Raw genomic sequence first — 70965 nt, 5'->3', positions numbered from 1 at the left:
ACAAAACATGTCGAGGTGGATCGACATTTCATCAAGGACAATATAGAGGCCAAGACGGTAGAACTTCCTTTTGTGAGATCTGAAGATCAGTTGGCGGATATACTCACGAAAGCTGTCGATGCAAGAAGCTTCCATGAGGTATTGGGCAAGTTAAGTATCGGTAATCACATTACTTAACTTGAGGGGGAGTGTTAGAAAGGAAAATATGTAAGTAAGGAAAATAGGTAAGCAAGGAAAAAAAATTAATTAGGGAATGAGTATTATGGCAAATCTTGCCAATTTTATGTAACTCTTGGCCTATTTAAAGGAGGTGTACCTATTGTAATTCTCTGAACAAGTTGAATGAATAATACTCCTATCTTTCAACACATATGTTGGTGCATTATAACAAAATTGAGCTCTCTCTACCCGACTGAATACAATGCTCTCTTCTTGCCAGACCAAGGAGTCCCTAATGCTTTCAAGAGTGTACTTCTGTGACTCGTCCACCCTTTTTTTCGGCATACACCTGACACGTATTGACATGACCTTAGTACCGGTTCCTAACATGAACATCTTTACTGCGAATAAATCCAAAGGCAATCTCTTTTCTTAAAAATAGTAAGAATGACCTAAGTACCGGTTCCTAACATGACGTATCGGAGATCTTTGCTGCGAATAAATCCAAAGGCATCCAAGTGTTTACAAATACTATCCCTTTTCTTATAAATAGTAATAATGACTTAAGCACCGGTTCCTAACATGACGTATCAGAGATCTTTGCCACTAATAAATCCAAAGGCATCCGGTAATAGGAATGGTAATTAAGAAGACCAATCGGGACCAATAATCTAGAATAACCATGAAAATCTTGTTTATCAGAAACACGAGATGATCAATATCTTATATTGGAACTAAATTAATTGAAGTTTAAAGAGAAGAGACAATAAAAAGGCAACATGTAAACCCTATTTGGTGATGCACACTGCTGAAAATCAAACAAGATCATCTACAGCTAACAAAAACACAAAAACAATTTGAAATTTATGAGCTGCATTTAGAATATTGGAGCAGTCCTAAATACTAAATTAAGGGATCTCTAACAAGCCTGATTTATATCCTTATACGTTGCGATAAAAGCAATGTATATGTATATGTCTGCTTTATGATTAAGTCCAGTTTTACTAAACAGTTAATGCATATGTAAGACTGAAAACATTCCAAAATTGAACAGGGAAATTGAAGGCGGGAAGATGTTTGCTTTGGAATATTGGAACTAAGGTGGCAGAGGGCGAAAGGCGGTACCAAGTAGCTTACTCTCCATTTAGTAGGACAGAAATGGGGATGAGTTGGGATGTGATCAGTGTTATATAGTGAGTAGTATAAAATTGCAGTTACACTGGCCATGCTGCTCACTGAATGCTGACAATTGCGGTATTATCTCATACCTGTCTTTTACCCTCTCAACTCTCAAAGATATTTCTGGGGATATAACGTGTAGATTGTTTACTTTTCAAAATTTTGATTCATGCAATTATATGAGTATTATTTATGTCATTGATTCAAAATAAAATCAGCAAAAGATTATAAATTGTGGTTATATTTGCAAGTTTCATTTTGTAGTATTTGCCAATTCTTCATGCACATCGACCGGTACGACAACATCGCTTTAGTGCGCACGTCGCTCGCGCTCTCGCCGCTCACCTGTGACCTCGTGAACTTCTCGAACTCCTCCGCGTACAAGTTCACTTGCTTCTTGACTTGATCCCAGTGCTTGCGGAGTTGCTCACGCTTGCGCTTGTACGCGGTCGGCGGCTTGACCGAATTGTAGAGGTCCGTGATGCGTTCCCAGTACGCGATCTGTCGCTGGTTGTTCGCGAATATCGGATCTTCCGATATATCTACCCAACACCGGGCCAAAGTGAGAGTTTCGTCGTCGTTGTAGTTCGTACGGCCGGGGGCGTACTCATCGCAATCACCGGGAGGCGGCAACTTCTGCTCCCGCTGCCGGTTCCGCTTCTTTCTGGCTGGGGCGGAAGCGGTCGCGGCGGGGTCGGGATCGGCCGCTGCGGTTGGGCGGTGCGGAGACGGCCCCATGTCAGACAACCCATACGATTCCGTACTGAAATCAGGATCGTAATGGGTGTTGGTGTCGAATGAACGATAATCGGGATCGTAATGGGTGTAGGACTATTGGGGTTTGAATCCATTTCGTAGTAATTATGTAAATGTAAGTTTCGAAAATGAAATCACGTGAAATGAAATGTTACAAATGAACGGTATTTATAAAAAAAACGAAACCGCGTGCCATCGTCCGCGACCTCCACAATGGGACGGACGATGGCGCGGACGATGGCCATCGTCCGCGCTATCCTCCGCGACCGAAGTATAGGGCGCGACTATCGTCCGCGCCCTATGGCGCGCACCCGCAATGGGTGCGGACGATGGATGGCGCGGACGATGCGCGCCATCGGGCGTGCCATCGTTCGCCCATTGCGGGTGCTCTTAAAGAAACTTTCAACTCGTTTAACTCATTTCAGTTCACTTCATGTGTATCATGTAGTATTGTTGATTAAAAAAATACTCCATCTGTCTCATTAAATATGAAACGTTTGCTTTTTATCACGGGATTTTATGCTGTTTTATTTTGGTGAAGAGAGAAAGAAGGGGGAAGTAGAGATGACGGTATTTCCATATTAGGAAACGTTTCATTTTTAATGGGGCAATCCGAAAAGGAAAACGTTTCATTTTTAATGGGATACGGTGAATATGAATTAAAAATATGATAGTAATTTTTTTGTAAAATTAAAATACTATGAAAATAGATAGGTATGAATGAACTTGTGTGAGATATTAAAAGAAGCCATTGTGAAAGAAAGTTTTTGCATGTGTTTCCGTAATCACGTTCTATCAGGTTATTTGTATGTTTCACACTCGCCAAAATACTAAGTAATACTCTCTTCGTCCCTGAAAAGTATGCAGTACCAATAATGCATTGAAACTCATGCCGAATCCAAAGTTCATACTCTTTGGGGACGGAGGGAGTGTAATAATATAACTTAGGTGGCGTTCGGTTGCCATGACTAATATCATTAGACTATCCATCTAGAATTATGTTGTGGGATTATTTTAGTTGGAGGGGGAGACTATGACTAATTATCATGAAACTATCCATCTAGGATTAAGTTGAAGGGTTCAATCTTATGAACCAAACATGATACATATTTAATCATGAGATTTAATCTTACCAACCGAACACCCCCTTATAGTATAACATAAGTACAGGATGTTTAATCCACGAGATCTGATGAAGAAGGATATGCAGGGTTTTTTCTTCTTTAGTTCTAGACTATGTTAATCATTCCTCGTTTGTACTGCATTTTTTTTGTTCCGGATTTGGGAGAGACGCATGACCCTCATGCGTCTCTTTTTAATGAGACGCATGACAGTCATGCGTCTTTCATAGAGACGCATGAGGGTCATGCGTCTTTCTTTTTTTTCGGTTTTTTTTAACGACGCATGAGGGTCATGCGTCTTAGAAATAGACGCATAACCCTCATGCGTCTTTTGTTTTTTTAAAATTTGACGGACGACGCATGAGCGTCATGCGTCTTAGGGAGAGACGCATGACCCTCATGCGTCTCTAACTTCGAATTAAATCGCAGCAAAGGCAGTAGCCTCCTCATTCACGCACGCAGACAGCAAAAGAGGCACGGAAACGGCGATTTTTCCTTGATTCGGCGAAGAAGACGATTTCCACTTGTTTTCCGGTAAGTTTCGTTCAATCCTTCAACATTGCTCCCTTATTTGTTGTTTATTTGCATATTAGTAGGGTTTTTGAAAAATTTATTGTAAACTTACTATATTAGGGTTTATTGAAAAAATTTATCTTTAATTGTTGTTGGTTTGTATATATATTTTTGCAGAAATCATGCAAGTATTCGTGAGTTTATATTGGGGTGGTAGAATATATCAACTTCCTCATGTGAGCATTTGTTATGATCCTCCTCGTGCGAGAGCTTCCATCGTATTGGGTTCATGTGTTTCATTATCTGAATTAGTTGCAATGATATGTACTAAGATAAGAATAGATTCCAACCAACACTTCATCGAAATATCTTGGAGGCATTGTTTCTTGGGTACCGATACGAGTTATGTATGTACTGCGGTTGACAGTGATCAAAGTGTGTTTTATATGTTCAATGCGGCTCTAAATTCTACTCGGCATATTGAATTATTTGTTGAGTATTCGTCTGTTGGAAATGCCGTCATCCCACCAATTGTTGATCATGGTGTTGGATCATCTACGAGGTTTGAACCTATGAGCATCGATTGCGGTATGAATGAGCAAACAGACGTTGCAGATGTTGGATTGAATACTCAAGAGAATGTACAAGAGCATGTTGATGTTGATGTTGTACGAGGAGACCTTGAAGATCCAGAATTGTCGTCATCATCGTCTGATGATATTTTAAGTGATGATTCCGGTGCTGACTCTAGTGGTGAGGAGGTAGTGTATAAACCCGTCGTACAAGGTGAACAACCACTTCCAGAATATGTTCACACTGGGTTGAAATATTTTCGCAAACTGCCAAGTGGTCCTACTGAGGTACCTGAAGTTGGTAATGAACGCAGTACCATGTACTGGGATGAAGAACACCCATATCGGATTAATGGTGGAATAAAATTTGATAGCAAGCTGCATGTGAAGACTGCTATTACTATGTGGAGTCTGAGGCAACACCGGCAATTTAGGGTGGTTGAGAGTAAATTAAGAAGGTGGCATGCCGTGTGCAAATATCCAAATGGGAGGACAGAAGATGGGACAGCTATTATCAGCGAGACCGACGCTGACAAAGCGAATGAATGTCGGTGGGAAGTTTCTGTTACACACATGGCCAATGATGATATGTGGGAGATTAAGAAGTGGCGGGGACGCCATAGTTGTGAAGGTCATCGTAATGATAGAGGACATGCTAACTTTTCATCACCAATGATTGCTTTGTGTATTCGCCATCAGTTGCTAAAAAGTGCCGAGTTTAGTGCCGCCGCCGTAAGAAATTTTGTTCATGACAAATTTCATGTGGTAGTCAGTTATAAGAAGGCATGGTATGCACGGAGAAGGGCTTTAGAGATTGTATTTGGTGGATGGGAGGAGTCATTTAGGGATTTGCCAAGCTACATGCTTGAACTGCAGTATAGGAATCCAGGCACCATTGTTGAGTGGAGGCATAACGAGTTGTTGAGCCAGGGCCGTACTAAAGTCTTCTATTACGTGTTCTGGGCACTTGGGCCTGCTATACATGCTTTCCAGGAGTGCCAACCAGTTTTGACAATAGACGGAACTCACCTCCGAGGAAGATTTAAAGGTAAGCTGCCTGTTGCTTGTGGTGTTGATGCTAACAAGAAATGTCTGCCTATTGCATATGCTGTTGTTGATGAAGAAACTGGCGACAGCTGGGAGTGGTTTTTGGATCATGTCAGAATTCATGTGGTGAAGTACGAAAGGGAGGTATGCATCATTTCGGATAGGCACAAAGGAATCCTCAAGGCTATGCGTTCAGATGAATGGAAAAAGCCACCGATATGTCACCACAAATTTTGTTTGATCCATGTGAGGAAAAATATCTTGACAAAACTAAAGGGTAAGGGAGGTAAAGCGAAAGGCATGATATGGGCATTGGGTGTCACAACTCAAGTACGCAAGTACGTGAGAAGGCGACGTGCACTACGGGAGGAAAGTCTTATTGCGATACACGAGCTCAACAAAGCCAAAAAAGAGAACTGGTCTCTTTGCTACGATGATGAACTGAGATGGGCGGTGCCCTCAACAAACATGTCAGAGAGCTACAACAACGTACTGAGAGGTGTAAGAGAGTTTCCAATAAGAGCTTTGGTTGATCTGACATTTTGGCGAACAGTTGAATGGTGGGCAGATAGAAAGACAGAAATACAACAAACCGAAGGTCGGTTGACCCCCTGGGCGAGGGACAAACTTGTTGCGAATGATGCGAAGGGGCAAATGCATTACTGTTCAGTAGTCGCCCGAGAATTAGGTCATTACCAAATTCAAAGTCGTCCACGTGTTGAAAATGGAAAGGCAAAGGGCGATAACAGACAAGATGTCGAGTTTATGGATTCAAAGTGCAGTTGTGGGAAGTGGCAGATGTGGGGAGTCCCTTGTTCACATGCGTGCACCGTTGCCAGAGATCGAGGTAACTCTATTTTTGAACTCATTGATAAACACAACCACAAAGCTACATGGGAAGCACAGTACTATGGTGTCTCATTTCAAGCACCAAGACACCAAGACTATTGGGCAAATCCTGGATGGAAATTGCGTATCACCCCTGAGCAGTTGCTTCCTCGAAAGCGCGGACGAGGCAGAACAAGGAGGATTCCTAATCAAATGGATATCCGCGGGGAAGATGAACCGAGACCGCCCCGCAAGTACAGGAATTGCGGCGTAGAGGGACATGACCGAAGAAACTGCACAGTCTGTCGTGTTATGTAGGGGTTATTAACATTTGCAGCGCAGGTATTTTTGTAGCTTTTTTTTTTATGTTCATATATTTTAGATTTTCGTTCTATGAGAAATCATACTCTTTCTGTTGTAACAGGGCTTGTGTACGTGAAGACAGTGTTGGACAAAAAGCGTGTTACAAATTGAAGACTTTAGAATGGATTGAAGACTTTGGAATGAATTGAAGGTACAAATTGAAGACTTTGTATTAACTGAACTTTGGACATGTTTTGTACTAATTCACTCGATTGTTTCAATTGGAGGTATAACAATTGTCGTTTTGATGAATTCTCCGTGTAATAGTTCAGAATTTTAGATACTAAAATTTGGTTTATGTATTTGTTGATCTCCTGACTGCTTCATACCTCTTCTTACCGGGCTCACTAAAGGTATATTTATATTTATGTATACATGGTTAGGGATCACTAGTTTGTCGTATGCTGCTTGATCTGCCTGTTTAAAAAAACCCGAAAATAATGAAAGACGCATGACAGTCATGCGTCTTTCATAGAGACGCATGACAATCATGCGTCTTTCATTATTTTCGGATTTTTTTTAAACGACGACGCATGAGGGTCATGCGTCTTAGGTAGAGACGCATCTCCCTCATGCGTCTCTAAATTGCAAAACAGGCAGAACAAGCACTACTTGAAACAATACTCCTATCACAACAATCAATTAAATTGAGTTTGCAGTCAAAATAACTTAAAAAAACACAACAATCTAGTGATTGAGTTTGCAATCAAAATAAATTATTCCGGATAAAACAATCTAATCAATACCATAGCTTAACCATACACTAAATTATTCCGAATGACAATTGCTACTTATACGACGACGGAGTGTATTTAGACGGTTCAATCCCCTTATTCTTCCTCGTTGACAGTCTATTGTACACTTTACTTATGAGCTTCCCAACCCCGCCGCGTGATGAACCCTCCATACCATGTCGAGGTTCGACATGGATGCTCTGAACCAATAGAAAAATAAACAAGATTAAACAGACCGATCCGAGTAAAATAAGAGAGATCAAGCAATAAGTTAAAAATAATACCTGTTCCTCCTCGTTTTCCGTCTCTATGTTGCCAGTTTCTTCTTCTCCTTCATCATCATCCTCTTTTTCAGCTTGGACAGAAGGCACGATCTGATAATTCTGGAAGAATGAATCGACCGACGCTCGAGCTCCACTCCATTGCGGCACGTCTTGGCTTTGTGAATATGGGCGACGAGTCCAATCGGGCTCAGGCTGGCTAGGAGAATACTGGGGACGCTCCCACTGTGACTGGGACTCATGCGCCGGGTATGAATACCACTGGGGTGGGTCATGCTCTTGATACTGCGGCTCTGGTGCTACATAATCGGGCACCGGCTGGGACATCCTAAACTGCTTTGTGTAGCCGTGTCCTCCAGTCCGAACACCAGGCACTCCACGACGCCGTGGAACTACTTCTGGTTCATAAGGCATGACCACATCCTGATGTTGAGAAGCGGGGTACTCCATGACATCAGCGTTGTTCGTAGATTCGAGGACATTCTTAACAATTTCCCGAATCTGGCGCACTCGTGGGTCCATTTCGTCTTCCGTAGTTAAATGGAAAACCTGCTGAAAACCCTCAACCTAGAAAAAAAAATGATACACTTATCAATACTAAACAATCTATATCACATGAAAGCATTTAGTTTAATATAACAAACTTACAAATAGTCTCATCGAAGCAGCCGACTCGTTCATCCCAGCAGTGGCCCGTGTCCCAGGTTGAGTCATGTACGTCACAGTAATCCTGTTATACCACGCCATATACCCCGTGTTCATGGGGATATTCATGGACATCGGTGCGGCGTACTCGGCAGCTTGGAACCTTTCGTACCTCATGTCCCACTCCCCAATGTAGAACTGATGCGTGTTTGCCCAGTTGTTGCCCTTCTTGCCACGCCGATCAGTTTTGCCCAAATGATCGGCATTCCTTAGCATTCTGTCTACGTACTGAGGTATATCCTGGTACCGATTGAACTGTCGGCGCACTCTTCCAGGCTCATGGGCCTCGACTTAGGCCCAACATACCAGGTAGGTTTCGCACAAAGAGCATCCATTCACATCATTGCAGTAGTCAGGCAGTGTGCAAGGTGCGTACGACGTCCAGATAAACTACAAAACAGCATTGCAAATGCCAAATTAATTTCATAATAAGTTCATAAACGAAGTCTAAACCGAAGGAATATTCACCTGGCCAGGTCTAATCAGAGATAATTGGTCACGGTAATGCTCAACCGAGTGTCTAGGAGCATTTCCTATCTGCGTTGTTCCTCTCCACATATACATAAAATTGATGTAAGAAAAAAATTAACCCAATATGCATTAATAAATAAATATTTCGATATATACCTGGCGCCACATGGTGTATATGGCTCGTGCACCTTTGGTCCTATGAACGCAGGCCTCAATGTGGGCATTCTTTCCCACGCCCATAGCTGCAGGAGGATCATAGGCCCGCCCAACTCTTTTCTCTTATCCATGGAAGCCTCGCACAGATAATGATAAAGGTAGGCCAATGTCGCGCTTCCCCAACTTATATTCTTCACCTCTTCCGGATCCCCAAGCCCATTCAACCACATAAATGGCACCTTACACCCCGTGGTGTCCGATAGAATGAGACCTCCTAATAAAATTAGGGCATGGATACGTGCTCTTTGGATGTATACGTAAGTAGGTAGGTCATCACCCAGAGGCATCCTTGTCTGGTTGATCAGCGCGGTCATCAGCAAACCGCCTTGCTTTGTCTCTGTGGAAGAATCTGGTATCCATCCCAACAGATCGCGGCACTTGCTGGTCCAATCTGGAAAGTTGTCATGATAGTCACGACCCGTGAAAACGAGACCATCCGCTCTCAAGCCCCAGATGGCTTGCACATCTTCCAAGGTGATCGTCGTCTCACCGATCGGTAGATGGAATGTGTGTGTCTCCGGCCTCCAACGCTCAATCAACGCCGTGATCAGCTCATTGTCGACCTTCATTGGCTTCCCACAATCGATCACGCCTTTGAAACCAAAGACGTCAAGCCAATATCTTACATTCTCGTGAATTTCGCCGTCCCAAGTCTTACTTTCAGTCCTTCGGACTTTAAATACTTGGGTTGTTCCCTCTTTCATCAGTTTATTTAAAATGTGATTTTTTTGCATATTTAAGACGGACGGGTCTTCGGGTCCATACAATAAATGTCCAGTAGAACTTGAAGTCGCCATCTAATCTAAGTACATATTCACAAAACAACAATTACAAACTCAACCTGGCATGTACAAATAACATAATATAACAAGAGAACAACAAGTGATAGGGTTGCAAGTGTAATGTGTTAGGTTATTTGTTATAAACCCTAATTTACAACCAAAATCACAACACCAATCATCAAAAACATACCAATATTATACAATAGAATGAATTTAGCCACTAAAATCGTAGACATTTCACTAAACAACAAAAAAAACAACCAAAATGGAGCTATTCGTTTTAAACCCTAATTTACAAACATTAGGGGAAATCTAAATAATCTATGCAAATTAACAACAAATAAGGAAGGAAAGTAGAAGGATTGAACGAAACTTACCGGAAAACAAATGGAAATCGTCTTCTTCGCCGAATCAAGGAAAAATCACCGTTTCCGTGCCTCTTTTGCTGTCTGCGTGCGTGAATGAGGAGGCTACTGCCTTTGCTGCGATTTAATTCGAAGTTAGAGACGCATGAGGGTCATGCGTCTCTCCCTAAGACGCATGACGCTCATGCGTCGTCCGGCAAATTTAAAAAAAACAAAAGACGCATGAGGGTTATGCGTCTATTTCTAAGACGCATGACCCTCATGCGTCGTTAAAAAAAACCGAAAAAAAAGAAAGACGCATGACCCTCATGCGTCTCTATGAAAGACGCATGACTGTCATGCGTCTCATTAAAAAGAGACGCATGAGGGTCATGCGTCTCTCCCAAATCCGGAACAAAAAAAATGCAGTACAAACGAGGAATGATTAACATAGTCTAGAACTAAAGAAGAAAAAACCCAGGATATGCATATTATAAACGAAGCGAAAATTGGTATGCGATACTAATGAAATTAAACTAACTCTGAAGAACAACAAACACCGAAATAAAGCATATAAATTAGGTAAGGTAAAACAGATTAGGCAGGGTATAGACACAGTCACAGAAACAATGAAGTATGAATGAAAATTTTAAAAAATAAAATAAACTAAAAATTAACTTCCTAAATAAATATTTAAGAAAAATAGGGGACAAAGTATGAAATAAAATGTCTTAAGAGCGCAAGGTGTAAATTCAAATAACTTGTTGGTAGAAGAATTAAATTTTAGTACTAGTTGACTTTATACATGAATGACATAATGTAGAAAAGATTGAACAAGAAGATCAGACGAAAGAAAAAAGAGTTAAATAGAGGAGTGGAAGTTAATATATGTAGCATGGGAAGCGTGAACTAATAAATTTTTATAAACAAGAGATAAACTACCTAAATTTAGAGGACGTTCGATTTGCAAGATTGTATCCCGTGATTAAATACGTAGTGTGTTTGGTTTATGAGATTCAATTCCATAATTCAATCCTATATGGTTAATCATGGAATAATTAGTTATAGCTTACCCCCTATGGCTAAAATAATCTCACAACTCAATTCTAGATTATATCTTGATATTATTTCATCTAAGAAACCGAACATCACCTTAGGCCATGTGAAAAAAATTTGATGGCAGTGTTACAAAGCCTATCCAGGTTCGTTGAGTCGCTACCTAAAAACATGCACGATATGGGCCCTATGCGGCGAAGGTTTTCAGCAATACAACTCCACAAACGAAGAGAGAGGCTAAGAAGCTAAACCAATAATAATAATCGAATAGCATGAAAAGATACTACCTCCGTCCACAAAATAGTCTTACTAGACAACATGAGTTTAAACACAAAATTAATATTCTTAGTAATAGACGGCATAAGTTTTAATATAAAATTGATAGATTATGAGAGAGGTGGAAATAAAGAGTGGTTTAAGTGTAATTAGTAGAAATGAATCTTGTCTTATCAAAGAGAAACTTACCGTTATAAAATAATTATGGTGAATGACCCGAAATAAAATGACATGATTATTTTTCATAGACGAAGGTAGTAAGTAGTATTCTCGCCTCTCTACACAATCTCAATCAAGGGATAGTCACCGTTCTACCATTAAAGACATGCAACCCTTTTTAATGCCTTCCATTGACGAGTTCAAGAAAATGGGCATTTTCCAATAACAACCTACATATTAAACTTTCCATAGAAACTCAATATTCTGACCGTATGTAGACTTTGGTTGCAAAAGCATTACACTAATTTGGTCACCAAATCCATCTACCACCTACAAAAGAACCGACTATTTACCAGTTGTTTAAGAAGATTGCACAGAATTTACCCAATCTCCAGCCTAGCTTCATGGAACAAATCAAACAATGAAATCCAGTTTTAGTCAGCTTAAGAGCTCTCATGGAAGCTCAACGACCTAGACATCGCTGCTGGATTTGCTTGTAACACCATCGAGGTTTCCGGAACCTGAGCCTTTTCATTGCCTTTCGATTGTCTTTGGAAGGCCTTAAAAAGACCACCACTACCCACAGAATCCACTCTCTCATTTTTTATACCTAAAGTAGTCCATATGGAACTCTTGGCCGCCTCTCCAGGGTCGTCGATTCTCAATGTTTTCGGAACCCAGAGGTTGCTGTCCTTTTCACTAGCTGCTTCCTCTTGGCTGACGGGCTTCAGAGAGCTGTCATCTCTCGAATGCTTCCCTAGAGTTGGGGAGTTGGGGCCGGAATTTGGAGGTGTGTGGTTCTGTGATGGTGTTGGGGGGACAATCCAAGGGCCAGGCACTGCACAACCCCAGTAAGGCGGTGGCGTGGAATAGAATGGCATAGCAATGCCACCGGGGGGAAAGTTCGGTGGAGACATGGGAGCAGTCCATTGAACGCAATGCCACGGATAGGACCATGGGGCTCCGGGAAAGGAAGGTACGTGGAGAGGAAGGGGAAGACTGTTTGCTGACAGTTCGATTTTACCAACTTCTTCTTCCTTTGAACTTGTTGCAGTAGTGGAAGATCCACTCGACTGATCATCTGCATTCTCTTTAAAAGCCTCAATTCCTAGCTCTTCCGGTCTGTGAAACCCATTCCTCATGCTGTTTCTAGCGGTTTTATCAGCAATATTCAAGACGGACACCATAGATTCGCATAGAGGCGTGTCTGAATTGAAAGTGATAACGGTGCCATTGGGGCTCAGCACAGGGTGGTGTATTCCATTTGGGAGGTCCACCTGAGCATTGGGAACGGTTATATGACGGAACTGGGGAACGGCATTCTTGTTCTTACGGCGGCCAGCCCCTACAGGCACATTCCTCATAGTCCCACCAGCTGTCCAGTACCTCTGGCAATTCTTGCAGAAATGCCTCGGCTGGTTCACATTGTAATTGTTAAAATAGCAAAATTTTGTATCCATGCTGTTGCAACGAGGGCACGGGAGTATCTTGTCCGGCTTCCTCAGGGTTTTATCCTCTGAGTTACTGGTCTCAGTCTGGTCCTCTTCCGTCTTCAAACTTTGCATCGGTCCAGCATCACTATCGGCAGACAATGCCTTGGGGTTCTCAACTATACAAGGAGTTGTATTATAATCTTTTAATCCATCGGATGCCAAAGGCTGGGTTTGATCTTCGCCTTTATCGTCTTGTTTTAAACCTGATTGGTTCTGTAATCATATGGAAACAAGAGCTATAAGTTCACATTTGCTAATCATTGCATAAGTAAAAATCATATAAGGTTTATTATACATCAATCTGCTACAGGGTAGTTGAAGTAGAATATTGTTCCAACAAATCAATTTTAAAGGACACGTACAGTAACAAATGAGAAATTTGATTAATACCAAAAAGAATCACAAAGTCACAATAAATGAGAAGGCCATGATATAATTTTCTCAATCTAATTTTCTATTTTACAATTTTCTCTATGAATTATAAGCTCAATCATCCAAACACTCTGACTATTTATAAGCACTTGAGTCATTACATCCTATAAGCTCATATCTAAAATAAGCTTCGCCAAACACTCTTTTAACCAATCTCAACATTTATATATACATTGGTCTCTGAAGATAAGTTTTAGAATCGGATATACCTTACAAGCTCATATAAAACATTCATTAAGATCAGAATCACAGTCACAAAGTGATTTGGCATCAATAAGCACACACATAAAAACCAATATACTCAACTAAAGAGCAACTTCTCCTACAAAACCTCTTTATTTACTTAAATCAAAACACTAAACCCAACTCAAGAAACTGAATTTTCGAAGCCACCCTAAAACCCAAAATCGAGAGCATATCACAAAAACTAGAAAACCAAGATCGACCCATCAATGATTCTTTATGAAAACTCCAAAAATCAATAGTTGGAAATGATACCGTGTTCGATTCTTGGTCCTCTGCATCGCCGCTAACGGAGTTAGATGAACGAGGAGGGTCTTGAATCGAACTATCCTCTCCCACACCGTCACAGGACTGAGCTGTTTCACCAACCGCCGCTTCGGAGGCACTCTCTGGAAGTTCAATGGTTTTGCCGAAAAGCTTTATCTTCGGGTCTTTCACCTCACACATTTTCTCTCTCATTATCCTCTCTCTCTCTCACCGTTTATAAGCGAGACAAATGAGCTCCAGTTGAGTTGGGATAAATTTGGGAGATCTGACACGCACGCACACTGAACGTGTAACTGCGTTTTTTGGGGTTCTTTTTTCTATTTCAGAGAGCACCTTTATGGTGTGTGTGTTTGGTCTCTCTGATTTTTGAGTACTGTCGTTTGGACAACGTGGGATGGGAGGGGAGATGCCGTTTTTAAGGTTTGATTCCACGTCAGCAGCCAAAATGAATTCTGTGCCACAAGTTTGTATGTGGCCATCAGATCTTGCCTTTTTTACTCTTTTTTCTTTTTCTTTTTTCTATTTCATCGTCTTTTATTCTTCGTCTACACTTCTAGTGGGCCCTTTTCTACAATCTGACTCACCACTTTCCTCCCAACTTTTAGCTTTTCATTAAAATTTTTAAACATACTTGTTTATTCATAATGTATATTTCTTCAATAAGCTAATTTTGGGGACTTGGGGAAAGGGCCCATTTTCCTCAAATAATTATCAGGTAGGATAATATATGTATAATTACTGGTATGGTTGGCACTCATTTAAGCTTATTAAACTAGTTCCTTTCTACCTTTTCATAAAGTTGCCAAACTTCTCAAACTTTTCGATTTACTTTTCTCTTTTTCAGACTTTTATGTGGATAACAACGAAAGTTTTATAAAGGATGAAATTGATTGAGCCCATTTTCTAACGTGAGAAAGAAAACAGACCCATACGTGTGGGACCAGCAACATTTTTCTAATTACTTAATGAAGATAATTAATAGTACTACTTTCTTAGACCCAATAGCATCCACTACGGTGTCTCCCCACCGTCCCTAAACTACTATTTGAGGACCTCTCTGTACTTTATTCCTTCATCTCTTAACTAAGAGACGAAACCTGCAACGCTCCGTTACTTAACCGTCCCTTAAATTACTATTCATTCAATTTCAATTTTTTATTTTTTTCCCAACAAATTCAATAAAAAAAACAAACTTCATTAAAATTAAAACAACATTAAAATTCAAAAAAATAGAAAAAAGACATCATTAAAATCCTAAAAAAATAAAAATGACATAATTTAATTTTCTCCGCCAAAGTTTTCTCAAATGTGATCAATTAGATCCTCTTGGAGTTGGGCGTGGGAGCTAGAGTCGCGTGTCCTTGCCCGAATAGACAACCGTTCTTGTATTGACGAATGCGCTCCACTTCGAGGCGGACTACTTGCGGTTGAGCTTCCTGGGGATTCGGGGTCGAACCAATTTCCCGCCTCGGGTCTTTCGCCTCGGGTTGAACCAATTACCATTTGAAACTTTTTTTATTAAAATTCAAATTTTTAAAAAAAAATGAATTATTGCGTCATCCGTGACGACGCCCACTCGCGGGCCAGCGAGTGGGCGTCACGCATGCGTCGGGCGCGTGGCGCGACGTCGCGCAGCGACAGGATACGGGACGGGCTCCGGGACGGACTGGGGACGGGCGATATGCTGCAACGCGTCCCGCGGCGGAACCGTCCCTCCGGGACGGAACACGAGCCGCGCGCGGGACGCGTAGTGGATGCTCTTAACCCATGCTACCTCCGTCCCCCAAATATTGTCTCATTTTGACCCGACACGGGTTTTAAAAAATTAATGAAAAGTTAGTTGAAAAAATTAGTAGAATGTGAGTCATACTTTTATATATTAGTTTTATAATAATATGTGAGTAGGAATGAGTTAGCGGAATATGAGATCCACTACTAAAAATGGTAAAAAGTGAAATGAGACAAAATTTCAGGGACGGACCGAAATAGTAAACTGGGACAAACTTTCAGGGACGGAGGTAGTATTATATATATGAATGCATATATTTATTCGACATTATACAATGGAATTCACCATGTTAAACGTATTTAAGAGCATCCGCAGCGGTGCTCGCGCCGACGGACGGCGTCCGTGCAGCTGGCGCGGCACCGCTGTCGCCGCTGGCACGGCGCTGCTCGATGCATCGAGCACGTCCGTGCCGCTGAGCAGCTGACGTGGCGGCGCCTGATTGCCGTTGGCAATTTAGTTTTTTCTTTTTAAAAAATCGAAAATCACCCAAAAAATTAATATATTTTTAGATTCCCAAAAATATGGCCGTTTTATTACCTTTTTTGATTTTTTTTAAAATATTTTACTCTCAAAATCATCTAAAAATACACACATTCATCATCCGTTTTTCACATCAAATCATCTCACATTCATCTCTCATTCTTATTTTTTCATACAACTCATCTACATCTTCATCTCTTACTCAAACTCTCTCTAAAAATGGATTTCACCGATATCATGGCTGAAGCGGAGCGTGAAGAACTAGAATATTATGAACAATATCGTGTCGCCTATGAAGCCTATGTCGCCGCCACTACCTCCGCCCCTCCTCCTCGACCAACTAGATCAATTCGCTGCTACATCCCTCGTGACCGGGAGGGAGCCAACAAAAGGCTTGTTGCCGACTATTTTTCTGACCAGACGAGGTTTCCGGAGGATTACTTCCGGCGCCGTTTTCGCATGTCAAAACGGTTGTTTATGCATATTGTCAACACATTGTCCGCCCGTGTTGAATACTTTCAATCAACTAGAGACGCAACCGTTCGGCAAAGTCTCTCGGCATTGCAGAAGTGTACTTGTGCCATCTGACAACTTGATACTGGGCAAACGGCTGACCTCTTCAACGAGTATTTGCATGTGGGTGAGTCAACTGGAATCCTATGTCTTAAAAATTTTTGCGACGACGTTCGTTCTGCTTTCGGTGAGGAATTCCTTCGGGCACCTACCACCGATGATTGTCAACGGTTACTTAATCTTCACGAAACAGTCCACGGTTTTCCCGGTATGCTTGGCAGCATTGACTGCATGCATTAGAAGTGGAAGAATTGCCCGACTGCTTGGAGGGGGCAATACTTAAGTGGCCACAAAGGCAGCGGCCCAACGCTTATCCTTGAAGCGGTCGCCGACTACCGCCTATGGATTTGGCATGCATATTTCGGTGTTGCCGGATCCAACAACGACTTGAACGTGCTATATTCTTCACCACTCTTCAATGATGTTTTGAATGGTGTAGCACCGGTGATCGACTTTACCGTCAACGGAAATGCATACCACATGAGTTACTATCTCGCCGATGGTATCTACCCAAGGTGGTCGACTTTCGTGAAGACGCTCAGCAACCCTCAAGACCCGAGACAGGTTCTTTTTGCGCAGCGTCAAGAGTCCGCTCGGAAAGACGTCGAAAGAGCTTTTGGGGTTCTTCAAGCCCGATTCAACATTGTGAAGGCCCCGTCTCGACTGTGGTACGTGAAAAATATCGCCGACATCATGTACACGTGTATTATCTTGCACAACATGATTATAGCTGAGGAAGGACCGATGGCGGCTAGCTTTTACGACGAGGATGAAGCCGGAAGCTCAACCGCGAGGTCTCCCCACGCCGAGGTGTGCATACGACGGTGGGAGAGAGGATCGAAACAAGGAACACAATGCGCGATACCCGAGCCCACATTGAGCCACAAGAAGACCTAATCAAATGCATTTGGGCGAAATTCGGCCACGAGTAGTGGGTTTTTTTAATTTTATGAATTTAATTATGGAATTTTAAATTTTTAGGATTTTAATTATGTAATTTTTAATTTTTAGGATTTGAATTATGTAATTTTTAATTTTTTAGTAATTTGTAATAGTATTCCAGGTATTTTTAATACATTCTAATATTGTGGAAATGTTTTTATTTAAATTGAATAATAGAATGATGGGACCCTTGAGCATGTCCTTGCGGAAGAGCATGGATGTGGGTGTTGTGCTCTTGCCTAAGAGCAAGGAGTAAAAAAAGTAGTAAAAGTGGGTCTGGGCCCACATCCGTGCTCTTTAGCAAGAGTACGAATAGGGATGCTCTAATGTCGGGTGTCTTGCTCCTTGTGTTTTACACATGAGGATTTGAATTCTAAATACAGTTTTTCCTCAACTTAGATCTGAAATATTAAATATGAAATGAATATCGTTTATAATAAGAAATTTTGTGTGAGAAACGATAAAAATAAATTTTTAATAGAGTTATTGGTCAATAATATCAAAAACTTTGATCTAAGTTGGTATTTCTTATCTTTAATTTTGGCAATAAAAATCGTGAGCTTATCCCATGTACTGAATTTCTCATTAATTTAGGAAATAACTTATTTATGGGAAATCACTATAAAGCCTAAGTTTATGATTTTTGCAATTAAATTTAAAATTAGTGGAAAGTACCAACTTTTGGTAGAAGTGTGTGATTTAGACACCAATAATAATTTCTTCGTCCACAAAAAATAATTACATTGGTGGGTGACACATGTGTTTTATGCGAAGTTGGTAAAATATGAGATAAAAATAGATAAAGTGAGTAAAATATTAGAAAAAAGAGAAAACATTAATAAAGTAGGAGGGAGAAAGAGAAAAATAAATATGATCCTCTATCTCATCTTAAGTGAGCAACTTCTCATTTTAGGTCTTGTGCTGAAAATAGGTTGATCACTTGCGACAGGACAACGTGATTAATAAATTGAGAGTGGATGGACAGAAACGAAAAATTGAAATTATATTTCATGGATGAATGAAATATGAGATATTTATTAGGCTTCATTACAAAACCAGACGTTTTCAAACTGTCATATAGTAGAACTTAATTTTATGCAAAGTAGGGAAGATAAATTGTGGCGGCTGGTTCGTTATCAGGTCAACCTATTAATAATTCAATCCATTAAAAACGTAACTTTAACTATACGGAGTACATGTTAAGGAAATGCTCAATTCGAACACGAACTAAATCTACTACCTTCAAATCCAAATGACTTGTCGCACATGACACGAACCTGCCAACGACTAATATTGATCAACATGATACGATAACTACTAAAACTTGATACCACACATTTAAAACCTAACTAGTGAATATGATTTACATGGCTTAAACCAAATTTACACAAACCTAGAGAATCAAACTAATCTATATATATATATATATATATATATATATATATATATATATATATATATATATAGGGGAGCCTTAATCTCCTATTCATCCCTTAGATCCTTTATTCTTCTAAATATGGGTCGTTAGATCTGATTCATCAACGGTCCGGATGGATGCTTGTTAATTAAACCCGCATTGCATTATAAGCCCGCTTTTGTGCATTATAAGGGTAATTTAGTAAAGAAATGAAAATTGAACCGCTAGAATATGGAAGGTCCGAAATTTAAGCAATCTGATGAATACAACCCTTCCATCGACTAATTCTCTCTCATTCAACACTCTCTAACTTCCTCTCCACTCTTCCACCTTTCCCTCTCCCCATCTTCAGTAATCAGCAAACCCTAGCCGCCCCTTTTTTCACACAGCAGTCGTTTCTCAGCCGGAAGTCGACGGAAAATTTGACATCACTCTCCTAGATCCCGTCACCCACCCTCCACCAGTGCAAGCATCGAACCCAAACAGCCAACACCGGTGTTGTGGTATTCACCAAGTCGACAAGGTATGTGTGAAATAGGCCGACTAGAAGCCGAATTCATGAATTTTTTTACATGAAAAGTAAAGATTTGAACATCGACTAGTTTGCGGCTTTCGAAATTCATAAATTAGTAGTTGTTTTGGTCAGGGTTTTCTCTGTCTCCGAAGCGCAGACATTGATTTTTGTTTAAAAGGAGGGATTCGGGTATCTAATTTCTATTTTGTTATGACAGATTCACAATGACTAAACGAGGTCGTCCGTCGCGCTCTCAACCTACACAAGCTGCAGGTATAACTGCGTGTATAATTGCGTCAGTTGATTGAGTGTATAAAATGAGTGTATAATTGCCTTCTCGCCATTTTTAATGATTTAATTTAACTTAATTTGTGATTATTTGGGACCGTTAGATCTTCAGAATGAATGACCGAGATTAAAAAGAACAATAGAACAAAAAATAAAAAAAGGAAATAAATACATCCCTATATATATAAATATATTTAAATGAATAAAAATAATTAAAGCGTAATTATAGGAGTACTCCAAAATTATCGAGTTCATAAAGGCTTAACTTGATAAGGACATAAATTCAATAAAAGTTAATTCCAATCTTATAAAATTTTGAATATTCGTGTGTGAGCCCTAATTCTAATGAAGAGTAGGTCCAAACCAACAATTGGATGAAAATATATTTAAGAAAATCAATCTGGTAGCATCAGAGCACCTAAAATGGGGCGCCCGATGATGCGTGCCATCGTCCTCGTTCGCGCCCGATGGCTCCATTGTGGGTGCCCGAACGATGGCACTCCCTACGCCCACGCCCTAAACTTCGGGCGCGGAAGAAGCGCGGACGATAGGCCATCGTCCGCGTCATCGGGCACCATTGTGGGCTCCGCGGACGATAGGTACGGACGATGGCACGTGTTTTTAATTTTTTTTTTCCGAATATTGTCTATTTAAACCTCGTTTCTTATTCACTTGTTCATACGAACATCTCGCCTCTCTCACATTTCTACCTCTCTTACATACCAATTTTTTCTCAACTTTTGTAGTTATTTAAATATTTAAATAAAAGAAAATGCATAGGATGCCCCATTGCAGGGGGAAGAGTAGGAGGATAAAAATAATGACGTGGCTATGCATAGCCTAAGGGCGCCTCCTTGCTAATTCTCGGTTGAAAGTCCAGTCCATCGTAGTCCACAATTCTACATGTTAGACCCAATCCACTCAATTGACTACCAAAGAAGGAGCTTCAAGAAAAGAGATTACTTAACTGACAGCACCCTCTCTCTATATATAATTTCCTCTGTCCCCAATTCCGCTCACATCTCTAATCTTCTCTAAATATCCGATCTTGATTCTCAAACCGAGTTGTTTGATGTTTTTGAGCTCTAGCCCCTTTTCCTGATTTCAGTTTTCACCCCCAATTCTCGATTGGGGGATGATCAATTCCATTCAATCTTGTTAATCCTCCGCTGCAATTCCAATCCAAATGTTCTGTTTCCAAAGCTCAATTCCAGTTGACCACCACTTAGAAATGGCCAAATCCGTTCCCAAGGCGAAGCAAAAGAATCCGAATCTCCCTCACCACTGCGATCAATCCCGCTCCGCCTTGATCGACGTTGTGATCCTGATCGCCGTGATTTGCGCCTTTGGATTCCTGCTGTATCCCTACGTGAAGATCCTAGGGCAGAAAACCGCGGACCTCTCCGAGGTGGTGATTGAGGAAGTCCTCCGCGCGCCGCTGGTGTTCGGATGCTTAGGGCTCAGCATAGTCTTCGCGGTGACGGCGCTGGTGGTGATCACCGTGTGCACGGACAACCGATGCAGCAAAGCCGGCTGCAGAGGGCTGCGGAAGGCTGCTGAATTCGACATTCAGTTGGAAACTGAGGATGCTCTGAGCAGGTCTAATCTTCAGCTATCATCATCATCATACAAGAAGGGGCTGTTTGAATTGCCTCGCGATCATCACCGGGAGCTTGAGGCAGAGCTGAAGAAGATGGCGCCGCCTAATGGCAGGGCGGTGCTTATGTTCCGAGCGAGGTGTGGATGCTCCCTAGGTCGAATGGAGGTGCCGGGGCCTAGGAAATCTCGGAAGGTTAGAAAGTAGGTATACTTGATAGCTGTGTTTTCTTTTTTATACTATATGTATACTGATATAGAGATTGAGATGAGCAGGTCTCTTTTACATAATTTATTTGCTTTCAGTATACAAGGATATCAAGAATACGGTCATTTGAATAAATTATTTGAACTTTATACATTGCTAGTTATTCCAAGAATGAGCAGTTCACTTCCTTATTACATTAGTTCATGCCGTTTGTTCACTTCAGGAAAAGAAGTTTTTGTTTGCTTTATACTAGTTTATATATGCTGTAATCTTATCACAAACTCCCACCTATTTACTTGCACATGAACTGAATTCTGCCTCCAAAATGCACCAACTTTGAATGGTTCTCATTTTTCACATGATTGTCACTTTCCACGGATTAATGCTGGGGGGGGGGGCGTCTATGCCACTTTCGATATTTTAATGACTTCAATTAGCCGGAAATTGGCTGTCACTGTAAAAGATAAAAATAATTGAAATTTTGTGTATTTGGAGACAATAGTTTTAGTTCTTGTGGAAAACCATAATTAGGTGAAATTTAAAGTGTATATATTGTAATTACTCTTGTGTAAAAGGAGGACTTATCTTGTTGTGCATTGTGTGTCATTCTTTGAGTTCGTTTAGAGCTGTGGTCGGGACTTGGATATGTGCGACTTTTGGTTGCTCTTTTGTTTATTTGGTCTTGGATGAGGATTCTGAATGCATTGAAAAATAGATAATTGAATTTTAATCTGATTGACCATGATCAGAATCTGGCTGATTTTAGTTATAGTTTGTTGTCTTCAGTCTTATTTGCATAAACTTGATCCATCAATTTGAAGAGGGCCTCCTCGTGAACATATGATAAAGATAATAAACAACACTTTTGCAGAGGATACATGGCAAGGCTAGCTTTCCACTACCTTTTAGATTCGGCCATACTTGTGCATCTGCAGTTTGTCATTTGTTGTTGCAGTTTAGCTCAGACTCCTCTAATGTATAGATAGATCACTTCACTTCTATTAGGTTATCACAAGGATGGAAATTGTTTTATTTGTTATGGAGCTTATCAGAATTTTACATCTGGGTAACATGCAATTCCTCTTCCTTTTTCCTCATCTCCTCTTCCTTTGTATGACAGAGGTCTAGCACCGGAATCATTGCTAAATTTCAAAGGAAAGTTGAGCCTCAATATAAGGAATTATACTTCATTACTTGAATATTTTCTGCTACTATGCATGATTTGACCTACCTTGACTTATAGTGGTAATAGTTTAAGAATTGAAAGGATTATTACTGATGTTTCCTTGACTTATAGTAACAGTCTTGTCCATGAAATTTATCCTGCACTTTTTCTGCGTCTAGCTTGGTCAACCGTGTATATGTTGCACGAACAAGTTTGGAAAGGAAAGCGTCACGTGCTGCGTGATTAGCCCTGAATGACTTGACTTGAATCATTTACGTTGTAGAATTTGCGACCAAACAAACGATATCATTCCAACTTGAAAAACATGGTCAAATGTACAGAATTTGATCTACTTTTAAATTTCAATTTCTTTCCGGTTTTGTACCGTTTTTTACTTGGTAAAGGGAAAGGGGAATGGGAATGGGAATGGTAGATTTTGAATCTATGACAATATCAATAGAAGAAAATCCTAGTAATTGTGATAGCAGTAGAGTATTTGGCCAGATCACTATTTGTGTTCTCTCATTGTTTATTGAAAGGTCAAGAGGTAAGTGTGTGAGGTTTTGGAAATGTACTCCCCTAAACAACATAAGATGGAGTCTATAGTGTATTAGCTTCTTCTAATTTAACTTTAACTGGTAGATTGAATGTAAACCCCAAAGTATGGCCCCTAACTGTTACTCCCTCCGTCCGCCACTAGGAGTCCCGGTTGACCATTTTAGTATGTCCGACGTAAGGAGTCCCGGTTCACTTTTACCATAAATGGTAGGTTGACCCCACTTTCTACTAACTCATTCTCCTCACCTTTTTTTAGCCCCCAACTGTTCTTAACATGAAGGTCTTCCGACGTAGCTATTCCGACCCGATTACATGAAGATCTTCCGTACATAGCAAAGTTGTGTAAAAAATCTGATGTTCTAGAGATTGTTATGATTTTCTCCCCTAGTTGGAAACAATCTTCAGTCTCTCAACCAAACACAAAAAGTTAAGAGGATAGAAACAAGTAAGCCTCAAGTGTTGGTCGATTGAAATAAGGTTTAGTTTTGACCATAACCAGTCAATCATTTGACAGTCCCCCAAGTAGAAAATCTTAAGGTTAAATGGATTATTTTTTTATTAGTGTTATTGAATTGCCATCACAAAACAGCACATAACTCACAAGTAGTAGCTAAAACAACTTAGCTAGCCAACATTCATACTGCCCAAATTTTAACCGATTAACTTAAATGTTTCATATCAAGCGAGTAGATAAGCCACCACGTGATGCACTTTACAATTATTTGTTAATCACAATCAATAAGTCAATTTATTTGCGTCGTTAGAAGCTAGTTGTGTGTTCCACCTTGTTACAGTTATCAAGACCTCCTATAAACCTAATTGTCCAACCTTAAACTTAGAAAAAAGTAACAAAAAAATTTAACTAGCGTAATCGGTATCGTCGGTAATTGCTTGCACTAGGCCAACAATTATCGTTGTTGAAAAGGTGTCTGTGAAGTTTAATTGATTACCTCTTAATTAAAATTTTTAAATCCTAAACTCAGTTGGTACTAGTATTATCTATTTTGTATCAATGGTGCCCCGATCAATTATCGGCTTCGAAAAATTGGCATAGCTCTCCCCACTCACCAGATTGTCATTTGTATATTTAACAAAAAAATATATTATCTAGTCATGATACACTAAATACTATAGTTTTTTTTGTTAAAACTCATAAAATCTCTTCTCTTATTGACTTAGTGATGATCCTAGCTCATTTATATAAGTGTGGATAATTCTTCCTCTTATAAGGCTTTTTTAAGGTAAGTGGCTCATTTCTAATATGGTATAGAGTGGACCCAGGTTGATGATAAATTTTATCTTTTTATCTTTTCATCTTTTCTTTTATCCTAACTCATTTATATAAGTATGAGTAATCTTCCCTCTGATAAGGTTTTATAAAGTTTTTCAAGGGGTGAATGACTCATTTCTAATATGGTATTGAGTTCGACATTCTAATAAGCCACTTCAATTTTTCGAAAACAAAAATTTGCCCGAGGCACAGTTGATACAAAATCTAGAGTTCGGGGTTTTATAAACTATTCATATATAATTGTTCAGAATATATTCGTAGTGTCCAAATTGTTTCGCTTTAAATTCGTGATTAACATCAGTAATATTTATAAATGTATTTTATAGATACTATTGTATACTAATATAATCGTAAAAAAGTAATTATAAATCATTATTTAATTCATAAGCATCGTTGGATGCTGACTGCTAAACGCTGCCGTATCAATTCATACTCCAAAAGGAATTATGGATCGAAGATCATTACTGTCAACGGTTTTTCAACTTTTTGCCGCATAAAGAATAATAAGTATGATAGAAACAATGAAAAATTGGATCGTTTCATCAATTGAAGTTCCGTTCGAAAATATGAAAATACGTGGTGAATGCTGTTGCAATAGTAATTATACTAAAGTGCAGAGGTATTTTATATTGATGTTAGTAATTATTAATAGAAACTTGGTTTTCGAAAATTTAAGGATTACTAATGGAAACGTGGCACTAATCTAACCAAGCAGTAGATTATGAGTCCACGTGCCAGACATGAAGGCTACTTCACCACATACGTGGCTGTAAGTTTTGGGGTTGCTTAAATTAGTTAATTAAGGAATAAACAGGTAGTTTTCATGCACTAAACTCCAAAAATCATACGTACGATGTTAGTTAGACATTGTAATTTGAACACTTCAAAGTTGTGATTTCGGCCTTTTGTGCTTAAAATAAGAGATGGTAAGAGAGTTAGGTCTTTTATTTTTCCATTTATTAGAATCCAACAGAATCACTTCTTATAGTCTCGATGGGTGATTCACTAGAAGGATGAAGTAATATATATAGTTCGAAGATTTTAAATAGAAAATATTTTGCTTTAAGAGATTAATTACGCTACCCTATTTTCTCCCACCTGAACTTTTGAACGTCAGAACATTCCTTAATCATTCTTTCGTAACGTTATTCATGCATAATTAGGGGTGAAGAAAAATATCGAAATATCGTACAAGATTTTTATTATACCACAATTTTTGATACGGTATCAATTTTCCTATACCGCAGTATACCGAATTCTTGGTGCGTACTGAAAATTCAGTATATGTTATTATATTATATTTATATATAAAATAGAAGAAAAAAAAACTCCGAAAATCCTACCTTTAAATATTTTGTATATAAATTAGATTTTTTTGCTTAACGGTGTTACGGTATATCATAGCGTACTTCGGTATACCGTAAAAGTATGGTATACCGCAATAGCGGTAAGTTAACTGTATCAAAAATTAACCATACCGAATTTTCGGTATGATATTTTGTCATACTGCTCGATACGATATGCGGTATGATATTATTGGTACGGTATATCACACCGACCCACCCCTATGCATGATACATCTCCCAAACATATTTTTACTGCTACATTTTATTTAAAAAATAACACCCAACTCATTAATCATCTACTTAGCTATTTATATATAGCTTACTTTAAGGGGGTAATTGCTGTCCATACATTTCTCCCATATGAATTAAAGAATGTTAGAACAACCACAATATTATTTCTTTGCTTTCCTCTAAGAAAAATAGTCATATTTTGATATTTTGTTATTTTGGTGTCTATAAAAAGTAGCTCTATTTCAAAAATGGTCTCATACTTTATCTATTTTTTCTCCTTCTCTCTTACCTTTTCTACTCTCTTACTAAAAAAATGTGAATACTTGAAATCAAATCCACTAAGAAACTGACGGAAAGTAGAGTTACTTTATGGGTATAATAATAATAACAACAAAATAATAATAATAATAATAATAATAATAATAATAATAATAATAATAATAATAATAATAATAATAATATACGTATCTTCCAATTAGAGGAAATTGTGAGTATAGAAAAATTTATACTATCAGATAATGGTTTTAGAGCATTCACAGTAGCGGATGTCCCGGCGAGCCGGTCGTTCGGCGGGGACGTCCGCTATTGCGACGATTGAGGCGGACGCGGACGTCGGGGGCGGACGAGAGGTCGTCCGCGGGTGAGCGCGGACGTCCGTCGTGACGTCCGCTATTGCGGTGACACGACGGACATCCTGTCGGATGTCCCAATTTTCGTTTTTTTTGTTCTTGTCAGTCGAGATGTCCTTGGGGATGTCCGCAATTGTGCAGTGGGATGTCATTATGACGTGACAGTACAGTGAGATGTCCTTATGACGTGGCAAGAGGTGTTTTGGGATGTTCGTCGGGATGTCCGCCAGGATATCCGTCCCTATTGTGGATGCTCTTATAAGTTGATAGAGATATTAATTAAGAATATTTAACTATTATGAAAATGTGGTCAAATTTTTTAATTGTAAAAGTTACAATGAATGTATCTTTAATATCTCTAATTAGTGCTAGTAGTTGAGGTCGCATCCAATAAAAAAAATACAGAAAAATAGAGTGATTTTATGAGTAATAATTAAAATATAAATTTTGATTAGTGAAAAGGGTGAGTGTAGTAAAATAAAGACACTTTGTGTGTACAATAGGAATGATAGTAATAATATAGTATGTTCTAATTAGTCAAACTTTTTTTTATAGAAAACTTTACTCATAAAAATATAAATTTTGATTAGTGAAAAGGGTGAGTATAGTAAAATAAAGAGACTTTATGTGCACAATAGGAATGATAGTAATAATATAGTATGTTCTAATTAGTCAAACTTTTTTTTTATAGAAAACGATTATAATGAAGCGTACTTGAGGTCAAATCTAATAAGAAACATAAAGAATATAGAGTGACTTTATAAGTACAATACTAATAATAATACTAATAATAATAATAATAATAATATATCTTTTTATTAGAGAAAATTGTGAGTATAGAAAAATTTATACTACCCTACTACTGATTTTATAATTTGATTGAGAAAAATGAAGAACATTTAACTATTATGAAATGTAGTCAAACTTTTTAATAAGATTACGATGAATGCATCTATATTATCTCTAGTTTACCTCTATAAAATACTAGTACTCTTGACGTCGAATCTAATAAGAAACGCAAAGAAAATAGAGAGAATTTATGAGTATAATAATAATATATCCCATGATTATAGAAAATTATGAGTAAAGAAAATTTTATACTGCCAGTTAGGGATTTTATAATTTGATTGGAACAAATTAATTAGATATTTGATTATTATGAGAATGGTTGAATTGTAGTCAATCTTTCTAGTAATTACGATTGCGAGAATATATATATCTCTAATTCACTTTTAAGTACTTGAAGTTGAAATAAGAAACTTACAGAAAATAGAGTAACTTTATGAGTATAATAAAATATCTTCAAATTAGTGATAATTAAGAGTATATAAAAATAGAGTGACTTTATGAGTATAATAATAATAACAATAACAATAATAATAATAATATATCTTCTGATTAGTTAAACTTTTATATAAAAACAATTCAGTGAATGCATATTTATATCTAGTTTATCTTTATAAATGTGTGTACTTGAGATCAAATTCACTAAGAAACATACAAAAAATTAGAATGACTTATGAGTATAATAATAATAATAATAATAATAATAATAATAATAATAATAATAATAATAATAATAATAATAATAATAATAATAATGTAGTTAGAGAAAATTGTGAGTTGACAGTGATATTAATTAAGAACATTTAACTATTATGAAAATGTAGTCAGATTTTTTAATGTAAAGATTACTGTGAATGTGTCTTTTTTATATCTAATATACCTCTATAAATGCACAAAAAGTAGAATGACTTTATGAGTATAATAATAATATCCTCAGATTATAGAAAATTGTGAGTACATAAAAATTTGTACCGCCAATTAGTTATTTGATAATTTGATAGGAACAAATTAATTAGAACATTTGATTAATGAGTGATTGAAACTTTCTAATAAAAACGAATGCGATAGAAGCATCTTTTTATCTCTAATTTACCTTTATAAATGTCAGTAATTGAGTTCGAATCTGATAAGAGACGTAACATTTGATTAATATGAGAATGATTGAAATCGAGTCAATCTTTCTAATAAAAACGAATGTGATAGAATCATCTTTTTATCTCTTATTTACCTTTATAAATGTCAGTAATTGAGTTCGAATCTAATAAGAGACGTACAAAAGCGACTTTATGAGTATAATAATAATATATCTTTAGATTCGTTAAACTTTTTCATAAAAACGATACGGTGAATGCATCTCTTTATCTCTAGTTTACCTTTATAAATGTTAGTACTTCCCTTTATAAATGTGAGTACTTCAGGTCAAATTCACTATGAAACTTATAGAAAACAGAGGGACTTTATAAGTATAATAATAATAATAATAATAATAATTATTATTATTATTATTAAATTATTTCTGAATAGTTAAATTTTATAAAAACAATTACGGTGAATGCATTTTTCTATATCTAGCTTATCTTTAATAATGTTAGTACTTGACGTCAAATTCACTAAGAAACCTATAAAGTAATCTATGGGCATAATAATAATAATAATAATAATAATAATAATGATAATAATAATAATAATAATTAAAAAAATAATGATGATGATGGTAATATATAGTCCGATTAGAGAAAATTGTGAGTAGAGAAAAATTTATACTGTGAAATTAGTGATTTTATAAGTTGATAGAGATATTAACTAAGAACATTTAAATACTCCCTCCGTCCCATAGAAATAGGCTCTTTAGGGTTGACACGAGTTTTAATGTGTAATTGGTAAAGTAAGAGAGAAAGAGAAAACGTAGTTGCAATTATGGAGTGGGTGGTGAGACCATAAATGATAAAGTAAAAGAGAAGAAGAAAAAAAATTACAATGGATGTGGACCATTTCTATGGGACGGACGAAAAAGTAAATATGACATATTTCTATGGGACGGGGGGAGTATTATAAAAATGTAGTCAGACTTTTTAATTGTAAAGATTACGGTGAATGTATCTTTTTTTTATATCTCTAATATACCTCTATAAATGCAAGTACTTGCGTTCGAATCTAATATAAAAAGTAATGGCAATAGATTAATTTTATGAGTATAATAATAATATATCTTCTAATTAGTGAAAATTGTGAGTATAAAAAAATAAATAGACTTTATGTGTACAATAATAATAATGTCTTCTAATTAGTAAACCTTTTTTTTATGGAGAACGACTACATGCATCTTTTTATCTCTAGTTTACCTTTATTAATGTTAGTACTTGAGGTCGAATCTAATAAGAAACGCATAGAACATAGAGTGACTTTATAACAACAACAACAACAACAATAATAATAATAATAATAATAATAATAATAATAATAATAATATATCTTTTGATTAGAGAAATTGTGACTTTGTGAGTATAAAAAAATTACCGGCTAATGATTTTATAATTTGATTGAGAGATTAATTAAGAACATTTAACTATGATGAAAGTGTAGTCAGACTTTTTAATAGTAAAGATCATGATGAATGCATCTATTTTATCTGTAGTTTACATTTATAAATGCTAGTACTTGAGGTCAAAATCTAATAAGAAATCGGAAGTAGAGTGAATTTATGCGTATAATAATAATCTATATCATGATTATAGAAAATTGGGAGAACAGAAAAAATTGTACTGTCAGTTTGTGATTTTATTATTTGATAGGTACAAATTAACTAGAACATTTGATTATTATGAGAACGATTGCAATCTAGTCAACTTTATAACAAAGGCGATTGCGATGAATGTATCTTTTTTATCTCTAATTTACTTTTATAAATGTCAATACTTGAGGTCGAACTAAGAAATATACAGAAAATATAGTGACTTTATGAATATAAAGACAATAAGAATATATCTTCTGATTAGTTATACTTTTATATTAAAGCGATTATGGCAAATGCATCTTTTTATCTCTGGTTTACCTTTATAATTGTGAGAACTTGAGGTCAAATTTACTAAGAAACGTACAGAAAATAAAGTAATTTTTTTGAGTATAATAATAATAATATTAATAATATATCTTCTAATTAAAGAAAATTGCGAGTATAGACAAATTTATACTACCAAGTAGTGATTTTATAATTTGATTGAGATATAACTAAGAATATTTAACTATTATGAAAATGTAGTCAAACTTTTAATTGTACAGATTACAGTGAATGCTTGTTTTTTATCTCTAATTTACCTCTTTAAATGCTAGTTCTTGAGTCGAATCTGATGAGAAGCACACTGAAAATATTGACTTTATGAGTATAATAATATTCCCAAATTATAGAATATTGTGAGTACAGAAAAATGGTCGCTACTGATTTTACAATTTGATAGGAACAAATAAATTAGAACATTTGATTATTATGATAATGATTGAAATGTAGTAAATATTTTAAATAAAAACGTTTACGATGAATGCAGCTTTTTATCTCTAGCTTACCATTATAAATGTCATTACTTGAGTTGAAATTAAAAAGAAATGTGTACAAAAATAGTGTGGCTCTATGAGTATAATAATAATAATAATAATAATAATAATAATATATCTTTTGATTAGTGAAAATTGTAATATAGAAAAATAGAGTGACTTTATTAGTATAATAATAATAATAATATATTATGTTCTATTTAGTCAAACTATTTAATAAAAATATTTATGGCTAATGTATCTTTTTATCTCTACTTTGACTTTATTAATGTCAGTTATTTAGCACGAATGTACTAAGAAACATATAGAAAATAGATTGACTTTTTTATAATAATAATAATAATAATAATATATCATTCTATTAGTGAAAATTCTAAGTACATGAAAATTTATACCACTAGCTGGTGATTTTATAATGTAACAGGGAGAGATTAATTGGGAACATTTAATTATCACGAGAATGATTGAATTGTAGCTATAATTTTTTTGGTTTGAGCACACGCTTTTCGAGCTCGCTTTTGGTGGAATCCAACTAATCTTGTTAGACTAGATTTGAAGATTAAGGCCGAAAGTCACGAACAGTAGCAGGATTTGGACATTACAAATTAGTTTGACACGACACGAGAACTACCAGAGCATGATATTACATAATTAAAACTTGACATTACAATATAAAATTTGATATTAAAATGTTAAAAATGTTTAAATTATCACTATTTAAATCTGAATAGTAAAATTGAAGCATAATATTTTTTTTAACTTTTTATCGGATAACCCGAAATGTGAATCAATGAGTAGATGAGCACTATCCCACTCATAACTTTTCCCACGAAAATAAATAAATGAAAATCTTCAACAATAGAATGAATTAAATAGTCTCCCCATCCCACAAGAATACGTCTTTTTTCATTTTAATCCGTTCCATAAAAATATGTACTTTCTAATTTTTTAATTTTTTTCTCTCTGATAAGGTGAGACTCATTCTCTACTAACAATACTTTAATTATTTTCTCTCTACATATCTCTTACTTTACCAATTGTGCATTAAAACTAGTGCTCAATCAATAGTGTATATATTCTTTGGGATGGAGGGAGTATGATTGAATCGAGAAATTCATGCGAACAAAACAAAAAACTCAAATTATGTTTATGCCCACCACCAAATTGCAGTTATCCGGAATTGTTTCTGTCTGAAGTGATAAAAAAAAAAGCAAAAGTCAATAAATAAAATTTGATATCCCAAAAAATTCCAAACGCAAAAGGGTAGCAAAAGAATCAAAATCATGCATAAAATGGTTGTAATTGGAGAGGAACTGTACAAAAACCCGTTTTCTTGCAATGTTATTGAGTGAAACCATACTCATCAAATTTCAGGGACAAATTAACGTTTTTCCTACAATAAGCATTTTATTCTTTGTATATCTAAAGATAAAGATCTCGATTTTCCTAAAAATGGAAATTAAAGAAATTTTCCCTTCCATAACATTTTTTTCTAGATCAATTCATGCTTTGATTTTCATGAATTTTGTGAGATTAAAAATTTCATTAATATTTTTAATGTATTAGAATCAAACTAAATATATAAACCGAAACGAACAACACTAAACGTGCTTCAAACAAGAGTGATGCTCATATAAGGTACGTAGCATATCATTACTCTAAATATCTTTGTACAAAAAAAAAGGGAACTACTCCCTCCATCCCAAGGAAGATGACCCCTTCCTTGGGCAACACAGATTTTTATGCATGTTTATTTTGTGTGTTAGTGGAGAGAGTAAAGTGAGAGAAAGAGAATAAAGTAGAGATAAAGATGTTTCTATTTTTTGTAATGAGTCATCTTGATTGGGACAAATCAAAAAGAAAAGTGGGTTATCTTTAATGGGACAGAGGGTGTACTAAATTTTAAGGCCCTATACTTTCAAAGATGCATGTTTGCGGTTCCTATATTTGAAAAATGTACATTTGCAGTCTTTATATTTTACACTTTGCTCGTTTAGGATGTTTTTGCATTTTCTCTAACTCTTTTTTCAAAAAAATGTCCCCCCAAATATACAAGGTTTAGCCAACTTTATTTAATTTTATTTCGTATACTCAGTCTAAGTACTGATTTGAAGTGAGTAAGATTGTATTTCATTTCAGTTTCCATAAAATCAATAAAATTCAATGTACTAAGAATTGAAAGTTTGTTAGTATTAAAATAGAAACAAGAAATTACAATAAGGTGACGTAAATGGGAGTGGTTGCTTTTTGTTTTACTTAACCCTTCAATTCTCATAAAAAGGAGAAACACAGAAAAATGACTTGTACTAGTGTACCTCTGAGATGGCTCTATTACATTGTGTGACTGGTACTGTGCACACACTATCCCACAGACATACTGTATTATTTTGCTGTAAATTCCATAAAGATTATTAAATCCAGAATTATAATAGTATTCCTTTAAATTAAATTAATAAATTAGACAGTCAACTGTGGTTAGAATTTACTGTGTGTGAAAAAGAACAAGTCAAAAACCAGAGAGAAATATAAGTTGGTAAAGTGCATTTATTATGACTCACATGAGAAAAAAAGAGCATAGAGAGACAGTTATGAGTTAACCACATAAATTAACTCTAGTTAAATAGAAATAAAAATAAGTGGTGAAGACGCATCACCACGAATCAAGATTTTTATCATCATCATCATTCAAAAAAAAAAACCAAACCCATTCTTGTTTTCCATCTCTCTCCAACTTAATCTCCTCATCTCCTCCCTAAAGATTCTTGCTTTTCCCCTCAAAACCCTAAACTCCATCCCTAATCTCAACCCTTTAAATAAGAGTAAAAACTAAACACTCTCACTCTCACTCTCACTCTCACTCTCACTCACAACACAACACACCCCCCAAAAAAAATTAATCAGTGCATAATTATTTCGATTGATGCTGCGATGGAGCTAAGCAATTCAGCAGCAGTGAAAGCCCCCGATGCCGAATCCGAGACCCCGACCCGGATCCAACCCGCGAGCAACGGCGTGCTGAAGCGCCACGCGCCGCTGCACCACCCCGTCGTGGTCACGTTCAGGGAATGTATGCGGAACCACGCCGCCAGCCTCGGCGTCCACGCCGTCGACGGCTGCGGCGAGTTCATGGCGGATCCCTTCGATCCGGCGTCGCTGAAATGCGCGGCGTGCGAGTGCCACCGCAACTTCCACCGCCGAGACCCGCCTCTTGCGCCGGTCATCGAGTTCCACCCCCACCACCGCCACCACCCCCTCCCGCCGAGCCCTGACGATTCGCCCTCGCCGCCGCCGATCTCCTCCGCCTACTACCCGTCGGCGCCGCACATGCTGCTGGCCCTCAGCCACGGCGGAGGAGGGCGGAATCCGAGCTCAGGCAGCCGGAAGAGGTTCCGGACGAAGTTTACCCAGGAGCAGAAGGAGAAAATGCTGGAATTTGCTGAAGGAATTGGGTGGAAATTGCAGAAGAAAGATGAAGATTTGATCAGAGAATTCTGCAGCAAAGCTGGATTGGAGAGAGGGGTTTTGAAGGTGTGGATGCATAACAACAAGAGCGCTATCGCTAAGAAAAATCGTCAATCTGCTTCGCCGCCGCCAGCCAGTAACGGCGGTGAAGTGGATTGCTCTGCTGCTGCCGCTGCCGCTGAAGACAGTGACAGCAAGGAAGATGCTCAGTTGGAAGAAGTGAGCCACCACCACAACCATGATGGATCGTCTTCTTCTTGAATCTCTTGGTTGAGCTTGAGATTAATAATTGGTTAAAATAAAACAGGTTTTAGATAGTTGAGAAAAGATAAATTGAAATTTCGGCTGGAATTTGGTGGAGTAGTTTCTGCTTCTTAGATTCATACCTTGATTAAACTTTGTTTTGCTTAGCTATGATGATCAAATATGTGGAGGGCATATTTTTGTTTATTTATCATTTACCTAAATCGGTCTCCGCATCAATGATTTTCTTTTATTTTATTTTATTTTATTTTATTTTATTTTATTTTATTTTATTTTATTTTATTTTATTTTATTTTATTTTATTTTATTTATGGTGATCAAATTATAAGGAATTACTACTTAGCAATTTTTTTTATCGCTTGGCATGCATTCTAATTCGTTCTATTGAAAGGTTTGTCTGAAATCAAGCAGCAAAAAGAGGTTATTAAACAATTGGGGCTTAATAATTTACTTAATCAGGTCAGAAAAAGATTGACATCCAGATTTATTAATAGTATGATAATGTTATTCTGTATACGTTAGTTTAATCTTGTATGTGTTGTACTTTACATTTCATCATCTCCTCGTTTATTCTTTCATCTTTTTCTTTATCTCATCTAATCTTTATCCCAGTGGAGTCGTCGACAGTAATAGAATAGATTTGACATTTTCTTTTGAGGTTTTTATTTATCTATACATAATTTCGACTAAAATTAAATATAAACAAAAAATCTACTACATCTGAGTTACTATTAGATATGCTTTCCTAATCTAATACTAGTCCTATTTCTATTTGTTGTCTTAATATAGCTCTTAAATTCTTGGAGTGGCAGAATTCTTTTAGGTGCAAGTTTTGTTTAATGTTTATTGCAGACATATAAAGCTCTACACACAATTAGAAAGTATTAGGTTGTGTTATTGCCATTTAAGTTAATTTAAGCAGCTAATTATAGTAAATCCTAGATGTATATACTTCCCTTTTAAGACAAGCAGAAATAATGGTGGGCAAGAGGTGTCGCTGTCTTGTCCATAACCTATTAAACCCAACCATGCCAGTTGATTGTGTTCGCAAATCAAAACACATTAGAGCATCCACTATTAATTCATTAATTCAGTTCTTCAGTTCATAAACTCCACTAGGAGTAGTAGGAGTATTTAAGAACTATCATCAACAACTAATCATTTGTTCCTTTACCTATTCATATATTTTTTTTTTATCTTTTTCTATTTCTTTTATTCAATAATTTATTTATTTCAGTATAATTAAAATACAAAATCCATTAAAATCCTAAAATTTCATTTTATTAAAATTCATGGAAGCAATTCCAACAGATGCATGAGGGACTTCTACTTTTTTGCCTCCATTTTCAGAGACCCAACTCATTTTCAAGTCCCTTAATAAACTTTCAATGTGATTCTAATTGTGACTCGTATCGGCGTTTAGAGCATTTTACACATTGGGTAGAAAATCCGTTGTATAACAGATATATTTGGAGTAACAGGAAAAACTTTGAATCACATTATAATTTTTTTAAATATAAATTGGTCGAATGTGAAGCCTATTCACAAAACATAACTATATCCATAATTACTAATAATAAAAAATCCGTTGTATAACGGATATATTTGGAGTAACGGGATAAATTTTGAATCACATTAATAAATAAATTGGTCGAACGTGAAACCTAATCGCATAATATAATTATGTCCATAATTACTAAAAATAAATTAAACATTTACATTGTGCATAACTTTAACACTAAGAAGCACTTTTCTTTCGCTTATGGACTCTAATATTCCATATCAATTGTTAAGAGGAAAATTAATTTAATTTCTATTTATAAAATTTTTTTAATATTTTTTTCTCATTATCTTTTACTAGTATATTTTATCTAATTTCTCTCTTTCTTTGCTTTGTCATATTTTATTAAAAATATTGTTGCTATCCATGTTCTAAGCGGTACATGGGAAAACTGATCCAATATTGGCCCAGATTATGTATGTGCGGTTGCATACATTGGAAAACAGATCCAATCTTGGCCCATGATTTCTGGAACATAATAGGAGTATAATATATCATCTACATACAAAAATATAAGTAGAGAAAATAATTATTTTTTTTGGAAATATAGGATGGTATAGAGATTCATCTTCTTTGTCCAAATATACAAAATAATGCCAAACATAATAAAGAACTTATTTACATACTTAATTTTTAACTAGCATTTACATAGTTGAATACACAAAGTATCTCCCCTTTTAGCCTATTTTGGAAAAAAAAAATACTACTAGTACTTTTTGTTTGGTCACTTTTGTTAGAAAACTAGAACCTCATTTATCCCACAGGAGTATGCACTCTTTTATTTTCAGTTCATCCTTCAAGATTATGCATTTTTTTATTTTAAAAACTTTTTTTATCTTTAATAATATTTAATTACTTTTTCTTTCTAATCTTTTTTCTTTACTAATTGTGCATTAAAATCCGTGCCCAACCAAAATTACATATTTTTGTTGAACGGAAGAGTATTAATTTTAATCGAACAGAAAGTTTATTGAACTATTTTTTATGTTACATATACACACAAAACTAAATAAATTGATATTAATACTCTCTATGTCTCATAAAAATATGGGCAATGAGTATGGCACGGGAATTAAGACAAAATTAGTAAAGTAAGAGAGAGAAGAATGGTATGGTGAAGTAAGAAAGAAGAGAAGAATAGTAGTTAAAGTAATGTTAGTGAATAGTAGAACTTACATCATTAAATTAATATAATTTTTTAAAAATGGAATGCACATACTTTTATGGGATGACAAAAATGAAAAGTGCATATATTTTATGGGACGTGATTGGAGTATTAACTAACCTAAATAATCCTAATCAAGCTATATCAAATAAGGCCTTTAAGTGAATGATATTTCTATTAATATAATAAATATTAAAATTTTACAATGATCGATACAAAGTAAGTCAAGTTCATGAATTTATGAAATGATAAAAAGATTATAGTTTATGAGATCTAATTAAGTAAACCCTAGATATTAGGGAAACTTTTATGAGTTGTTTTCCACTTTGGTTGTTTATCAACGTGAGATATTCTCAGTTTTTGTTAAAAAAAATAAGAATAGTTTGATTAGTTGTAATTACTTTACCTAAGAACTAATCATAAACTCTCTTGGTGAAAAATTAAGAATAGCATTCCGTAGAATTTCATTACACTTTCACGTTATCATCGAAATCAGACTATTTTTATGTCACAAACATTAATTAGACAGTGAAGTAAATCACTAAAACTAACGTCATAATTTTACATTTGCGACAGAATAACTATTCATCCATAAGATATGATGATCCTTTCATAATTAAGCCAATATTAAATGATTTGGGTGTTGTGATGATCCTCTAATAATTGTAAAATCATGTGATGTCATGGTCCTACCCTTGCGTCGGTCCAAAAATTCCCAACTTTAATTATCTCAAATTTGCCGTAACAAATTGCAACCCCTCAATTTACATTTTAATTTTAACAAAACTAGACCAACCACACTGACCTCTCAACTCATCATTCCGATAATGTCTGCCTCTGCCATATACCAATTTGCCGAATCAAGAAATAAGAATGTTTCACACTAATCATTGTATCTTATTAATGCATGTGACTCTCATGTAACAAACAACTCCAAACTAAGCAAGCTGCCAGGTAACTATCTTCTTGATTATCTCCGATCAATTTGGTCCCCTTTCAACCTCTTCTGATTCAGATTTCTCTGCTAATTAATTTCCAACTTTTTTTTATAATTATTTTACAGATCAAAAGTCCATTTTCTTTCACTTATTCAAACTAGCCATGAACTCTATATGGTTGCTTCAATCCAAATCAAACCCTGCATTTGATATATCCCATCAAAACCAAAAAAAAAACAAGACAAATCTCCAGTTTCTGAACATGAATTCCAATTCTTGCTTCCTCTGCCAAAAACTGGTGTCTCTTTTCCATGCTATTTCCTTATTTCTTCTGACTCATTTTTTCTCCTATTTTTCCAGGTGTTTTTACTTGATTAAATATATTCTCTCGTTTTTGTTTGTTAATTGTAACACTTGGTTGAAAAAGTCAGCAAAGAAAGATGTACTATTTCTGGAGGCAGGGCGTGGAGAGGAAAACGAATTGGAGCTGCTGCATTTGAAATTCAAGTTTCCTTCATTTGATGAGTTCAGAAAAATTAATACTAACGTGAAAGATGATTCCTGCAATCTTAAACTCTCATCCTCTGCCTTGATTGAGCTACTTACCACTTTCCCTCTAAGGCACATCGATGAAGATGTTGAGCTTGAGCCGAGAGAGGAAGAAGCAACTCCCGAGTTCAATGTTAATTTACTTCTACAACATTCTGTTGATGAGTTTGAGATAAGCAGTGATGGAGAAGCTTTAGATAGTGAGAGCTTTGGAGTGAATACGGAATCTTTGATGTTTTTAGGTGAGAGCAAGAAAGTAGAAGAAGAGCAAGGTTTTGAGAGAGATTTTAATGTGAATTCAAGTGGTGATATGGAGACAAATGATGGGGAATTGGAAAAAGAGTGCAGTCCTTTTGAGAATGATGGAGTCACCCACAAGTTGGAGTGTTTGTGGGAGCATCAAGAGCTGATTGAGCAGTTGCAGATGGAGCTTGAGAAGGTGAAGGCCACAGGTCTGCCTACCATTGTAGAGGAGTCCGAGACGCCTAAGGTCATCAATGACTTGAAGCCGTGGAAGATAGACGAGACCGAGGAAACGCAGCATCGAGATTGCATTGCCGAGCCTCACAAGAGCTACAGAGAAATGATGCGAAAATTCGATATCCTCAACTACCAGAAGATGTATGCCATGGGTTAGTTCTTTTTTTGCCTTCCATTTCACAATAATATTTTGGTATGTTAGTGTGAAATAGTTTCACATTTTTGTAAAGAAAACTACTTAGCAACCAATTTAGATAAGCTTGTAGCTTTACTAAGATAGGTCTCTATTATATCCTACTTCTTAATCCAGTTTGTTAGGGGTTTCCATACAAATGAATAGATTAGATATTACTCCAATTATCATCATTCTTTTTGGTAAATATTCCTTAATTAGGCTATGGCTTAGATATTTGAAAAGAAGCAATATGGACTAGTTAATCACAACATTTAATAGATTCAACAACTCTGATCTTGTCAAATTGTGTAAGCAAAGTAAATGAATCAAATTATGTAATTGCAGGTTTTGTGCAGCAGAATGATCCATTCCAACAAAAAGTGAAGCCAGCCCCAATGCTGAAGTCCCTAGTCTCGAAAAAGCTTTGGACGTCGAAGCATAAAAAGCAGGGCAGCAGCCCAATGAAGAAGCTGATGAATGAGCTGCAGGGCGACGTGGAAGTGGTGTACGTAGGTCAGATGTGCCTGTCGTGGGAAATCCTGCAATGGGAATACGACAAGGCCTTAGAGCTATGGAACTCTGATCCACACAGTGTCTATCGCTACAACGAGGTGGTGGCCGAGTTCCAGCAGTTTCAAGTCCTCCTTCTAAGGTTCATAGAAGACGAGCCCTTCCAGGGGGGGCGAGTGCAGACCTATGTCAAGGCTCGATGTGTTCTACGAAATCTTCTCCAGGTTCCTCTCGTAAGAGGTGACAACGCGTCTCTTAAATCTGATTCTGTCGCGTCTCTCTATGTCTCACTTCATTACTAACTTTAGACGAATGGTTTTGGCAGAGGACGACAGAACGAAGGAGAGGGACGAGTATGTGATCAGTAGTGAAATGCTGGTAGAGATGCTTGAAGAATCGATACGCATATTTTGGGAATTCGTTCGATCGGACAAGGACTGTGGCTTGGCGGCGTTGCCTGTCCTTCATAGCCCTCAAGACCTCAAGATGTTGATGCAGCTACGGAGAATTCTTCAAAAGGTTCTTAATTACTATTCAACATGATTTGCAACTAAATTGAAATAGTTATGGTTGATTTTGTGTGCAGAAGGAGAGGAGGGTGAAGGATATGTTGAGGAGTGAGAAGTGCATATTGAGGAGATTCCAAAAGCAAAAGAGGAGGGGAGATGAAGAAGCTCTTCATTTTTTTGCACAAGTAGATGTGAAATTAGTGTCACGAGTTTTAAGCATGTCGAGAATTAGTAGGGAGCAATTGATTTGGTGCGAAAACAAGTTGAGTAGGATTAGCTTTGTGGGCACCAAAATCTACGTCCAACCTGCTTTTCTGCTATTTCCATGTTGATTTCATTTTCTACTACTATAGAATTTGATCTTATCTAGTATTTATTTGCATGCGTAATTGTTAGTATAATTGTTGGTTGTTTAAAAGTTCAACATTTAGACAAGAGGGTTTTACTGATTATGTAATTGAGTACATTTATGTTAATAGTATGAGATTTATTGAATAACTCTTTACGAGAAGTATTAGGCCATCCACAACGCTGTCTCTATACCGTCTCTTAAACCGTCTCTTAACTACTATTTGAGCACTATTTGAGGGCCCCACTGTCCTTTTTTCCTCCATCTCTTAACTAAGAGACGGAACCTGCAACGCTCCGTCTCTTAACCGTCTCTATACCGTCTCTTAATTACTATTCATTCAATTTAATTTATAATTTTTTTTAAAACCCAATTCAATTTAAACAAACACACTTTATTAAAATTAAAACAATATTACAACTTAACATTAAAAAAAACGAAGACATAATTAAAATTCTAAAAAAATAAAAATGACATAATTTAATCTTCTCCGCCAAAGTTTTCCCAAATGTGCTCAATTAGATCCTCTTGGAGTTGGGTGTGGGCGCTAGAGTCGCGTGTCCTTGCCCGAATAGCCAACCGTTCTTGTATAGATGGATGCGCTCCACTTCGCGGCGGACTACTTGCGGTTGAGCTTCCGGGGGATTCGGGGTCGAACCAATTTCCGGCATCGGGTCCTTCGTCTCGGACAATCATGTTGTGCAAGATTATGCACGTATACATGATGTCGACCATGCTCTCCATGAACCACGAACGAGCCGGGGCTTTGATGATGTTGAAGCGCGCTTGGAGAACCCCGAACGCCCTCTCCACATCCTTGCGCGCAGCCTCCTGCTTCTGCGCAAAAAGAGCCTGCTTTGGGTTCGCTGGCCTGCCGCACGTCTTCACGAAGGTCGGCCACTTCGGGTAGATGCCGTCGGCGAGATAGTACCCCATTTTATACCGCCGGTTGTTGGCGACGAAGTTGATGGCCGGCGCTTTACCATCCAAAACTTCGGTAAAGAGGTCGGACTGTTGGAGCACGTTTACGTCGTTGTTCGAGCCAGGGACCCCGAAGTACGCGTGCCAGATCCAAAGTCGGTAGTCGGCAACGGCCTCGAGTACAACGGTTGGGTGGGTGCCTTTGTGGCCGCTCGTGTAGGAACCCCTCCAAGCCACCGGGCAATTCTTCCATTGCCAGTGCATGCAATCGACACTGCCAAGCATCCCGGGGAATCCGTGCACTTGTTCGTGCAGGTTGAGGAGGAACTGACAATCCTCCGTGGTTGGCCTCCGGAGAAATTCGTCACTGAAGGCTGCCCGGACGCCTCTGCAGAAGTTGAGCAAGCACAAGCGCCCAGTGTTGTCTCCGATGTGCAGGTATTCGTCGAATATGTCGGCCGTTTGTCCAGTCGCAAGCTGCCGGATGGCTGCAGTACATTTCTGCAGCGTCGTGTGGCTGGGACGACCGACCGCGTCGAACCCTTCTCGGAAGAACTCCTCCCTGGCCGCCAAAGTATTCGCTATGTGGAGAAATAGCGGTTTCCGCATGCGGAAACGGCGACGGAAATAGGTATCTCCCCAAATCGGGTTATCGCAGAAGTAGTCGCGTACTAACCGTGCGGCGGCTTCCTCCCGGTTCCGATTGATGTACTTCCGGGAGCGTCGTGGGGGTGGTGCGGCTTCCTCCGCCTCTCGTCGTCGATCTTCTTCGAGTGATTGTTCCATTAATTGGCGCATTTGCTCAAAAGGATCCATTTGTTTGAGTTGATTGAAGATGGAAATTGGAGTGATAGAGAGGATTTGAGAGGAATAGATGTGTGTTTGTGTTTGAAATGAGTATGGAATAGAATTATTTATAGAGTAAAAAAATTAAAAATTTAAAAAATGAAAATAAATATTTAACGGTAATATTACCGTTTGAAAAAAAAAAAATTTTTATTAAAAATCGATTTTTTTTTAAAAAAATGCATTATTGCGTCATCAGTGACGACGCCCACTCGCGGGCCAGCGAGTGGGCGTCACGCACGCATGCGGACGTGCCACGTGTCTCGGGCGCGTGGCGAGACAGCTCGTCTCGTGTCTCTCCGAGACGAGCTACGCGACGAGACGGTCGCGAGCTGGAGACGAGATGGCCGCTGCAATGCGTCTCGCGGGGGTCTCGTCTCTCCGAGACGAGACGCGAGCCCGGCGCGAGACGCGTTGTGGATGGTCTTATACACGTAATCCCGAGACAAATGATATGATTGATGGTAGAATGAAAATCCATACTAAATAAAAATTGGCCAAACAACAATTACTCGTTGTTATAAACAAAATCGAAAAGTTTATTTATTTGTCAAGAGTGGGATTTGAACCCACGCCCTTTCGGACCAGTACCTGAAACTGGCGCCTTAGACCGCTCGGCCATCTTGACTGATGTAAAATGCTTTGTGTTTATTAATAATACTCTTTCAGTCAGCAGAGAGTGAGAACTCTGGAGTCTGGATATATAACAATAACATCTGCTGTATTTAGTTTAAGTTCTTGCATATAAATAATTTAAAAGTAAGTTATAATACTGTCATTTATTTATACATATTATACTATACTATTATAGAAAGAAAAAAAAAGCCTTGTCCTAGCTTATCATGTGAAATGATGTGCTGCATGTTTTATATGAGCTCTTTATTTATGTTAATGTGTATAGTTTATTAACTTAATAATATGAAGTACTTATTAAGTACTTATGATATAAGATAATAACCCTTTCAAATTCATTATTTTATGTATGGTTATTTAAATCTTTAATTCTTACCTGCATCGCCCTTCTCTCTTCTTTTTTTGACCACATGTTCTGAACACTCCTAGCAAAATCTGACTAATGATAAAGCTCAATTGTCTAAATATGCTATATTTTGGGATTGAGGAAGCATTTACTATGGATAATAATTTGTATAAAAATTTCCTTCCTCGCACACACCGATTCACACGAGCACCTGATATTGCACTTAGACTAGGTCACTGACGGAGATCCTCTTTCCAGAGGGCTCCTGCCTTACATATTAGTTTTCTTGTTCCCTATTTGATTGCTTGGTTTCTTTGGACGGAGAGGAACGGCTGCAAACATGGCGGTCGTCCTTTTCGTCACTCTCATGTTATTTGGCAGGTCACTCACCACCTGCACGTGCTTGTCTTGGCCGGAAAGATCACCCCGACCCACTGGAGGGGATGCTCGCCGTCGGTTGATTTCATGCCTTTCTCCCCCAGACAGCGTGTTCTGCGGTCACTCATGGTCTTATGGCATCCCCCTGATGCCCCTTAGGTGAAGCTAAACACTGACGGCGCCTTCTCTACATCAACAATGGAGGCGGGGGTGGGAGGATTGGTTCGAGGCTCTGATGGAGGACTTTTGCGTGCCTTCTGTGCTCCAATAGTCGCATCATCGAGCTTTGAGGCGGAGCTGTTGGCTCTGATTCGGGGGTTCGAGATGGCTATGGACCTTTCGACACACATCTGGATTGAGCTTGACTCAGCGGCTCTGGTTACCTTGTTGTCATCTAGACAGCTTGGCGCTGCGGATTTCAGACATCACATGGCTTTGATCCGGAGTATGAGCTGCGGATTTCAGACATCACGTGGCTTTGATCCGGAGTATGACTTCTCAGTGACATGTTCGGTTCTCACACATCTACAAAGAAGGGAACCGAGCTGCTGACTTTCTTGCAGGTAGGGGACCCCTGCCCTTACTTACTATGATCCAATCTCTGCGCCTCGGTATCTGAAGGCGCTGGTTAGGATGGACCAGCTGGGATATCCTAACTTCCGTTTCCGACGTAGAGATGTGGGTTGATCCAGCTTCTTTGGTGGCTGGTTTTGATAATTTTTCGTTTCTCCCTCGTATATATATAGTCAGTTTTTTTCCACTTGATAGTACGGAGGATCTCGACTTGTGGGACCTCTACTTGGCTTCTTCATGTTCTTGTTTAGATCCTAGTCACTTTTGGGCTAAGATCATGTTGTTATAACATTTTATCTTGATATTATTTACGGGTTGGAGGTCTGCCTAAACCTCCCGCCCACAAAGGGCGTTTTTTATTAAAAATAATAATAATAATAATAATAATAATAATAATAATAATAATAATAATAATAATAATAATAATAATAATAATAATAATTTATATAAAAAAATAATAAAAGGCTATTTTTGAACAACTCAACTGTCCAAATCAGCTATTAATATCATAAATATATGAAAATGTTGTTGCTCTTCAAAACCCATAATTTCTAGACCGAGGGGATGGATTTTGGATCAGGGATGCAACATGAGTAGGCTTAGAGCATCTCCAGTGGTGCTCGCTGGCAAGAACGGCGTCCGTGCCGCTGGTGCGGCTGACCCCTGCTCGCCGCTATGCTCTTGCCGCTGGTACGGCGCTGCTCGATGCATCGAGCACGTCCGTGCCGCTGAGCAGCTAATGTGGCGGCGCCTGTTTTTTTTAAACCGGATTTAATTTTAAAAATCCGAATTAAATAAAAAAAATATTTTCCCACTTCCCAATAAATTATATCCGTTTTCTCCCCACTTTTAATTTATTTTTCAATTTTTTCCCCAAAATTCACATTTTCATCTATAAATACCTCCACTTTCACACCACACTACACAATTCTCATCTAAATTCTCTCATCTTCTTTTATCAACTCTCAATCTTTAACTCTTACTTACAAAAAAAATGTCCGGCTCCGGCGATCACCCTTCCGACTCCCGCGGTTGGAACCACGAATGGTTCGACTCACAACCATTTCCTAGTCCGGAAACGCAATTTTCAGCCCCTCCTCAAACCCAAGGTTCTCAAGTTCCGGGTGGCTACCGGCCTTACCCGGTGGACGACCAAGATGCCCCCGATGGGCGATACGGGTGGGCACCCGAACCCAGATCGGGAGGGAGCGGCGGCGGCGGCTCTCAAACTCCTCCTCTTCCTACTCCTACTCCTCGTGGGGTCCGCACCCAGTACACTCCGTCGGAGATGGATCAATTATTCAAAGCCTATTTGATTATCTCCGAAGATCCAGAGATAGGCACGAACCAAAGCGAGGATTGGTTTTGATGGCGTGTCTCTCGCCGGTACAATGAAAACCGCCCGGCTGGAACCATCGAGCGCAATGAGAGTATGGTGTGCAATGCCATATTCAGAGCCAACAAAGAAATCCAAAAGTTCCAGGGGTATTACCTCCAGGAAGAGCGATCGGCAGGGAGCGGTAGGAGCGAGCACGACATCATCAGTGCCGCTTTGGCGACCTACCAATCCATAAATTACAAACAGTTCAAGTACCTTAGCGCTTGGCAGGAGGTGCGTGTGCATCTAAAGTATAGGGGAGGCGTATCATCCTCCTGCAGCTCCTCCAGCAAACGGTCGAGGTCTGTATCCCTATCTGACGCCGGTGAGGAAGAGGTGGCTAGTCAGCTCACCGGAGCTAATTTGGGTAGCCCCGACGCCGGCCCGAGCAGTTCCCAATGTCGGCCGCAAGGAAGGAAGAAGGCGACGACCAACCACCGTCGCGTCGCGACTCCATCCGCCCCGCTCCTGCTCCCGCTCCCTTTGTGCCACCTCATCCCCCCACCAACTCGTTGTGGACCCTTTTGGCCCAACTCGGCCAAATATGACCCCCGAGCAACTTGATTCACATTTAGCAATGATACGAGGTCTCCGAAGAACATTGGAGATATGGCCAGAGGAATAGTCTTCCACGGGAGTATTGTTTACCCTTTAATTATGTATTTTTTATTTTTTAGGATTTTAATTATGTAATTTTTAATTTTTTTATAATTTGTAATAGTATTCCAGATATTTTTAATGCATTTTAATATTGTGGAAATATTTTTATTTAAATTGAATAATAGAATGGTGGAACCCTTGAGCATGTCCTTGCGAAAAAACATGGATGTGGGTGTTGTGCTCTTGCCTAAGAGCACGGAGTAAAAAAGTAATAAAAGTGGGTCCAGGCCCACATCCGTACTCTTTGGCAAGAGCATGGATGGGGATGCTCTTACTTGAAAGATGGCATGGATCATAGTTGTGTATATCTAGGTTAGTAGGTATAGGGTGATGCTGAACTTTCCTTATGAGATAGATATAGGAGTCAAGGACAGCTTATGATTCATTCGAGTCCAAAACTATGATCTCTACAAGACAAGGTAGTTGATATTGACATTCATAGCATGTCAAGGACAGCTTATGATTCATGGATGGGGATGCTCTTACTTGAAAGATGGCATGGATCATAGTTGTGTATATCTAGGTTAGTAGGTATAGGGTGATGCTGAACTTTCCTTATGAGATAGATATAGGAGTCAAGGACAGCATATGATTCATTTGAGTCCAAAACTATGATCTCTACAAGACAAAGTAGTTGATATTGACATTCATAGCATGCCAGACTATCAAAACACTTGCGAGTGAAGACATCATATTCATTTCATTCTCGCTTAAAACACAAAATTGTTTGTTATAATCTCAAAAAACAAAAAAGTGATAGAACCAGATAGGAGTATATCAAAAAGAAAACAGGAGAGATTCTTTTTTGAAAGAGCAATGAACCGTTACGCGAATAAGGTTATCACACAGATAATGCTTATTCATCATCCTCTTCTTCATCACCACCGCCAGCCTTCTTTGCAGCAGCTTTCTGGTTCTTTCGTTTGACCCTACCAGGACGACCACCACCAAAGGGACTAGTAAGCGAGAAGTCTATATGCTTCTGTGAATCGACCCTCACCAGAAAGGAAGCCACATTTACTACCTGTCTTCCCACCCTGATAAATAAAGGAAATGAGAATATTAGATGAACCATGAGGAGAACATTATATATGAAATATGTATTCTATATAGCACAAGAGACAGTGGCTAGGTAGAAAGAACTGAACACTACCAAATGAATAATAGTAACATAACTATGTAAAATATGGCCCAAATTTGACTTTAGATGTGTCCTAATTTGCAGCACACGAATGACTATAAATAGAACAAAAGACATGGTATGAGATACATGGTTGAAACTTTTATTAAAAACAAAATTACAAAGAAAATGCAAACATATATAATAAAATGCCATATAAATAAGGATATTATTCCAAAGATAATGAACAAACAAGAGAATATTCAATATGTTAAGATATTATCAGGAAAATGTATTAGAAGTATTGACACTGCTCTTGATTACAAACTAACCCGACAAAAGACATTCCTCATCTCATGAGTCATGACAATTTATGCTTTAATCTCCACTCCAAATTTCATAAAGCAACTACAGGTAGATAAACAACCAAACACAATTCTACAACAACAAAAGTGATTCAGATAAAAAATTTAATACCTAATATGCCTCTGCCTGATTAGCACACGGGCATGATGAATCGACTTAGCCATTCCAGCCTTGAACACAAGGGTCTGAAGGCGGCGCTCAAGAAAGTTCTCAACAGTGAGGGACAGCACATAATCGAGCTTGTTTTGGCTTTCATCCAAAAGGCCATACCTATTCATCCTACGTAGAAGGGCCTCGCCTTCAAAGATTCGGCGGGGATCCTTTTCATCAAGGGTGAGGAGATTCCTAGCATTGTTTCGGATGCGACTCAATGCGTATTGCACCCTCCACAGCTCCCTCTTGCACCTCAGCCCATACTCTCCAACAAGCTTCAGCTCAGCATCCAATCGCTCCTTCTCATAAGGCCTGCGAGGCTTCTTGAATGTCTTACCATCTACATCAAAATTGGCCATAAACAATCTTATAAAACATTCTTCTATCATTTAATTATGAATCGAAAGGGAATGAAATTGAAAAACTATATAGTGATTAAACAAACAGAAAGAATACGAATTTGAACTTTTCAGCATTCACAGAAAATAAGACTTGAACATGTCGAAATCTAAGATAATGTTCGATAGCAAATTAAAAACCTAAAGCTTGGTACCAAATCTGAATACAGTTAGAGAAAGTAGAGAGATAATGCTTAATAGAGGTTATCAGCGCCGAATTAACGTCACAGAAAACGAGTAAGATGCTGATACGGATACAGAATCATAAATGAGAGATAGAAGCTTACAGTTGCGGTAGAAACTAACGTGCACCATTGTAAGAAGCTTCGCGGCTGAAGAAATCGAAAGCTTTTGCAGAGGATATATAATATGTACAACCCTAAGCAATTTTCGGTGTGTCAATCTGGGCCTGAGAATGGGTAGGGTCAGGCTATGGGCTTTAGCCCTTTTCTATTCATTTTACCGATAAATATCAACTAAAAATTCAAGTTATATACTCCTATTTTGTGTACCGCCAATTATTTACAGTTTTTCTTCGATTAGATATGTTCAAGTAGAGTGTTGTTGATGCCCAAAAGCATGTCGATGTGGTCGTCAATCACAGGAGTCTTCAAACTGTGTAAGTAGCTTTCTTTTGATTTGCTTGGTGTTGAGTAGTTAGATATTGTTGTTGATGTACACTGTATAAAAAATATTTATAGATAATACTCATTCATTTGACAAATCTTAAATGCAAATATGTGCACCCTAATATAATGATTTCATTTGCTTTTAAATAGAGATCTACCAAATTTTGCAATGTGAATAATAATAATAACGTATGTCTAACCCCTTGTAATCTTAGGTGATTTGCCCCAATATTTAAAACACACCATTTTCTTAACGTGTTCAATGAGTCTTCAAGGCTTGACAACGTTGTTGTCTTCGTGCAGGTAAGGGCTTATACCACACAAGTAGTATATCAAGGTGACTACATTTTGGATTCAATAAAAAATTTTAAAATTATTTTTTTAAAAAAAAAAACTTAAAAACGACTCAAAGAGAAAGGGAGTTATAAGTAGAATTTATCAAGTCAAATTTAAAAATTAAAAATAAGAGAAATTTACTAATAGTGATCATGGTAGATACAAAACCAACATGATCTCCCACAGGCCACAACAACCGCTGCTGAAACACTAGTTGCTATCTACCAACGCCCTTTGATCTCCCACATGCCACAACAGTTGCTGAAACACTAGTTAAACATCCTTTGTACATTTTTTGGTAAAGACTATTATGAACGTGTTTTGATTTATTGAACTGAATCTTTTCCTAGCTTTTGTGATTGTTTTGCTTGTTCTTGTGCTTTTATTGTTCTTTTGTTTGGCCAACTTTAGAACTATGTCCATTTAACTAGATTAATCGAGAGATAGCTAGTTTTATGTGGTAAAAGGAACGAGTACAACACATAGGTTTATCTGCACTCGAGAGAGGGGATCCTTTGTGAGGGCTTGAGTCTTATGGACTTAAGGAGTTAGAATCTAATCTATTGGAAGAAGACTTTGATCGTTAGAGTCTAATCTACTGGGTAGGTGCACTCGAGAGAGGGCTTAGCCTAGAATCGCGACTTTCCTAATAATCCTCAAGACACATAAAGGTAAAGGTTCTGTGAGATGATAGGGCTTAGCCTAGAATCGCGACTTTCCTAATAACCCTTTCAACGCTTGTTGTTGCACATATCAACCAACAACTTAGTTCCTAATATAAAACAAGATCGAAATTAACAACATTCTTTCTTTATATAGTACTATATTAATAAGGGATGATAGCTTATAAATCTTTACAAGCTAGCAATTCTATATTAATAGTAGTATCACACATAATTTTTTTGTTGAAACCATTACTGAAATTTGTTACATGAGCAAAGTTGGGTTAGACAAAGACAACTATGAAAGAACCGAGCAGGTATCATGTTCTGCAACACAACGAATATTTTCTCATAAGTGGTTTGTACTTAAAGGGCCAACGACAGATTAGAAATGGGCAGGATTTAGAGCATCTCCAGTGGGCGGACATCCCACTAGGACATCCACTAGGACATTCCAAAAACACCTCCTGCCACGTCACTAGGACTTCCCATCCCACTGCCACGTCACTAGGACATCCCCTCCTATGTCCGCCCTTCCCACTAGGACATCCCGCAATAAAAAAAAATCACAATAATTTAATTACGTAAAAACGGAAATATAATTTTGACACGGAATACGGGAAAGCAAAATACGGGCAAAAATACATATTCATAAAACATAAATAACACATAGTTATAAAAAAGCAAAATACATAGTCATTCAAAAAAAAGAAAAATACATAATCCAACATCCCCAACATCCAAGCCCCTTGGCCTAGCGGTAAAGGGTGCTGGATACCGCGTCCATCCTGGAGGTCTCGAGTTCGAACCCTGGGTGGCGTAATTTGTCTTTCCTCCTTGTTATAGGAGTTGATTTGTAATTTCCTCCTTCATATATATGAAGTTAATTTAAAAAAAAAAAACATCCCCCGGCTCAGTTAATTTGTCTAACTGAACCGACCGAATCCCCACCCTACCTTTTCCCTCTCTACTTTATTCCACCTAACAACACTTCCTAAATTCTCATGCCACTTGAGAATATGGCCATCTTGAGTGAGACGGAGGGAGTATATAATTGTATAAATATATTACTCCCATTAGATTCGGAGTATGCATGTGACATAAGTCCAAAATATTTTGAATTTTTTTCCATAATTGAAAATTATAATTGACTTTTAAATTTACACTCATTAATTTTCATGGGATACGGAGCAACTTTTATAGAGTTTGACTTGTCAAATAATTATTTGTTGGCATACCACCTTAGAGCATCCGCAGCGGTGACACCACGCCGTCCGTCCGTGCCAGCGGCGGGGTGCACCGCTGCTCGCCGATGCGCTCTTGCCGCTGGCGCAGCGCTGCTCGATGCATCGAGCACGTCTGTGCCAGCGAGCAACACATGTGTCAACGCTTGATTGGCCAACGGCAATGCCGTTGGAATTTCCTTTTTTTAAACAAAAATCGGATTTTAATTAAAAAATCCGATTAAAAATAAAAAAAATCCCACTTCCCTAAAAATTATATCCGTTTTCTCCCCACTTTTAATTTATTTTTTAATTTTTTCCCCAAAAATTCACATTTTCATCTATAAATACCCCCACTTCCACACAAAAAATTTTGCACCACACTACACAATTCTCATCTAAATTCTCTCATTTCCATTCTTACAATTCTCAATCTTTCTTTCACTCTTACAACAAAACAATGTCCGGCTCCGGCGATCACCCCTTCGACTCCCGCGGTTGAAACCACGAATGGTTCGGCTCGCAACCATTTCCTAGTCTGGAAACGGAATTTTCGGCCCCTCTTCAAACCCAAAGTTCGCAAGCTCTGGGTGGCTATCGGCCTTACCCGGTGGACGACCAAGATGCCCCCGATTGGCAATACGGGTGGGCACCCGAACCACCCGTACCTAGAGCGGGAGGGAGCGGCAACTCTCAAACTCCTCATTTTTCTACTCGTGGTGTCCGCACCCCGTACACTCCGGGGAGATGGATCAATTATTCAAAGCATTTTTGTCTATCTCCGAAGATCCGGAGATTGACACGAACCAATCCGGGGACCATTTTTGGTGGCGCGTCTGTCGCCGGTACAATCAAAACCGGCCGGCTAGAACAATCGAGCGCAATGAGGGTATGGTACGCAATGTCATATACAGAGCCAACGAAGAAATTCAAAAGTTCCGGGGGTATTACCTCCAGGAAGAACGGTCGGCGGGGAGTGGCAGAAGCGAGGTTGACATCATTAGTGCCGCGTTGGCGACCTACCAATCCCAACACTACAAACCGTTCAAGTACCTCAATGTTTGGCAGGAGGTGCGTGTGCATCCGAAGTATAGGGGTGGCGTATCATCCTTCACTAGCTCCTCCAGCAAACGGTCGAGGTCAGTATCCCTATCCGACGCCGGCTCCGATGAGGTGTCCACCCAGCTCGCCGGAGCTAACTTGGGTAGCCCCGACGCCGACCCGAGTAGTTCCCAACGCCAGCCGCAAGGAAGGAAGAAGTCGACGGCCAACCGCCGTTGCGCCGCGACTTCATCCGCCCCCGCTCCCGCTCCCTTTGTTCCACCTCAACCCCCCACCAACTCGTTGTGGGGGTTTTGGCCCAACTCAATTTGGCCGATAGGTCAACTATGACCCCGAGCAACTTCGATCGCATGTGGCAATGATACGGAGTCTCCAAAGAACATTGGGGGTAGAGTCGGATGAATAGTCTTCCACGAGGGTATTTTTAGCCTTTAATTATGTAATTTTTATTTTAGGAGTTTAATTATGTAATTTTTATTTTTTAGGAGTTTAATTATGTAATTTTTTATTTTTAGGATTTTAATTATGTAATTTTTAATTTTTAGAATTTTAATTATGTAATTTTTATTTTTTTTTTATAATTTGTAATCGTATTCCAGGTAATTTTAATGCATTTTAATATTGTGGAAATGTTTTTATTTAAATTGAATAATAGAATGGTGGGACCCTTAAGCTTGTCCTTGCGGAAGAGCACGGATGTGGGTGTTGTGCTCTTGCCTAAGGACAAGGAGTAAAAGTGGATCCGGGTCCACATCTATGCTCGTTGGCAAGAGCACAGATGGAGATCTCTTAGTATTATGCCAAATAATTCTCCTAGGATGTGTTCACTTTGATTTGGAAGAATCAGAAATGAAACATGATGGGATTTAGTGGTGAGGACCTTACAATTTACAATCCAAATCTAATGTTCAGTGAATAAGAAATAAGCTCTGGTTTGACAATTTATGAGTTTTGAATGAATGAATTATTATTCTTTCCATTATGAGTAGACTTAAAAGCCCCCATAGCTTTTGCATAATCCCTGGACCTAGGCCTGTCAAATCGGGTACTCGTTATCCGATTTAAAAATTTCAGGTACCCGATCGTGAATTTCTCAAAATCTAATACCCGATACCCGATCCAAAAATTATTTCGGGTACCCGGATACCCGACTCGGGTATCCAGTCCCAATTTTGGATTTTTATTTTATTTTTTTAATTATTTTTTAAGAAAGCTAACTACAAACTTTTAGAAATACAACCTGTAGTTCGAATTTTGATACAAACTTATAGTAGTTCGAAGTTAAGAGAAAAAAAACTAGCACTAAAATTTAATTATTTATTTTTTAAAATAATAGAATAAATAAATAATTTATTAAAATTTAAAATAAAATTAGAAAATCAGGTAATTCGGGTATACCCGATCGGATATCGGGTAACCCGATACCCAATAATCTAAAAATCATATACCCAAACCCGATCCTGAAACCCGAAAAATTGGATATGGGATATCCAATTACCAATATTTCGGGTTTGGATATCAGGTATCCAATACCCAATATCCATTTTGACACCCTTAGGCTGTACCCACTGCAAACACCAGCATTATATTTTCTTCATTTTCTTCAAATTTACACTTCATTAGCTGCATCCGCCTATAAACACAACCTTCAATTCTTCAACACAACCAACGACAAAAATCAAAACCAAAAAAGGAGGAAAAAAACAAACATACATGGAGTTTAACATCATCAACGCGGAGAGATCATAAGCTACGACAGGATGCTTGGGAAGGAATTCCACGTGTCCCTGGGGGAAATAGACGACATGGCTCCCTCTCTTCGGCAGCGAAATCAACGGCCCCGCACACCGTGCCACAACTCCATAGACACCGACGGCGCTACCGCCGTAGCTAATTCTGAATTCCCCGATGCCGCCGACGACGCCGGTGAGCCACCAACAAAATCGGAACTCATAATGAAGATGATAGATAGAGAGAGAAGGAGAGAGTCCTTGATTTAATTGTAGAAGACGAGTCTGTGAATTGGGGGAATTGAAAGTGATGGGGGTATAACTGTAATCTTTTATCCATTTCTTGGTTCAAAAATCGATACATGATTTATAAACCACCTAATTCGGCAGAATTCATTTCAGTGTATTACACTACTGAACAGTGCGGGCCTGCATTTTTTCTAGGACCAGTAAGAAATGTATCTCACATACTGAACAGCCTTAAAAGCCAAGAATTAACCTCATATCTTGGCATATCCAATAAGGTGAACGGGTCCTTAGTATTATGCCAAATAGTATGACTAGACTAGTGAATTTTTTGTTGGTGGGATATCCATTGTTGATGGTTGTAGTCTGAAATTCAAATTTCAGACACAAGCTAACGGGTCCGAAATTCAAATTTCAAACATAGTAAGCGGAGCGGTTACGGACACCAACCGGGCCGGCCATTATAGTTCTTTTAAAAAATTATCCACTACTCTCATCTTTTATATAACTCCCCTCCCATATGCGAAAACCTTAACTCCACTCCTAAAATTTTTCACCAGAGACGTCTTTGTATACGCCTCTTGTTTCTCTCCCATTTCTCTTCCCAATTTCAGTTCTTCTTCCCAAAACCTTCCAAGATGAGAGAGTGCATTTCGATCCACATCGGTCAGGCCGGTATTCAGGTCGGAAACGCTTGCTGGGAGCTCTACTGCCTAGAGCATGGGATTCAGGTCCGTCTTTGTTCACAAGTTCATTAGATCTAATGTTTTTTCTCTCGCTTACTTTCATATTATATGATTTTGGTGCTGTTTGTGAAAATGCTTTTTGCGTAGTCAGATCCGATCTGGTTTTGTACTCGTATTTCTGATTGTTTTGTAAGATTTGGCTACATTTTGTAGATTATCAGTGTGGCATAGTTCAATTGAAACTGCATCGTTTTGTATCTTTCGTCATAATCTCATCAGATCTGTAGACTGTGCTTTCAGTTTTTGGTATTTGAAGAAGTTGTGTTATGTAGTACATTTTGTTCTTTTAAAATCTCATTAGATCTATGTAAAGATACTTCTATTACTGCAAAATTGAAGTGTGTCGAGGTATTCTTGCTACTTCTCTTTATTGTAACCAGATCTAATTAAATTCTAAGTTAAATTTCGTATTGTCGCAATGTTTCGTAGATTGTGTAGTTATCTGTTGTTATCATCTCAGATCCGGTGTTTTCTCACAGATCTAACTTTTAATTTACTTGTATTGCAGCCTGATGGGCAAATGCCTGGTGATACGACCGTTGGCGGTGGTGATGATGCCTTCAACACTTTTTTCAGCGAGACTGGCGCTGGGAAACATGTGCCTCGTGCTGTGTTTGTGGATCTGGAGCCATCTGTGATTGATGAGGTGCGCACTGGCACTTACCGTCAGCTGTTCCACCCAGAGCAACTTATCAGTGGCAAGGAAGATGCTGCCAACAACTTTGCCAGAGGCCATTACACCATCGGCAAAGAAATTGTTGATCTCTGCCTTGATAGGATCCGCAAGCTTGCGGATAACTGCACTGGGCTGCAGGGGTTCTTGGTCTTCCATGCTGTCGGTGGTGGTACTGGATCTGGGCTCGGATCTCTTCTGCTTGAGAGGCTCTCTGTTGACTATGGTAAAAAGTCGAAGCTGGGTTTCACCATTTATCCTTCCCCTCAGGTTTCGACTGCTGTGGTTGAGCCCTACAACTCCGTGCTCTCCACTCATTCCCTTCTTGAGCACACTGATGTTGCTGTGCTTCTTGACAATGAAGCTATCTATGATATCTGCCGCAGATCACTTGATATTGGCAGGCCCACCTACTACAATCTCAACAGGCTTATTTCCCAGGTATAATATGCATCCTGATATTTATTTCAGAGTTTGATATATGAACGCATATATCTCTGATCAAACCCTTAACCAAATTGCAGGTGATTTCCTCCTTGACAGCATCTCTGAGGTTCGATGGAGCCTTGAATGTGGATGTGAATGAATTCCAAACCAACTTGGTTCCATACCCAAGGATCCACTTCATGCTCTCATCGTATGCCCCTGTGATCTCTGCTGAGAAAGCTTACCATGAGCAGCTCTCTGTTGCTGAAATCACCAACACTGCTTTTGAGCCTTCATCCATGATGGTGAAGTGTGATCCTCGCCATGGGAAGTACATGGCCTGCTGCCTGATGTACAGGGGTGATGTCGTCCCCAAGGATGTGAATGCTGCTGTTGCCACAATCAAGACCAAGAGGACCATCCAGTTTGTCGACTGGTGCCCGACTGGTTTCAAGTGTGGTATTAACTACCAGCCACCAACTGTCGTCCCTGGCGGAGACCTAGCCAAGGTGCAGAGGGCTGTGTGCATGATTTCCAACTCAACTAGTGTTGCTGAGGTCTTCTCAAGGATTGATCATAAGTTCGACTTGATGTATGCCAAGCGTGCTTTTGTGCACTGGTATGTTGGGGAGGGTATGGAAGAAGGTGAGTTCTCTGAGGCTCGGGAGGATCTGGCTGCTCTTGAGAAGGATTATGAGGAAGTTGGTGCTGAGTCTGCCGAAGGAGATGATGATGAGAATGAGGAGTACTGTTGAACTAACCCTGTTGGCTTTTTAAGTGTGTTTTTCCAATATCCGGTTGGTTTGTGTGTTGATGTTTTTCTGTTGTTTGTGTCGAACTATTTCTCCATGATTGCTTACCAGTGTCAGCTTTCTCGCATTGATCTGAGTACTTAACTTTTCAAGTTGGCGTTATTATCTCATGCTATACTTCTTAGTTTCAACATTATCCAAACTTACACTAAATCATTATTACTTTGAAAGTTAATTTTAACTAAAATGTAATTGAAGTAAAAATTTGCAATAAACTTCCATCTAGCAGTTCTCAGGTATCATAAGATAAGATGAGAGAGAAAAAAAAACACTCGGTGAAGAGTTTGCCAGTTTTGTAATGATGGAGATGCATGCCATTTTTTTGTTACACTATATTTCGAGCTTTGATGATTGTTACTACTACTACTAAGAGCATCCACTACGCGTCCCGCGCGCGGCTCGCGTTCCGTCTCGGAGGGACGGTTCCGCCGCGGGACGCGTTGCAACGTTCGTCCCGTCCCGTAGCCCGTATCCGCGAGACAAGGGACGCGCCGGCCCGTCACGCGCGCCCCTGATGCATGTGTGACGCCCACTCGCTGGCCTGCGAGTGGGCGTCATCACGGATGACGCAATAATTTTTTTTTTAAATTCGATTTTTTTTTAAAAAAAATTTGAATTTTAATAAAAAAAAATTTATTTTTCAAATGGTAATGTTACCGTTAATTTTTTATTTCCTTTTTTTTAATTTTTTTTAATTTATTTACTCTATAAATAATTATATTTCATACTCATTTCACACACAAACACACATCTATTCTTCTCAAATCCTCTCTATCACTCCAATTTTCATCTTAAATCAACTCAAACAAATGGATCCTTTTGAGCAAATGCGTCAATTAATGGAACAATCACTTGAAGAAGATAGACGACGAGAGGCGGAGGAAGCCGCGCCACCCCCACGACGCTCCCGGAAGTACATCAATCGGAACCGGGAGGAAGCCGCCGCACGGTTAGTACGCGACTACTTCTGCGATAACCCGATTTGGGGAGATACCTACTTCCGTCGCCGTTTCCGCATGAGTAAACCGCTATTTCTTCACATAGCGAATACTTTGGCGGCCCGGGAAGAGTTCTTCCGAGAAGGGTTCGATGCGGTCGGCCGTCCCAGCCACACGATGCTGCAGAAATGTACTGCAGCCATCCGTCAGCTTGCGACTGGACAAACGACCGACATATTCGACGAATACCTCCACATCGGAGACACCACTGGGCGCATGTGCTTGCTCAACTTCTGCAGAGGCGTCCGGGCAGCCTTCAGTGACGAATTTCCCCGGAAGCTCAACCGCGAGTAGTCCGCCGCGAAGTGGAGCGCATCCGTCTATACAAGAACGGTTGGCTATTCGAACAAGGACACGCGACTCTAGCGCCCACACCCAACTCCAAGAGGATCTAATTGAGCACATTTGGGAAAACTTTGGCGGAAAAGATTAAATTATGTCATTTTTATTTTTTTAGAATTTTAATTATGTCTTTTTTTCTTTTTTTTTTTAAGTTGTAATGTTGTTTTAATTTTAATGAATTGTGTTTGTTTAAATTTAATTGGGTTGTAAAAAAAAATAAAAAAAATTTGAATGAATAGTAATTAAGGGACAGAATAAGGGACGGAGCGTTGCACGTTCCGTCCCTTAGTTAAGGGATGGATGAAAAAAGGACAGTGGGGCCCTCAAATAGTGGTCAAATAGTAGTTAAGGGACGGTTTAAAGGACGGTATAGAGATATCGTACGGGATGGTCTAAACATCTCAGGCAGGCTCATAACATTGCCATACTCTCAGAAATGGTTAGAAACTTAGAGTTTAATAAGAAAGCAAGGTTGTTTTAACTTTACTATACATTTTAGAATTTTCTGATGTATTAATGAGATTTTGAGAATTTGGGATATTGGTCCCTATAATTAGAGTTCACAATTTTTGGCACGACACGAATCCACACGAAATTAATGAGTTTGCGTTAAAGCTTATTGGGCCGTGTCTTTATCGGGTCGATCCGTTAAGAACATGAAAATTTTGTGTCGTGTTCGTGTCGAGCTAGTGTTACCCAATAAGAAATAATATTATTATATTATTAATTTTTATTATTTTAAAAATAATGTTTTTTTTGTTGGGTTTTGCTACTATGAATCTATTGATATTATTGTTTATCAAATCAAATTGTGTAATCAATTTTAGATTTTTGAATGGATTTTTAATGATCAAATTCAAGGTTTTGTAACTTTTGTTAATCATGAGCAGTTGTTAACAGGTTCTTATCGTGTTATGAGGTTCTAAGTTCTAACCGGGTTATCAGGTTGTGTTGCTATAGTGTCATGTCATGTACGTGTTGTTATTGTGTCGACCTAAAGTAGTTCGTGTCATTAATGGGTTCGTGTCGGGTTCGTGTTTGAGGATATCAGGCTGTATTCGGGTTTGGGTTTTTCTTAATGGGTCGTGTTCGTGTTTGTCCTTATTGGGTCGTGTCGTTAACATGTTGACCTGATAATGACCCAACACGCACGATTTGGCCCCCTACCTATAATCATGAATTTTGGCCAAATTTTGGTTTTTTACGTGAACTTTAAAATTGATCTAAAATATCACAAATTTGACATTTTGTTGTTATTTCTCAACTCAACTCAAATAAGATATCTTCGGCGAAAAACTTATCCTACGTGGGCAACCGTGAAATATTTATGATATTTTAGACCACTTTTTAAGTTCGTTGCAAGTAGGACAAAAAACCATGTAGAAAACCACGTTGATTTAGTAGTGTCAAGTAAGATTTAAAAATGCACGTAAGTTAGCTCAGGAAGGATTTTCCTAGTTTAATGAAATGTTAATCTCTTCAGCGTTTTTCTTACGCCAATCTAGGAACCATTCATATTTTACCACATTGTAGTTAATTTTAGAGCTTCTTCAGTTATTCACTTATTTATATGTTTAATAGTAGTATCTTTTATATTCTTTTGATTCCGTTTTCTTGTTACATTTTGATTCCATTTTCTTGCAGATAGTTGTATTTTTAGAGAATTTATTACTTGTTCGCGTAAAGTTATGCATATTTGCACCCTAAAAATTATAATAGTAGATAATGGCCTCGTTGGTTTTTTAGGATATTCGATGTTGGGAAATTTAAATAGTTGTAGATAAAGAGCAGAAATTACTATATATATCAGATGAGCTACTACAAGATGGAATCTTATCGATTTCTATCATGATCGTCGATTGTGAGTTTAAACTTTAATTGACCCAACAATATGATTAATTAACCACAATATAACTTGACTTCAACATGAGATAAAAAAAAAGTCCAAACCTCTAAAATTTACTTTAAAGGGCTTGGAAATTTTGTTGGCAAGTTCTATATCGATGTAAAAAGAGAATTGAAACCATTAGATAAATCTCGTGGACAACTCCTCTTAGTACCGATAGATTGTTTTTAATGTCAAATACATATATTTCTATCATTCTATATACCATTCTCTATTAATTAATCTTTTTTAAATTAAAAAATAAACCCACTATTTTTTACTACAAAACAAAATTAAAATAAAGACAATATTTGTTGAAGGGAGAGATCATATTCATTCTCGTATATTCACAAAAGAGAAGAGGTACACGCCTAAAATAGGCAGAGACTATTTTACATATGGTAAGATATTAACATGATTTACCCTAGCTATAATTAGGGGAAGAATAATTGTAATTGATCTCGTGATCTTCGCATATCTTCCGTGATCTTTGCATATCTTCTAACACCCCCCTCAAGTTAAGTAAGGGGATTTCCCATTCTTAACTTGCCCAATACTTCACCAAAACTTCTCGCATCTACAGCCTTCGTGAGGATATCTGCTAACTGGTCCTTTGAACAGACATATGGGAGATCTATCACTTTTCCTTCTATATTCTCTTTGATGAAATGTCGGTCTACTTCAACATGCTTCGTTCGATCGTGTTGCACCGAATTTTCAGATATACTGATCGTTGCTTTATTGTCACAAAAGAGTTTGCACGGCTCCTTTGACATCAAGCCAAGTTCTGTCATTAGCTTCTTTAGCCATAGAATCTCTGTTACTCCACTTTTGATCCCACGAAATTCTGCTTCTGCTTCTGCACTTGATAGAGCTACCATCTTTTGCTTCTTACTTCGCCAAGTCACCAGATTACCCCCGACGAAGGTAAAGTACCCTGCAGTTGATTTTCGATCATTTAGGTTCCCTGCCCAATCTGCATCTGTGAACCCATGCACCTCCAAGTTCCCGTGATTCTCGAATAAAATCCCATGCCCTGGCGTCCCCTTCAAATAGCGCACAATTCTCAGAGCTGCTTCCCAGTGATCAACTTGGGGCTTATGCATGAATTGGTTGACTACTCCCACGACATATGCAATATCAGGTCTAGTATGAGAGAGATAGATAAGTTTACCCACTAGTCGTTGATATCTCGTTTGGTGAGTGAGTTCGGCTCCTTCAGTCAGTCGAAGACCATGGTTCTGCATCATTGGGGTCTCTGCAGGCTTGCAGTCTAGCATTCCTGTCTCAGCCAAGAGGTCCAAGACATACTTCCGTTGGCTTATAAATATCCCCTTCTTGGATCGCATTACTTCAATACCTAGAAAATATTTCAATAGACCCAAGTCCTTCATCTCAAATTCGGCAAATAGGTTCTTTCTTAACTGCTCGATTTCTTCCTCATCATCCCCAGTAAGGATCATATCGTCCACATAAATAATTAGACATGTGATCTTCCCTTCCTTCCTCTTTAGGAACAGAGTATGATCTGAATTACTCTGTTTGTATCCATACTTCTTCATTACTTCAGTAAATCTTCCAAACCATGCCCTTGGTGATTGCTTTAAACCATAAGGTGTCTTCTTGAGTTTACACACCTCTCCTGCCTTGAATTACCCATCGAATCCTAGTGGGGCTTCCATATAGATTGGTCGAGTCAGCTCTCCATGCAAGAAAGCATTAGTTACATCAAATTGATGTTGTGGCCAGTTTTTCGTCGCAGCAATGGAGAACAGTACATGGATAGTATTCATCTTTGCTACTGGTGAGAAGGTCTCTGTATAATCGACTCCATAGGTTTGAGTATAACCTTACGCTACTAGTCTTGCTTTGTACCGATCAATGGACCCATCTGGTTTCCTCTTGATTGTGAATACCGAGCAGCATCCCACTGGTCTGGATCCCTCAGGCCTCATACACACTTCCCATGTTTTATTCTTCATTAGTGCCTTCATTTCTACAAGCATTGATTCTCTCCAATGTGGGACTTTTATTGCCTCTTCTGCCGTCCTAGGAAGCTCTTCTTCTTCTTCTTCATATAATGCAGCCATAAAGGCCTTTGCCATTTCGGTCAGATTTGCCGTTGCCAAATTTGTCACTGAATATCTGCTTTTCTTTGATATACGCTTGGGACTGTATCTTTTGGGTGGAATACCCCTTGTGCTTTTGTCTGGAAGTATGTATTGTCCGGTGTCCCCATCAATTGCAGCATTCTCCGTTGGTTCTGCATTAGTATCATTAGGAATGTTTGTACTATTGACCTCAGTTTCAGTGGTTACCTCAGATATCATTGGAGGAGGACGGTCAGGTGTGGGTGACTGGGGAGGCTCTGCCGGCGACAAGACTGGCTCGGCGGCAGTACTAACTGTCTCTGTTGGTTCCGCAGCAGATTCACTTGGTGATGACACAAACTAATTTAGGGGTCCACTTGACCTATCAATAGTTCTACTCTCCCCCTGACCACTAAGATTGGTGTAGTAGTACTCATACTCCAAGAAATTACAGTTTATGGTCGTTATAATCTTCCTAGACGATGGATCAAAGCACCTATATCCTTTTTGATTTATTCCATACCCCAAAAAAGCACACTTTATAGCGCACGCGGAAAATTTTGTTCTCTCGTGTTTGGGAACATGAACATACACAGAGCATCAAAAAATTTTAAGGGGTAGGGTAAGAGGTTCAAGTACATCGGCTAGTGAAGACAAAAGCTGCAACGGGGTTTTCATTTTCAAGATTTTTGTAGGGAGACAATTCACCAAATAATTAGACGTAGCAACAGCCTTAGGTCATAAAAATTTTGGAACATTAGAGTCAAAAAACAAAGCATGAGTTATTTCCATGATGATCCTATTTTTTCTTTCGGCTACTTCGTTTTGTTCGGGGGTATATGGGCATGAGGTTTGGTGAACTAACCATCTATCCACGAAAAATTTTGACATTTCCCGATTAACAAACTCCCTCCCATTATCAGACCTAAGGATCTTTATAGTTGTCTGAAATTGAGTCTCGATTAGTTTGTAAAAAAGGACAAATTTTTCATAAACTTCAGATTTGTTTTTCAAAAAATATACCCACGTCATTCTTGAACAATCATCCACAAATAATAAGAAATATTTAAAACTATGATCACCAGTAACGAGCGCGGGCCCCCAAACATCAGCATGCACAAGTGCAAAAAAGACTCTTAACACGAGTTTCAGTAGACTTAAACGATTGTATGTAGCTTTTCGCCAAAACACACGATTCGCAATCGAAATCTTTAAGATGCGAAAAATTCGGAAAAAGTAGTTTAAAATTACCAAGAGATGGATGACCTAAATGTCTGTGCCACAACCAAGCGTCTCGAGTTGCAGATCCGTGAGCCAGCATTGCGGCACTGCCTTGGTGAGCCATCTCATCAACATAGTAGAGGCCTTGGCGCTCAGTGCCACGCCCAATTATCCTCCTCATCCTGATATCCTGTAATACACAGAAATTGGGATGCATTAGTAATGTACAATTCAATTCCTTCGTCACGTGGCTAATAGACATCAACTTATGTGACAGTTTGGGAACATAAAAACAATTGGACAGTTTTAACGTCGGGGAGATCTCAATTGTTCCACTCCCCTCTACTGAAGTAAATTCTCCATCTGCAGTTTGTATCTGATTTTTCATGGTCCCACAAAAATTCACAAAATCCTGTCTATCATGGGTCATAGATCCACCGGTCATCTTTTTCCCTAGACTTATATTGTACCGCACATGCAATAGGTAGTTTATGCAATATTTCAAAACTGTTGGGGCTAATAAATAAATCATCACACAACACGGGGTTCTTTTTCGGATTAATCAAAGTATGGGGGGCAGATTGTATAATACAGGGGTCAGAGTGTAATTTCTTGGAAATTGGAGGATTAAGTTTAAAGTTATAATATGGGCTAGGTTTTAGAAACCCTAGCCCGTTACCTCCTTCGTCGAGTCCGCCGCTCTTCACTCCTCCGACCCGACCGGCGAACGCCGCTTGCCCAACCTCCCCCCTCGTCTGCCGCCGCCGTTGGGTGTGGCTTCTCCGTCAGTGACTCGCCCACGGGCGACAACCTCGGTTCCGCTGATTTCCTTCGTTCCAATGGCCAATTTCGCCCTCCCCTTTTGATTTTCATCCCACCACTCCGGAAAACCGATTAGTTTGAAGCAGGTTTCATGGGTATGCTTGTTCATCTCGCAGTTTGAGCACCATAGTTTCGTCTTGTCGGTTTTGGCTGCTCCGCGGCGGTTGTTGGTGGCGGCGAGGTTCTGTCCGGGATGGGGCGGCGCCGGTTGAGGAGGAAATCTTGTGTTCCGGGCTCCAAATCCGAGGCCTACTCCATTCGCTGCGCCGGTTGGGTTGGGGTTTGTCGCCGGCATGATCTTTAGCCGGGTGGCTTCCCGTTTCACCCATCCATACGCGACGTCTACTGGTGGCACCGAACTCTCCTTGAGGATATCCCTCATAGTTCCTTCGAATTGGGAATTCAGTCCCGCCAAGAATTTGTATAACCTTCGGGTATTGATTATATTTCGGTACTCACCGATTCCCTTGTCACAATAGGTGATTGTCTTGGTTTGGCATCGGTTAATTTCGATCCAAACTCCGTGCAGGGTTCTCCAGTAGGTTTCCAGGTCCATGTCCCCTTGGACGATCCGGCTTGCCTTGTCTTCTAAATCGTATATCATATACGAATCTGATGTGCTTTGGTACGTCACGGCCAAGCACTCCCAAATCGCCTTCGCACTCTGATGATGTGCGAAATCTCCAACGATCTCGATTTCCATATTGTCCACGATCCAGGAGAAGACCACTAAATCGGTCTCCTCCCACTCCAGATACTCCTTATCGATTGGTTTTGGGGTTCCGGCACTATGTTGATGTGCCTTAACGCCCGTCTGCTCCCAATGGCAACTCGCATTAGCCGAGCCCATAATGGATAATTTCTTCTGTTTAGCTTGAATGCTACTGTAATATTCTTGCTTGCCTTGAGTTTGAGTTCGCCGGGTTTAACGTCGTCTTCTTCTGACATTTTCAGGTTTCGGTGGTGTCCTCTGCCTTCTGGCCGAGAAACAGTATATGGCTATGATGAATCTATATTCTGAGCCTCTGCTCTGGTACTATGTTGAAGGGAAAGATCATATTCATTCTCGTATATTCACAAAAGAGAAGAGGTACACGCCTAAAATAGGCCGAGACTATTTTACATATGATAAGATATTAACATGATTTACCCTAGCTATAATTAGGGGAAGAATAATTGTAATTGATCTTCAGTGATCTTTGCATATCTTCACTGATCTTTGCATATCTTCTAACAATATTGTATGATGGCAATCCAAGTAAAGCAAAGGGACACATGTATTGTATCATATGGCAATATGTTTTCTTATACATGTAGCAATTTTATCCTCTTAAAATTATGTTTTTTTGGGACTGAATTAATTGATGGATGTATCCATCTTCTTCAAAAAAGACCCGGAGATCGTGGCTCACGTTATTGCATATTCTCAAACAACATGTGGTATTAATACTGACGTATTGTGGTAGACGTTGGAGCATTTTTCCTATGCATGCCAAAAGATCCAATTTGTCACTTGGCTAGGAACCCCATTCCATGGGATTTGACTAGAAGCTCTCATGAGAAATTCTCTGTTCGAGGTAGTTGCATGGACTATCTACGATTTTCGGTGTTTCAAAATTTTAAAACGAATTGAGAGCTTGAGAAGAAACAACTTTTCGGCGACTTGGTACTTGGTTTAGAGCATGATGTACATACTTTTCATTTTCTCTAGAATAAAATAACATTAGAAGATGGAGGGGAGCAAGTAATTCTCGAAGAAGGGGGATCTTTTGACGTTGATTCATCCAATAAAATAACATTAGAAAATGGAACTTTGTCTTTGATAGTATTGTGTGATGATAGACCATTTGCGTGCTTTTTTTGGTAAGTTATGTGTTGTTGTATTGTTTGTAGAACTCTTTTGCTAGGCTTGAGCATTTTTGCTTTACGGACTAAAAATTGAAGGAATTTGAAAATATTAGAAATAATGGTCAGATTTAGTATGAAATTCGTGACCTTTATGCGGTGTAATTACGCAATAGATAATCCAGTCTAAGAAAAGCTATAAAAAATGATAATTATTAGAATAACACAATTCGCATAATTTGTAATTACAAAACTTTCAAAACTAACAACATCACAACATAAGCAGTGAAACCACATCGTATACTATACTGGCAGAGGTTTGAAATTTAATTAAAGTATTTTGAATGTGTTACTTTCAAAGCATTATAATTAAAGAAATAGTGTTGTGATTACAACATTTTATTTTTAGTGTGAAAAATATGAATTTGGATCAAAAGTCACTTAACTAAAAATCAAAAGGGCTGGGAAGGATCCAATCATCCAATAATTAAAAGACACTGCCTAAATTTTTGTCATGCCACCATGTTTTGACATCTAATAATAATAAATCTTCATTGTTTCCGATAGTATTTTACATAATAATTTAAGTATGTTTTATTAATAAAAGCAAAAGAAAAAAATGAGATAAAGGCGGACTTTATAAAATTGAAGTTGAAAGGAAAATACAGTAAAAGAGAATTAAAATAGTAGTGATTTAAAAGGGAGAAAGAGCATAAAAATAATTAGCATGCGGGCACGCGAAGCCATGATTTGAACAGACTAAAACAGGTTTATGAATTTCTGTATCAATAATTATGATACCAAAAAGTTACCACTATTTGTCTAGAAAGATACCCAATTTAATACTCCATTAATTTCCCTAATGAACATGGATGTGTTGTTATCTAACCTGGATGGACACACCCAAAAATTATAAAATCAAAAGAAAAAATTGAGTACAATGATGCTCCATGTATTTATGGTCTCGTTCGTGTAAAGAGGAATTTGGGGCGGGGGGTCACAATTAGATCAATGAATTCAAAGCTCTCACTAAATTAACGATTTCTAACCATATTTGTAATTAATTTCGAATTATTTTTAAAACGTTTAAAGCTATTTTTTTTTAAAAAAAAATTGTCGATGCAAATTTAGTTCAAGTATTTGATTTGAGAAATCATCTGAGTTTAACAAGAGAAAATAAAGTAAATAAACAATGAAAGAGGTTAGAGAAAGAAAGAAATTTTTTGATATTGCTAAAAAAGTTCTTATATAAATTTAGTTTTAAGTGAGACTACCAGTTTTAAAATATATTTATTGGTATGATTTTTGCAAGAAAAAAAAGTCCAAATAAAACTCTTAGCAACATTTTTTCTGCGTCCGCGCCCAAGCTGCTGCGTGCCGATTGATGGCGAAAAAAAGCAATTATATTGTTAGTGTTGCTAGTTGTGTTAATCTAAGTGTTTTGTATGCATAATTAAGTTTTATAAATTTAGCTCTCCCTTCAATGAATCCTCAATAATTTTATAATCTTTTGTAAAGTTAAAATTTTTTATTAGCGAGTACCAGAATGGTTGCCAATTTTGTTGAGCACCGACGCTTATTACCACATCGCAACATCAACTTTGCTGCTTCTCTCGTGCATGCTGAAAGATTGAGATTTAATATGCAATTAATCGACGTCATATTCTGCTAGACTGATACCCTTACTAATTCACTCAATAATCACTACTTAACATCTTTAGTTAAAGTTAATGACAGTGATAAGATGCTAATTAGCTCGTTTGGACCATGCTACGGTTTAGGGACCAGGCTATCAAATTTTTAACTAAACTTTTTTTCAACAAACTTTGATTGAAATTAACAGCATGACATGCAAATCGGGCTGCAGAACGTACCCATAATAATATAATAATTGCTCAAATCATAACCGAACAAATTTCTTATTTTATTACTTGTTGGAGTACTTATATTTTTTTTGTCATTTATTCTATTATTACAGTGTTAATAATAATAATAATAATACGAATATATATGTGGAATCATAACTAACATTATAAATCGCGACAATAGTGTAATAGTATATATAGTAAAATTAATCTTGTTATACATTTCATATTTTCTTTTATTATTGTAGGCGAAAAGGTAAGGATATTAATTTTATCTTCATCGTGTTACGTGTAACTTCATGTATCCACAGTTGATGGGATTTTTCCATGCATGTTTGATGATAATAATATTGGGTCCTGATTATTATGATTAACGTTTTACAATATCTTTTTACTTTTGATATTTTGATTTTCGTGAAATTAGTTGTAACAACATCATTTTATGAGTATTTTTTTTATCATGCCAAAATGTTACAATGAATGTAGGACTAGGAGTATGAAATTAGGAGTTCATATGCATTAATAGTTTGATCGTTTATCATGCCAAAATGTTTACATGAATGTGCTTACAACATAATTAAAATGTACATCTACTATGTACAAAATATATGCATACTGAGCATATAAACACATATTTTAACATCGTATATTCGCAGGGCACAGATGAAATATGTCGAAATAAACACACATGACTGGAATAAGGTAGGAAATTTTGCACTATTTATGATTCACGGTTAATTTCAGGAGTACTTGAATTTAAAATTTCAAATATAATCCTTATGTGATTTGGGTATTTTTGTAATTCTTATTTTCTTTCAAATCTAGCAGAAAAAACAGGGTTTATTTTGGTTTAGGAACCTCGTTAATTCTTTGGAGAAAAACAGTGATTGGTAGTCAATTGTCATATAGACATGCAGTTTTCTTTGTATATTTTCTTCACTAACCTATAATGCTATTTATTGAAGCAGGCCTAAACTATGTCGGCGAAGAATACATTATTTAACTTTTTAGAACAATAATTTTTACTTCCATATTGGATTTCAAAATCTCAACAAAATTCACCTGTTTAAACCCTATTAGGTCGAGTAGAATATATGCACTAACTTACTCAACCGAGTGGACCTCTATGAACTATTGCAAAAATTTGCGTAAAACAAAACTTTCTTTTCAAAAATCTGATTAAAGTGTAAAATGTCTATGGGAAGCTCTCTTTTGAAGATGAATTTATGGCCTTGAATGAGTGGTCGGAAATCTTATTTTTGCCCGTTATTTACATTGAAACTCGACAAACTTGCCAAAACAATAAATTGATAGAAAAAAAATAAGATAAAAACAAGGACTAAGTAAGTCATACTTACTAAATTTGTTTTTAAATGTTTTGTCCAACTGCAATTGGTGTTCTTGTAGTAAGGATTCAAGTCATTTCACACTAAAAAAAGATAATTCTCTAGAGGTCACAAATTGTACGGATTGGATTGTTATCAAGTCAACCTGATAACAACTTAACATGTTAAGGAAAAATTTGGACACGATCTATTAAGGAAACCCTTAACTCGGAATAATATCAATTTTTCCCTCAAATTTAGGGGTGAGCATTCGAATTTTTCCCAATCTGACCGATCCAAAAATGCAAAGTTTTTTTACTGACTCGATCCTCTAAAAATTCAAAATTATATTTTTTTTATAAAAATGTAATCAATAATACGTATATTTAATATCAAAATCTGAAAATACATCAGAACAATATGTTTTTATTACTCCCTCCATCCCAGCTAAGATGACATGTTCCTTTTTTTCACGTGTTTTAGAAAAATGATAATAAATAGTTAAAGTATAGAGAAAATAAAGTAAAAAAGATAATAATATAGAAGATAGTGTCTTCTATAATATTCTCTAACTTACTTTATTTTTTCTCTATTTTAACTATTTATCATCATTTTTTCAAAATAAGTGCGAAAAAAATGTGTCATTTTAGCTGGGACAGAGAGAGTATATACTATCTTTGTCTTTGAAAAGAGAAACTTTTGAAATAAAAGAATTTTAATACACAGTTGGTAAAATAAGAGAAAGAAAGAGAAAAATGTATAAAGTGAGAGAGGGAGAAAAAAAATACTCCATCCATCCCTGAAAATTTGACCCTTATTTCCTTTTTCGTCGGTCCCTAAAAATTTGTCACCTTTCACTTTTACCATTTTTTTT

General features: G+C 37.9%; 8 protein-coding genes, 1 non-coding gene and 1 pseudogene across 9 annotated transcripts; 4 read left to right on the top strand and 6 right to left on the bottom strand.

Annotated features, from left to right (window-relative positions):
• The window catches only part of LOC121808793, a 6694-nt pseudogene extending 6139 nt beyond the window's left edge, over nucleotides 1–555 (bottom strand).
• Nucleotides 556–7249: 6694 nt separating this feature from the next.
• LOC121807334 lies at nucleotides 7250–8798 on the bottom strand. The gene is made up of 4 exons (XM_042207555.1): nucleotides 8727–8798; nucleotides 8202–8648; nucleotides 7557–8120; nucleotides 7250–7472 (listed from the first exon to the last, which is right to left on the bottom strand). The coding sequence occupies exons 2-4, from the start codon at nucleotides 8472–8474 to the stop codon at nucleotides 7326–7328; spliced, it is 984 nt and encodes a 327-aa protein (XP_042063489.1). The 5' UTR covers nucleotides 8475–8648; nucleotides 8727–8798; the 3' UTR covers nucleotides 7250–7325.
• Nucleotides 8594–10182, bottom strand: LOC121808791 (serine/threonine-protein phosphatase 7 long form homolog). Its single transcript, XM_042209369.1, has 3 exons — nucleotides 10105–10182; nucleotides 8886–9747; nucleotides 8594–8648 (listed from the first exon to the last, which is right to left on the bottom strand). Exons 2-3 carry the CDS (start codon nucleotides 9740–9742, stop codon nucleotides 8594–8596), a joined length of 912 nt encoding a protein of 303 aa, XP_042065303.1. The 5' UTR covers nucleotides 9743–9747; nucleotides 10105–10182.
• Nucleotides 10183–11729: 1547 nt separating this feature from the next.
• Nucleotides 11730–14367, bottom strand: LOC121806462 (cyclic dof factor 2-like). Its single transcript, XM_042206509.1, has 2 exons — nucleotides 13986–14367; nucleotides 11730–13268 (listed from the first exon to the last, which is right to left on the bottom strand). The coding sequence occupies exons 1-2, from the start codon at nucleotides 14187–14189 to the stop codon at nucleotides 12006–12008; spliced, it is 1467 nt and encodes a 488-aa protein (XP_042062443.1). The 5' UTR covers nucleotides 14190–14367; the 3' UTR covers nucleotides 11730–12005.
• Nucleotides 14368–20925: 6558 nt separating this feature from the next.
• On the top strand, nucleotides 20926–21998 carry LOC121806800 (uncharacterized protein At5g19025-like). Its single transcript, XM_042206954.1, has one exon. The coding sequence runs from the start codon at nucleotides 21187–21189 to the stop codon at nucleotides 21802–21804; it is 618 nt and encodes a 205-aa protein (XP_042062888.1). The 5' UTR covers nucleotides 20926–21186; the 3' UTR covers nucleotides 21805–21998.
• An 11974-nt stretch (nucleotides 21999–33972) lies between these two features.
• On the top strand, nucleotides 33973–35407 carry LOC121806873 (zinc-finger homeodomain protein 10-like). Its single transcript, XM_042207041.1, has one exon. The coding sequence runs from the start codon at nucleotides 34348–34350 to the stop codon at nucleotides 35140–35142; it is 795 nt and encodes a 264-aa protein (XP_042062975.1). The 5' UTR covers nucleotides 33973–34347; the 3' UTR covers nucleotides 35143–35407.
• Nucleotides 35408–38923: 3516 nt separating this feature from the next.
• LOC121806562 lies at nucleotides 38924–41530 on the top strand. The gene is made up of 4 exons (XM_042206665.1): nucleotides 38924–39990; nucleotides 40359–40763; nucleotides 40849–41042; nucleotides 41110–41530. Exons 1-4 carry the CDS (start codon nucleotides 38973–38975, stop codon nucleotides 41362–41364), a joined length of 1872 nt encoding a protein of 623 aa, XP_042062599.1. The 5' UTR covers nucleotides 38924–38972; the 3' UTR covers nucleotides 41365–41530.
• A 2166-nt stretch (nucleotides 41531–43696) lies between these two features.
• Nucleotides 43697–43776, bottom strand: TRNAL-CAG. Its single transcript has one exon. It is a non-coding gene; the product is annotated as a tRNA-Leu (tRNA).
• A 4014-nt stretch (nucleotides 43777–47790) lies between these two features.
• Nucleotides 47791–49568, bottom strand: LOC121810007 (40S ribosomal protein S9-2-like). Its single transcript, XM_042210879.1, has 3 exons — nucleotides 49441–49568; nucleotides 48714–49095; nucleotides 47791–48153 (listed from the first exon to the last, which is right to left on the bottom strand). The coding sequence occupies exons 1-3, from the start codon at nucleotides 49466–49468 to the stop codon at nucleotides 47973–47975; spliced, it is 591 nt and encodes a 196-aa protein (XP_042066813.1). The 5' UTR covers nucleotides 49469–49568; the 3' UTR covers nucleotides 47791–47972.
• A 5976-nt stretch (nucleotides 49569–55544) lies between these two features.
• On the top strand, nucleotides 55545–57765 carry LOC121809475 (tubulin alpha chain-like). The gene is made up of 3 exons (XM_042210120.1): nucleotides 55545–55772; nucleotides 56296–56901; nucleotides 56985–57765. The coding sequence occupies exons 1-3, from the start codon at nucleotides 55680–55682 to the stop codon at nucleotides 57639–57641; spliced, it is 1356 nt and encodes a 451-aa protein (XP_042066054.1). The 5' UTR covers nucleotides 55545–55679; the 3' UTR covers nucleotides 57642–57765.
• Nucleotides 57766–70965: the final 13200 nt, after the last annotated feature.

The sequence above is a fragment of the Salvia splendens genome, chromosome 6, assembly GCF_004379255.2.
Source record: "Salvia splendens isolate huo1 chromosome 6, SspV2, whole genome shotgun sequence".
NCBI classification, from domain to species: Eukaryota; Viridiplantae; Streptophyta; class Magnoliopsida; order Lamiales; family Lamiaceae; genus Salvia; species Salvia splendens.
Note: the sequence above shows the minus strand (reverse complement) of the source record. Positions and strands in the feature narration are given on the sequence as shown.

Coding starts and splice junctions, on each gene's coding strand:
- LOC121807334 (XM_042207555.1), bottom strand. CDS start 8,474: ATGCTAAGGAATGCCGATCATTTGGGCAAAACTGATCGGCGTGGCAAG. Junction 8,121..8,201: donor CTGCTTCGATGAGACTATTT/GTAAGTTTGTTA, acceptor TTTTTTTTCTAG/GTTGAGGGTTTTCAGCAGGT. Junction 7,473..7,556: donor CGGAAAACGAGGAGGAACAG/GTATTATTTTTA, acceptor CTATTGGTTCAG/AGCATCCATGTCGAACCTCG.
- LOC121808791 (XM_042209369.1), bottom strand. CDS start 9,742: ATGGCGACTTCAAGTTCTACTGGACATTTATTGTATGGACCCGAAGAC. Junction 8,649..8,885: donor TATACACCATGTGGCGCCAG/GTATATATCGAA, acceptor GCTGTTTTGTAG/TTTATCTGGACGTCGTACGC.
- LOC121806462 (XM_042206509.1), bottom strand. CDS start 14,189: ATGAGAGAGAAAATGTGTGAGGTGAAAGACCCGAAGATAAAGCTTTTC. Junction 13,269..13,985: donor AGGACCAAGAATCGAACACG/GTATCATTTCCA, acceptor ATATGATTACAG/AACCAATCAGGTTTAAAACA.
- LOC121806800 (XM_042206954.1), top strand. CDS start 21,187: ATGTTCTGTTTCCAAAGCTCAATTCCAGTTGACCACCACTTAGAAATG.
- LOC121806873 (XM_042207041.1), top strand. CDS start 34,348: ATGGAGCTAAGCAATTCAGCAGCAGTGAAAGCCCCCGATGCCGAATCC.
- LOC121806562 (XM_042206665.1), top strand. CDS start 38,973: ATGAACTCTATATGGTTGCTTCAATCCAAATCAAACCCTGCATTTGAT. Junction 39,991..40,358: donor CCAGAAGATGTATGCCATGG/GTTAGTTCTTTT, acceptor ATGTAATTGCAG/GTTTTGTGCAGCAGAATGAT. Junction 41,043..41,109: donor TACGGAGAATTCTTCAAAAG/GTTCTTAATTAC, acceptor TTTTGTGTGCAG/AAGGAGAGGAGGGTGAAGGA.
- LOC121810007 (XM_042210879.1), bottom strand. CDS start 49,468: ATGGTGCACGTTAGTTTCTACCGCAACT. Junction 49,096..49,440: donor CGTTAGTTTCTACCGCAACT/GTAAGCTTCTAT, acceptor ATTTTGATGTAG/ATGGTAAGACATTCAAGAAG. Junction 48,154..48,713: donor ATCAGGCAGAGGCATATTAG/GTATTAAATTTT, acceptor TTTATTTATCAG/GGTGGGAAGACAGGTAGTAA.
- LOC121809475 (XM_042210120.1), top strand. CDS start 55,680: ATGAGAGAGTGCATTTCGATCCACATCGGTCAGGCCGGTATTCAGGTC. Junction 55,773..56,295: donor GCCTAGAGCATGGGATTCAG/GTCCGTCTTTGT, acceptor CTTGTATTGCAG/CCTGATGGGCAAATGCCTGG. Junction 56,902..56,984: donor TCAACAGGCTTATTTCCCAG/GTATAATATGCA, acceptor ACCAAATTGCAG/GTGATTTCCTCCTTGACAGC.